The sequence below is a fragment of the Hevea brasiliensis genome, chromosome 10, assembly GCF_030052815.1.
Source record: "Hevea brasiliensis isolate MT/VB/25A 57/8 chromosome 10, ASM3005281v1, whole genome shotgun sequence".
NCBI lineage: Eukaryota > Viridiplantae > Streptophyta > Magnoliopsida > Malpighiales > Euphorbiaceae > Hevea > Hevea brasiliensis.
In genome coordinates, this window is record NC_079502.1 from 97,710,418 (window position 1) to 97,763,874 (window position 53,457).

At 34.0% G+C, this 53,457-nt stretch overlaps 4 protein-coding genes across 5 annotated transcripts; 1 reads left to right on the top strand and 3 right to left on the bottom strand.

The window, feature by feature from the left end:
* The first annotated feature begins 2,798 nt into the window (after nt 1-2,798).
* LOC110632614 (homeobox-DDT domain protein RLT2) lies at nt 2,799-18,727 on the top strand. 2 transcript variants are annotated; one of them, XM_021780891.2, is made up of 18 exons: nt 2,799-3,500; nt 3,739-4,215; nt 5,813-5,892; nt 6,024-6,443; nt 6,517-6,606; nt 6,696-6,860; nt 6,997-7,219; nt 8,234-8,334; nt 9,714-9,800; nt 9,911-10,063; nt 10,163-10,318; nt 11,141-11,350; nt 12,015-12,701; nt 12,783-13,343; nt 13,723-14,349; nt 14,465-14,569; nt 16,607-16,870; nt 17,757-18,727. In XM_021780891.2, exons 1-18 carry the CDS (start codon nt 3,347-3,349, stop codon nt 18,537-18,539), a joined length of 5,343 nt encoding a protein of 1,780 aa, XP_021636583.2. In that variant the 5' UTR covers nt 2,799-3,346; the 3' UTR covers nt 18,540-18,727. The 2 variants fall into 2 exon arrangements, with proteins under 2 accessions (XP_021636583.2, XP_021636582.2); XM_021780890.2 differs by having other exon boundaries at nt 2,800-3,500; nt 17,754-18,727.
* Nucleotides 18,728-19,217: 490 nt separating this feature from the next.
* Nucleotides 19,218-22,480, bottom strand: LOC110632615 (uncharacterized). Its single transcript, XM_021780892.2, has 3 exons — nt 22,096-22,480; nt 20,856-21,277; nt 19,218-19,923 (listed from the first exon to the last, which is right to left on the bottom strand). Exons 1-3 carry the CDS (start codon nt 22,258-22,260, stop codon nt 19,485-19,487), a joined length of 1,026 nt encoding a protein of 341 aa, XP_021636584.2. The 5' UTR covers nt 22,261-22,480; the 3' UTR covers nt 19,218-19,484.
* A 3,089-nt stretch (nt 22,481-25,569) lies between these two features.
* LOC131169434 (uncharacterized) lies at nt 25,570-27,216 on the bottom strand. The gene has a single exon (XM_058128663.1). The coding sequence runs from the start codon at nt 27,214-27,216 to the stop codon at nt 25,570-25,572; it is 1,647 nt and encodes a 548-aa protein (XP_057984646.1).
* A 7,731-nt stretch (nt 27,217-34,947) lies between these two features.
* LOC131169559 (signaling peptide TAXIMIN 2-like) lies at nt 34,948-35,705 on the bottom strand. Its single transcript, XM_058128746.1, has 2 exons — nt 35,491-35,705; nt 34,948-35,318 (listed from the first exon to the last, which is right to left on the bottom strand). The coding sequence occupies exons 1-2, from the start codon at nt 35,586-35,588 to the stop codon at nt 35,195-35,197; spliced, it is 222 nt and encodes a 73-aa protein (XP_057984729.1). The 5' UTR covers nt 35,589-35,705; the 3' UTR covers nt 34,948-35,194.
* Between the last annotated feature and the right edge of the window lie 17,752 nt (nt 35,706-53,457).

Genomic DNA, 53,457 nt, shown 5'->3' on the forward strand with positions numbered 1-53,457 from the left:
CTCATATTTGAGAACTTTGTTAGAGATGAAAAAAAATAAATAAGAAAAAATAAAAAATAAATAAAAAAAATGTAAAAGTTATTTTGTTTTCTTTGTTTAAGTATTAGGGAGAAAAATAAGAAAGAAAAATAGCTTTGAAAAAAGTAAAATATCTATTTTGTTATTTTTATTTAAAATTAAAATATATAAGAGATAAAAAAATAATTATATTTATTTTTAATAAACTTTTTCTCTAAAATTGAGAGAAAATGAATAATGATATTCATTTGTTATTTTTCATCATTATTTTCCATCTTTCTATCCTTCTCAACTTTCCCTCGTTCTCAAATAAGAGAAGAGAAAAAATATTTTTATTTTCTTATTTATTTTTCTCTGATCTAAACATAGTCTAAATGTTTTATATTTGGTCAAATAATATTAGTATCTCTCGCGTTGCAACTACGAATTGAAATGACTCTTGATTTACACTTTCATGTCTAAATATGAAAATAGTAAGTTTAGACTCGAGTCTTCAAAGTTCAACATCTATACAGTTATTATTGAATTATATCTGTCAGCTTTGTGAATGTTATTTTCATTCATTTGAAAATGAAAAATGGGTAAAGTGAAATAAAAATAGCAAATAAAATATAAAAGTCTAGAGTGGAATGCAAGGCAAAGAAGATTGTAAACTAAACAAGAGATTTTTCATGGATCTTAGAGAGAGACAAATACAATCTCAATGGACCAAATAACATTTAAGATCTTCAATTAATCATCTTAAAGATGTAGGCAAAAGAGTGGACCACTTAAGCTTGCATTAACCCATTAAACAACCTCAATTGGTTAGTAGGTCTTGCACTAAAAAGTTGACCTAGAAAAATCTATGAAAATTTTGAAGAAATTAGTAAGATTTAAGCATGTCAAGTTTGAAAATTACATGTGACTTTGTTGAGAAGGACTTGCTAATTCATCTCCACAGGAATCAAAATTAATCCAAACCCAGCTCAGGATTAGAGATTAACGGATTGATTCGATCTGATTTTAGTTTGAACTTATTAGTTTCAATCATTAAAATTAAAGGTATGAGATTAAATAGTAGATTTCACTCGATTTTAGTCAATTTAATTTTAATTAGATTAGATTCAAGTTAATTTAACCGTTGATTTTTAATTTTTTTTCTTCTAGAAACAAATGGCCAGTTAAAACTGACTAGATCGATCTAATTTCAGTTGATTAAAAAAAAGTCTGGTTTTAATATTAAATTAAACCAGTTCAATTGTCAATTCAAATCAAACCGTGATCTGGCGTGTGTAGGATTTGCCTTTGCCCAACCAAAATCAATATTAATCATCATAATTAAGAAAATAAAATAAAGGCATTGTGTGCTATTTCCACGTGTCCTTGGGGCGCGTTGTATACAATCCCTCAAAGCTCAGAGGAAGAGAAGAAGATGGCGACAAAGCTTGTGGAATTACATGGTTGAATTGAGACCATCTCTATGATGTAAATTTTGAGAAATTGTTGTGTGATATTATAGCATATGTTTTTTTTTGTATAAAATTATGAGTTTTGCTCTTTATTAATATAAAAAATGTAAAATTTTATATTTAAAAGGTATTAAAATTTTTAATACTCTCATTATATTATATAATTAACGATAAATTTTTATTTTAAAAAAATTAATAATTGAATATATCATTAATCTTGTAACGAGATTATAGTATATATATATATTATATATATATATATATATATATATATATATATATATATATATATATATAATGCCTATTAAAAGAGATGATTAATAAAATTTAAACTCTCACGATGTAATGAAAATATTTATTGAATTTTACCCACTAAATTAATCTTGAATAAATTTTACCCACTAAAAATTAATAAATGATTTTAATATTATCAAATTAAAATTTATTATTTTTAAAATTTATTTTTTATTTACTATTTCTTTACATATGCATATGCATGGTATGTATTATAATCTAAAATATAATTTAGCAATTAAATTATTAAAAATTATTTTTTATTAAATTAAAATATAATTGATATTTTAGATTTTGTTAGAATTGTAAATCTTTTTAATCAATTTATGCATCCACAGAAATTGCACTCATTATCTAGATGAATTTAAAAGTAAAATAAGTATTTTCCAATAGAAAAAGATAATTATTTATACATTAATGTGTTATACTATAATTGATATTAGCTCTCGAATTTAACAAATAAACCATCGTCTGAAATAGAAAAAAATTAATAATTAAATTTTTGTATTTTAAAAAATAAATAAAAATGTCAATAAATTTTAATTCTATCTTAAACTTTTTTCTTTTTATTTATTTATTTTTTAATTTAATTTTTAGTTAAAATATTATTAAAAGGTAGTTAATGAGAAATTAAATTATTAATAATGAGAAAAATATAAGAATGAGATAATGCATAATAATAAAAATTAAATATTAATTGCAATATAATATAAAAATAAATAATTAAAAAAAAAATCCATGCGGAGAGAGAGTGAAAGCACGCTCTCGAAACATTAGGTTGAAGTTCTGAAGAAAACACAAGGAGAAGACAAGTCGATGCGAAAAGAGCAGACACCGAAAAGAAAGAGACGGTTCGATTTGTAAGAAGTTACGAAATCGAAAATCAACCCTCTCTCTTCCTCTCATCTCCTTTCCTCTCCATACAAACATCCAAACAGTCCCTTAATAAAAAAAAAAAAAAAAGAAAGAACCAATTCGCAAATGAATCAAATGTCTTCGCTCTCTTGATTTCCCAAAAGCATCATCTGACAAAATACCTCACCAAACTCTCTCTCTCTCTCTATATCTTTCTTTCTTTCTTTTCTCTATTGAAAAAAAAATTCAAATTTTATTTCAAAATAAATTAAAAAAACAAAGAAAGAAAAACAAAAATAATGGGAACCATTGTTGATCGTAGAAGACGTTTATCTTTAAATCAAAAATCAAATAATTATTTATATTTTTTATTATCATTTTCAAGAAGAAGAGGAAGAATTTCTATTAGTATATTTATTACTGAGATGATATTTATGCATATATACATATTCCCAAATCTCACCACCGCACATCTCAATCATACGCACCAATTGCTCGCACAAACACACCATCATCATCATCATCTCATCTTTGATTTTCTTTTTTTCTCAAAGCTTGCAGGGACCCAAAGAGACTGTGTGAATCCATCAATCTTGATGTTCCCTCTATTTTCCTCAACTGAGCTTCATCGCTGCTTCGATTTCGATTCCGATTTCGATCTCCTTCTTTTTTCCTATGTCTGATTGTTAATTTCAATCTGGTAGCTTCGGCTTCTAGGGGTTTCATCAATGGATGGAAGTGGAAGTGGTAGTGCTGCTGCTGCTGCTGCTGTTACTGGCTCTGTGGAGGGAGAGAAGAAGAAGCCTCCTGAAGGAGAAGTTAAGTCTAAGCGGAAAATGAAGACTGCTTCTCAGCTGGAGATTCTCGAGAAAACTTATGCTGGTTTGTTTACTTGCTACCTTTTGAAATGCAGCTCACTACTTAATTCACTTGAGCTTGAGAGACCATATATGTGTTATTATTATTATTTTTAGAATTTTTGTTTTGCTTCTGGTTGGAAATTTGGGTTTCGTATAGCTGAATGCTTGCTCTTTAGTTTTCAACTCTTTTATTTTCTCTCCTTGTGGCGTTTTGTCAAATTTTTAGCTTATTTTTTGCCGGGAATTTGTGTTTTGCTCAGTGGAGACGTACCCATCAGAGTCGTTGCGGGCTGAGCTTTCAGCTCAATTAGGGCTCTCTGATCGCCAGTTGCAGATGTGGTTCTGTCACCGGCGTTTGAAGGACAGGAAGGCGCCGCCGGTGAAGCGCCAACACAGGGATTCACTAGCGCCTTCTACAACACCAGCTGGTGAGGAAATAGGGGCAATGACTGAGGTTGGAAATGAACTTGTGTCAGTATCTGCTTCAGGGTCGAGTCCATTTGGTCATGGGATGGATCCACGGCGGCTGGTTGCCAGGACCCCTGGAGTGGCTGTTCCGAGGATTGGTGGTGACATGTCAGCAATGAAGAGGTACTATGAACCGCAGCAGTCCGTAGCTGAGCTTAGAGCCATAGCATTTGTGGAAGCTCAGTTGGGGGAGCCACTGAGAGAGGATGGACCAATTCTTGGAATGGAGTTTGATCCCCTGCCGCCAGATGCATTTGGCGCGCCTATAGGTTAGATGCGATTCTTAGATGCCATCATTTGGTCCTTTCCCTTTTCATGATCATGCATAGAAATGTAAATCTTTTTATAAGCTTGAAACTTGCTTCAATTGAGAGTACTTAGTAGTTCTAGTTAGGACGATAATAGCAATTGGTATTATTTATGATAGTTGGCCAGGGAACATTGTTTCATGTAATCGTTAGTCATTAGATAGTTGTTCTTTGTCAATGAGATGGAGTGGATGAACCTATTGAATTTTTTTTCTTGCAAGAAGTGTCAACTAGAGATGACATTGGTGCTTTTTTATTTGGCTTAAAAATATAATGTTAACAGAGATGAGATATTTGCTGCAGTAGCTTACCAATTCCTTGCTTTTTTAGTTTAACAAATAAAGAAAGCATGAACATGAAGATTTTTTTTTCCTGTATATGGAATACTATTGCCAGTGCACTATGAAGTAGGCAGTGATATGTGTTATAGCCACATTCATGGGTGATGACTTTGTTTGGGCTACCTTTGGAAGCAGTTTTATAACAAGATTTTCAAATTATTATGAAATGATGAAGTCAACAAATACTCTAAAAAAGCTGCAATTTTTTTTATACATTGGCTGATGTGTTTTAGCCACTGGTCTTAGAGGTGTTGTGAAGCTGGGTTGCCTAGTTCACTTCAAACAACTATTCCAAAAATTTCAAAGTTCTATAATAAGTTTGAATACTTTAGAATAAACATAAAGAGAGAGAGAGGGGGGAGAGAGAGAGAGAGGGGGAGAGAGAGAGAGTGAGAGAGAGAGTCCTCTCTCAATAAGATTTTCTTTGTTTCTTTTCTGATTTAAAGAGGTTGAACATGAGAAAAAAGGAAAAGAGAATGCATATTTGGTTGCTCTAAATTTGAGGTGGATAGATTTTAAAGAATATCTTGACTGTTTAAAGTTCACTTGTTCCTTGACAGCCTTCTGTTATTTGCTCCTAATCCTATATTAGTTTTCAAGAGAGTGATGGCGGGAATATTTAGTGAGTAGGTGTTCGGTGATCCTGATGGCATGTTTTAGGGTTTTTAGTAAGATTTGTTTCCTTGAAATTGAGGGGAGACTTTTTTGGATAGTGATATTACAGCTGTGCTTAATGGCGTAGAGTGTTACTTGTTAATGAATGTCGTGTAGTTGTGTATGTTGTATGAGAATGCTAAGGTAGATGGCTCAATGTCCTAAAGTATTGGGGTTGAACTTGAGAGGCGGCATGTTAACGGAATTTAGTGGGCAACCATGGAAAGAACGCCCATCAGTGAAGTGAGAAATGCATTTGTATAGCAACATTGTGCATGAAGAGAGGTGGGGTAATCAAGGTTTTTAAAACCGTGGTGACAAGTCCTTTTAACATAGGGTTTCGGTTTTTGCTCACATGCATATTACATGCATCCCTTTTGTTCATCCAATTTAAAAATTTCTTCCTTTTTCTTTCACTGGAACATTGATCATGCTGCCTTTTAACTTGCCTATTCACTGTTGCCTTTTCACTTACTTTAGTTAGTGCTGCATCTGAGTGCCAGCATTTGATAGAATGTTGTAATTGAATTCTGATAGTTTTTCTTATATGATACTGAGAACAGCTACAGTGGGGCAGCAGAAGCAGCCTGGCCGGCCTTTTGAGACCACTGTGTATGAGCGACCTGAATTGAAACCCGTCAAGGTTAGGCTGTATTCTTTTATTTATGGCATTGCTAGATATAATGACAACAATGGAATTGATATTGCTATTTCTCTCTTTCCATTTTTACTGTCCACCCATCTCCAATATAAATTCCATGTCCACATACTCAGGGTGCTACAAGACCTCTGCATGAATACCAGTTCCTTCCACAGCAACCAACTGTCAGAGGAGAAAGAGTTGCCTCATCCTACCAGTATGGTACGCCACCTGACAGTCATAATGCCAAGACTGCAGCATCATCAACAGCGCACCAATTCATGCATGCAAATGAGCAAGTGTCCCCTGGTTATGGTTTTCCAAGTCAGTTGCCCAGTCTAAATCTAATGCCCCAAGAAGGCAGGCAAAACCACTTGTTGCCATCTGCTACAGCAGAATATGATACTGTAATGCGAAAAAGCTCCTTCACCAATGTTGGTGTGGATGCGCAATTTGGTGCTCACCCAATTACTGCATTGGACAATCCATTTATGCCACCTGATAGGAGGGTTACCCATGATGAGGATGTTTTGCGCATTGAGAGGAAGCGGAAGGTGGATTTACTGCATTCTGTCATATTTCATACTGTGGACTGGTAACAATGTATACTTATTTAATTTCTTGCAGAGTGAGGAGGCAAGGATAGCACGTGAAGTTGAAGCTCATGAGAAGAGGATCCGAAAAGAGCTTGAAAAGCAAGATATCTTGAGACGAAAGGTCCATTCTAACTATTCATATATCATATCTTCTATAACCTGTAAGTTCTATTCTGATGGTGTTGCATTACTCGTGTGCAATATATTCAGAGAGAGGAGCAAATAAGGAAAGAAATGGAAAGGCAAGACCGTGAAAGGCGGAAGGAAGAAGAAAGAATTTTGCGTGAAAAACAGCGAGAAGAGGAGAGGTACCAGAGGGAGCAAAGGCGTGAACTGGAGCGAAGGGAGAGATTCTTGCAGAAGGAGTCCATCAGAGTAAGTTTGGAACCTTTCCATACTATCTTTTTATAACCTTGCGTGTGAGGATGATGCTGTGCGGTCCATGTATAGATCTACATGTCAGAATAAATTAGTTTTTCTCCCCTCCATTTTGGTTAATCTTTGTACTTAGGCTGAGAAAATGCGACAAAAAGAAGAACTACGCAGAGAAAAGGAGGCAGCAAGACAAAAAGCTGCTATTGAGAGAGCCATTGCACGCAGAATTGCTAAAGAGTCAATGGAGCTAGTTGAGGATGAACGCTTAGAACTCATGGAATTAGCTGCTTCAAGCAAGGGATTGCCTTCAATACTTTCTCTTAACTTTGAAACTCTGCAGAATCTTGATTTGTTTAGAGGTTGGTTATATCTGACCTCATTATCAGTTTACGGATTTCTGTTTACTTTTAAGAAAGTTGTCCGTAGGGCTATGTTTGCACTTCTATTATTGTCATTGATCTTCTCAATGGTTGAATTTTGTCCCATTTGCATTGAAGTGGTAGTTTAATTTTGTTTAGCAATTGTGTTCTGAAATTTAAAGTAGATGTCTAAGGGATTGATGTTCTTTTGAAGACTGCTGTCCGATTCTTATATACTCCTGAATTTTGTTTCTTTATGTTAATGCCTTAAGTTTTTCTAATGTGCTCATCCCATGTTCATTCATTAGTCATTTTGGAAGTGGATCAAGCACTCATATAATCTTGCATTTTATCTGGCTAAATAAAAGAATATAGAAAAAGCATTTTAAGGGCAAGACATGAGTGGATATTCTCATGCACCATAAGTTATGTATGCTATTAATTCTAAATTTAAAACATAAATTTTATCTTTTATATCTTCTAATGCTGTCTGAAAACATGCAAGTAGCGGACAAAACGAGAGGATGTGATGCTACTTTTCAATGTTAATATAAAATAGGACTATTGCTATAGAGCACGTGTCATTTGAAATTCAGCTTTATCTGTTACAATATTAATATTGTTTCTTCATGCAGATTCATAGCGAATTATTGAGAAATAGTCAAAACACAAACTTTAGGCCTTTTGTGGTTATTTAGAATGAATGTCCATCAATGGGGATGTGCTTTTATTGATTTATTCCCATTTTTGAGGTGTTTTGTAACTTGGAATGAAGAGAATGGAAATGCTTTTGCTATCTGAGTTTCATACCCACATTGGGCTGGGCATTAAAAGCCAGGATTTGGTTTTCCTGTTCTTGGTAATCAAATGGGGCCATAAGTCAGAACCTTGAATGATTACATTTGTTATGAAATACTTGGATATGTTCCAAGAAGCTTATAGGTTGAATTGCGGGTGAATGTTGATTTCGGTATGACTGTATGAGCTTATATTTTCATATTTTGTTCTTCGTAGATAAGCTGGTTAGGTTCCCTCCCAAATCTGTGCTATTAAAGAGGCCTTTTGCATTTCAACCTTGGAGTGATTCTGAGGAGAATGTAGGGAATCTTCTAATGGTGAGTTTCAGTGGTCTGAATCTTTATTTGCTTTGCTTTCCCTGATTAGGAGCTGATACTAATTTGATGGGCACACTAAAGGAAGATTGTTTTATTAGTATACCATTGGTTTTCTTTGTAACTTTTTTTGAAGCAGTGAGCCAGTAACACTAAACTTGTGTTTGCCATCATATTATGGACCAAAGTAACTGCTCTAGAGAAAGATCTTAAATGGATAACCACATCTTTTGTTTTAGAGTATTTAGCAATGCCTCATCATACTTTGTTTGGGTGTTATTATTGATCATTTACCTTATGCAAGGGAATCTTTCCCTTTCAAGTCACCCTCTGTACATTCATAAGTGTGCCATTTGCATTCTAATTATGGTAATGAAAGATGTCTATAATGTGGGTAAATGTCTCCTATTCCATAGCTGTAAGTCATTTATGATCATTTGTGTTTTTGTACAAAGATGAGTGATGAGTGGCAACAAATATTTTGAAAAAAGGCTATTAAAAGTATTAATATCTCAACTAAAAAAAATATTATGAGGGCAGATGTAGGCAACTGAATAGTGAACACAACAAAGTGGTTATGGCATTATATGCTAAGCTGTATTAGCTAGTCAATAGTACTCAGTTTTGGTTCATCTCTTTTACAATAGAGCCTATCGTGTCAACCCTAACCCTTTGTTTGGGAGAAAAGTAGGGTAGGGAGAGAATTTCAAAGGAGAGAAGTTGAGGGAGGTGATTTGACTGATTTCATATTTTGCTTTCATGTTTGGAACTGGTCTGGTAGAAATGTGGGGGAAAGAAAGTGAGGAGAGAGAAGATGAAAAATGAATTTCAAAGTTTAATTATGATTTTATCCTATTGAATTTTTAAAGTAAAACATTTTTAAGGGAAAATGTGTAATTATTGCTTCATAAAACCTTCTTTCACCCAGCTTTCTCCCAATTTAGGGTGCCTCGATGTGTGGGCCCAGGTGAAAATTTTACCCAATCTGCCATCCCTGCCCTCACCCTGCATCTTCCAAACTGGAGAAAAGTATCGTTTTCCTCAACTTTCCCTCCCCACCTTTCTCCTTCTCCACTTTCCCCTGCTCCCAAACGCAGGGTAAGTTTCTCCTTCCCTGTAATTGATTTTGTTGATTCTTGTTGGTGTTAGTGGTAAGTTGCATTAAATTATGAATATTGGGTGCTTTTCCTTCCGGTTCTTTCTTTTCTGATGTGGGCATACTACGCTGTTGGAGAGGTTTACTGGGGTTGTTTGCTGGGGTTGGAAATCCAACATTTTGAAGGAATTTGAACACCAATGCCTTATTTTTTTAGTTTTAAAAAATTTCTCCTATTTTCTTTTTGCTCTGAATAAGGCCCTTGACGTACATTGTAAATGTACAGGTTTGGAGGTTCTTAATTACTTTTGCAGATGTTCTTGGGATATGGCCATTCACTCTGGATGAGTTTGTCCAAGCATTTCATGATTATGTGAGGTTTTTTTTTTTTTTTTTATTTTGTTCCTTTTATTGAAATTTATTTGAAGCTTGGCTGTCTTATTTTAGTGGGATTTATGTGCATTTCCTGCTCTGTTCTTTCAGGATCCAAGGCTACTAGGTGAGATACATTTTGCACTTTTGAGAACCATAATTAAAGATATTGAAGATGTTGCAAGGACACCTGCCACTGGGTTGGGTGCAAATCAGAACAGTGCTGCTAATCCTGGAGGTGGACATCCACAGATTGTGGAAGGGGTAGGTCTTCCCTTGTTTTTTGGTTACTGTGGAAATTTAATATTTTCAGCTGATTCTTTGTTTTTCATCTTAAATTAATTTTATCTTTTTTTGTGTCAGGCGTATGCATGGGGTTTTGATATACGCAGCTGGCAACGTCACTTAAATCCGTTAACATGGCCTGAAATATTGCGACAGTTTGCCCTTTCTGCAGGATTTGGGCCACAGCTGAAGAAAAGAAATGTAGAGCCGGCATACCTTCGTGATGATAATGAGGTGCTTACTTTTCTCATTCAGTGTTTCTTGTTCAGCATAGATGTGTCTTGCAAATGCTGCAATTGATTTCTCAGAATTATTGAATAATTGATTCTCGTGTTATTCTGACAATAAGCATTTTATTGATATGGTGTCGGTTGTCATGCCATCCTGAAGAAGAATTGAAAAATGAAGCCATTAAACAATTTGATTCATTATTAATGTTTGTTTTGATATCCTGCTCTTTGTTTGCTAACTTCAAGCCAATTCATTAGGTTGTTTTTCACTTTTGTTCATTGTTGATAAACTGCAATTAATTGATACTTATATTTGTTTCTAGCATAGACATGATGGCGCCTCCCTTGGATGGGGTTTGGCTGAAAGTTTAGTAACTGGGTTGGTTATAAATTTAAACTGCCTGATCAACCAAACTAAAAATGGCAAGTTAGTTCAGTTGGTTCTTAAGGTGATCCAAGTTATGCTAGTGCCTTAAGCATCGCATTGTCTGTGCAGTGTAAGTAGCTACAAAGGATTTCTGGAAGGAACTGAATCCTGTGGTAGTTAAGATTAAAGGTTTTGTTAAGGAAAAACAAATTATCATATCTAGATGATTTTGTTGTCCTGTGCAGAAAATTTAATCCATAAGTTGATTTCTCTGATGGTTGCTGTATTTGGCATCCAGTTATTACTATCAGAGATAATTTGACATATTGGTAGTTCTAGTGCAACTAATATTCTGATTGCATCTAATATGTTTGTTTTCATTTTCAATTCTAAGTGTATTTTTTTTTGTGTTTGATTTCAATCAGTTATTGTTTTTACTCTTTTTGGTGTTAAATTTAGGTTAATGATGGTGAAGATGTAATTACTAACTTACGTAGCGGAGCAGCAGTTGAAAATGCTGTTGCCATAATGCAAGAAAGGGGATTTTCTAATCAACGCAGATCTAGGCATCGCTTGACACCTGGTACTGTCAAATTTGCTGCGTTTCATGTTCTTTCTCTTGAAGGAAGCAAGGGTCTGACAATATTAGAAGTTGCAGAAAAGATACAGGTAATTTAAATTACCAAGGGCTTGTTTACCTGTGGAAAACAATTTTATGTTTTCCATTTTCTAAGAAAACTTCAAGTTTCATTTTCCATGGAAAATAAGGGAAAAAATGAAAAACGTGTTCACTTGTCAATAATAGAAAACAATTTTTTAATTAAAAAAAAAATCGTATCTTTCATAATTAAAAAATATATTATTATAAAATATATTTAAATTTTATTTTCTTATAAAATTTTTTAATGTGTTATTCATATATTTTACAATAATATGATTAATTTTTATTATTGTAAATAAATATTTTTCTAATTTATCAAAAAAAAAATATTTTTCTAAATAATTTTTCAATTTCAGTTATGAAAAAGTTATAATATAATTTTGGTTATAGAAAAGTCTTTGTTTTCCATTTGGAAGACAACTTTTGTTATAAATGAAAACAAGGGAAAACAGCTAAGTTGTTTTTCGAATCTTAGTTAAATTTTAGAAAATTGAAAAACTAGTTTTCCAAATGGAAAACTGGCACATATAAATATGAAACTTTGTATTTTAGTTTTCTTAGAAAACTTATCAAGAAAACTACCCTAGTTTTCCACCAGTGAACAGACCCTAAATGTTCATTTTTTATTTTGCTTTGTATATCCTAATTCTCTTACACATCTTTTTATCAAAGAAATCTGGACTAAGAGATCTCACAACGAGCAAGACACCAGAAGCTTCAATTGCTGCTGCTTTGTCAAGGGATTCAAAACTTTTTGAGAGAACAGCTCCTTCAACGTATTGTGTGCGTCCTGCCTATAGGAAGGATCCAGCGGATGCCGAGCCAATACTTTCTGCAGCCAGAGAAAGGATCCGGATATTTAAAAGTGGTTTTGTAGATGGAGAAGATGCTGATGAAGCAGAAAGAGATGAAGATTCTGAAAGTGATGTTGCAGATGATCCTGAGGTTGATGATTTTGGTACTGACTTGAACCCTAGTAAAGAGGCTTGCAATTCTCCTGAAGCAAATAAATTTAATTCAAAAACTCTGTTTGAAAATGGAAAGGAGGATAGTAATGTCATCAGGACTCCACAAGTTGGCCTTCAGAATGTTGGTGAGGGTTTTTCTTCAATGCATTCTGAAGGCACTGATGAAGTAAACGATGTTGGTGCTTCCATTGATCAATCTGGAGACTTTTCTGGTATATCCACTAATATTGAACAAGATGCAGATATTGACGAAAGCAACCTTGGTGACCCATGGGTTCAGGGACTGATGGAGGGGGAGTACTCTGATCTGAGTGTTGAGGAGCGCCTTAATGCACTTGTTTCATTGATTGGTGTGGCAATTGAAGGAAACTCAATCCGGCTTGTTCTCGAGGTATAAACACTTATTCCTACTGGTCAAAATTTTAAAATCATGTAATATGCTTGTATATTGTCTTAAATGAGGGAATTTCAGGAACGGTTAGAAGCAGCGAATGCTTTGAAGAAGCAAATGTGGGCGGAGGCGCAACTTGATAAACGCCGTATGAAAGAAGAATATGTGATGAAGATGCATTATCCATCATTTACAGGAAGTAAGGTGGAACCTAGCCTTACAACATCTACAGCAGAGGTTCGGCAAAGCCCATTAGTTACTGTTGATGAAAAAATGAATGAGATGTCTATGGATGCTGCCGCCCAGCAAGAACAATCAACTGATCCACAAAATGACATGAATTATCCGAATAATGTGCCTTCTGAAGGGAACATACAAATGCAAGATCTCTCTGTTGGTCCTGATAGTCTTCCGTGTCAGCAACCTGGACTTGCTGCAGACAAGTCAAGATCACAGTTAAAATCCTTCATTGGTCACAAGGCTGAAGAGATGTATGTATACAGATCATTGCCTCTTGGTCAAGATCGCCGACGTAATCGATACTGGCAGTTTATAACATCTGCTTCTTGCAATGATCCTGGATGTGGCAGGATCTTTGTTGAGTTACATGATGGTCGTTGGAGGCTTATTGATACTGAACAGGTAGCAGTTTTTTCCCCGTTCACTTATTTTTTTTACAGATATATATATGAGCAATACTATGCTGAATGTGTGTATTGTGTGTGCATTTGTGCATGGTGTTGTATCTGCAATATCCTGGCTGTGGCACACATTTCTACTTTCATATTGTGCTAGAATTTTTGATGGAAGCAAAAGCAAGAGATGTCTGCCACATGCAATATCTATCTTTTGCAGAGCTTGTATGATTTACTAATCTTAACCCTGCAACAATGACTGGTGCACCTTCTTCTGTCTTATTTACCTTTTCCGCTTCCCCTTCATCTTCCTTTCTTTTGGAACTACCCACATAACACATGCTTTTCTGTGCATTCTTATTGTCATTTCTAAAATTTGCATGCAGGGTTTAGATTCTCTGTTGGCATCTTTGGATGTACGAGGGGTTAGGGAATCCTACTTGCACATGATGTTACAAAAGGTTGAGATGTGCTTTAAGGAGGCTGTCAGGAGGAACATGCTACGTGCTGATATGGAGAGACAAAGTGGGGGAAGTGTTAAAGCAGAAGCAGTTGAAATGGTTACAGGCCATAACTGTGGCTCCGGTATTGATAGCCCAAACAGTTCTGTATGTGTTGTAGATTCTGATATGTCTGAGACCACATCTTTTTCTGTTGAGCTTGGAAGGAATGAAACTGAGAGGAATCATGCCTTGAGGAGATATCAAGATTTTGAGAATTGGATATGGAAAGAATGCTTTAATTCTGCGACATTATGTGCCATGAAGTATGGGAAGAAAAGGTGTAGACAATTGCTTGCTTTATGTGATTACTGCCATGATATTTATTTCTCTGAAGATAACTATTGTCGTTCTTGCAATAAGACATATGAGCACTCTGGGAGTGACGTGAATTTTTTCAAACATGTGACTCATTGTGAAGAGAGACTGAAGATTGGGCTGGACTACAATTTGCATGGTTCATCTTCTCCACTGAGGATAAGGCTGCTTAAATTGCAATTAGCTTTGGTTGAGGTAACTGCCTTCCTTTTATTTTATTTATTATTATTATTATTATTATTATTATTATTATTTGTGAATGAAAATTTGGCAATTAGAATGTGGCTTATAGAATCGTGGGTTTTTAAAGGTCTCTATACTGCCAGAAGCTCTTCAACCTGTTTGGACTAATAGTTATCGAAAATCATGGGGAGCAAAGCTGCAGTCCTCATCATCAGCTGAAGACTTACTCGAGGTCTATACTTGGCCCCTTTTTTACTTTATTATTTCTGATACAATTTAAATACTTATTTCCCTTTCCCATTTTCTTTTTTACTAGTTTTTCTAACGCATGCAATACACTTGGACTCATAATTTTTTTTAAAATTATGTATAAATAAATATTAAATAATAATAATAATAATAAATGAATATTGAATAATAATTATAAATATAAAATAACCACATGATGATGTATTTAATTATATTATACATTTATTCATATAAATGTAGCAAGATTTAATTTTAGAATATAATTATTCTTTAAAAAATTATCTATAAAGTATAAAAAAAAATTATATACATATAAAATAAATTTTATATCAAAATAATTTGACATAAAATTGTATAAATACAATATAAACAATTTTTAATCATTTTTTTTAAATTAGTCTATTTTTTACTGTTCAATATATTTTTTTAGTAAAACTAATTATTGACTATATTTTAAAATGACACTATTGTAAATGAAAATGTATATATGATTGATAATAGATTTATAAATTAATTAATGTACATTGGAATATGTTGACATTTTTTTTATTATTGTAAATTTAATATAATGTGATAATTTGGTAATGAATTAGATCCTTAATGTGATATTACTGTTGGTCCAGTCCAGTTTGAACTGGAAAAAAAAATCAAAGCTGAAAAATTAAAAGAAATTTGATATATAAGATAAAATTTTTATTAATCATAACTTGCAATATAATTACAGCAATTTAACCAATTTATTTAAGAAAATTGTTTTTGATTAATTATAGTTAAAATATAATTAAGGAAATTCGACAAAAAAATTAAGGAAAAATTTTAAATTACTTGTAATTATTAAGGAAATAATTTTTTAAATTATAATATAAAATAATTAGAAAGAGGACATCAATAGTCAATACTACAATTTACATAAATATAGAAAATTAACGTAATTGAGAAAAGGAAATATATAATTAATAAAATTAGATGAAACTAAAAAAATTAGAACATACAATTAAATATTAAAAAGGTAATTTTACCAGATTAATTTTCAAATAAAATATTTCAAAAAAGGCAAAAACAGAATTTTAATTGAATCAAACCTGAATTGGGCTGGGCTAGACTTGGAACCAGACCAAAATTGGATTGAATTGAAATTGGAATGGTTTGGTCTCAGTTCCATCAGATCTCTGACCCAATTTTAATTCCAAGTCTTTTGAAGTTATAGGAAGATGCTATGGGAGGTTTTTTTTCTTATGAAACACTTCTTTTTTTTTTTCTTTTTTTTAAATTTTAAATGAGTGTTGGGCACTGAAGGAGTCGTAAGCGTCTAAGATAAGAGTTGCGGAGATGAGAATGTTAAGGTAGATGAGTAGCCATATTAGACTCGATAAAGTCCGTAATGAGAGTATTAGAGAAAAGGTAGGAGTGGTGCCAATTAAGGATAAGTTTAGAGAAGGGAGATTAAGGTGGTTTGGTCATGTGAAGCGTAAATATACGGAGGCTCCAGTTAGACAAGTAGAGCACATTAGGTTAGAGGATAGAAAGAAAAAAATGGGTAGACCTAAATTGACTTGGAGGAGACTAGTACAACATGACCTAGAAGCATTACACATTTCTGAAGATTTAACCTAAAATCGTTTAGAGTGGAGAAAGCGAATCCATATAGTCGACCCCAAATTTTTGGGATAAAGGCTTAGTTGAGTTGAGTTAAGTTTAAATTTTAAATGAGAGAAGCTGTTAGTTTATGGATTTCTGTTATCTTGCATTTCCAGATATACACAGAACTATTGAGCTATTAATCCAAAATTTTTTTTCTCGTATTTTTAATTTAAATTATTTTTATATATTTTAAAGAATTTACATCGGACATTCAAATAATGAAACATGTGTTGAATTAAAAATAAAAAAATTGTAACTCAAATCGAAACATCATAATTATATTCTAATTCTAATTCAATTCAAATTTCAGTTTAATGATCTAAGTTTTTCAATGGTTTGGTTTTCGCCCTTATTAATACTTTCATATATTTTTCCTCAGGTTCTAACGTTGTTGGAGGGCTGCATTAAGAGAGATTATTTGTCCTCAAACTTTGAAACAACCAGTGAACTTTTAGGGTCAGACAAGCGGTCTGGATTTGCTGCAAATGATTATTTCAGAATGGAAAAAGTTACTGTTCTTCCATGGTTACCACGAACCACAGCAGCTGTCGCTCTAAGGGTCATGGAGTTTGACTCGTCCATTTCATACACGCTGCATCAAAAAGTGGAGTCTCAGAAGGACAGAGGCAATGGAGACTTCATTGTAAGTAATCCTTGTAAAGTGCATGACTTTAGTCCTGAATGATATGGAATATACTCTCTCTCTCACTCTCTCTCTCTCTCTCTCTCTCTCTCACTTACATTTCTCTCTGTATAAAGATGATGTGCTTTTTTAACTAGAGAGCTGCTGTTATGAAGTGAAGTGATTCTTCCCATCAGTCGTCTTCTTGCTATTCATTTTGCATCTTAGTAAAAGTTGCAACTAGACGATGACTAATACTTCAATCCTGCACCACTTGTAAAGAAATTGACTATTTCATGAATGGATTGGCTGCTTCTACTCTAAAAGCACACTTTACATTTAAATTTCATGTGTGTCGCTGCACATGCAAAAGAGATAGGTGGTAGTTGTAGTTCGATAGGGATGTTTAAGCCTACATTATCAAATATACATTTCCTGCAACCATTTGATCCTAAGCATGAGTCTGGATTTGCATGGTGCATTGGTTTCATGGGTTGGCTCGTGTGCCTATAGTTTTCCGGGCCCAAACAAGGAGGGTTGTGGGTTCCTTGTTTCACGTATGAAACTGGGGGTTCAGGGGTGCTTTGAGGGGTTAAGTTAAGAAGCTAGTAGCCAGTTAGTACCCTAGCAGTGAATCTATGCCTACTCACATGAGAATACCTCAAGAATAGCTTTTCGGAAAGCTAATGGGCCTTGTGTTCTGTGAACCACATTGATATATCATAGTTGTCAGAGGTTCAGAGTGCTAATTATGTCTTCACATCTATGTGGGATCTTCTTCCTGGATTTTTAACACAATGTTTTACCCTTTTGTTTTTCAATTTAATTTTATTTAAAATAAATTTATGTTTGGAATGGTTTGCAGTTTGTTCAGTTTCTGACAATTTTCATCCCTATTCCTTAGAAGCTCCCTTCCAAGTTTGCCATTGTGAAAAACACCCAAGATAATGAAGCCGCTGAAACTCGTCATCAAGCTGGATTATTGCAAGAAGAGAGTTGGGTTGATGTAGCTGGATTGAGTCGACGGGGGAGTCGAGGCCGAGGTCGTGGTCGTACCCGTGGGGGGAGATCTCAGAGAAGGGTTACTGGTTCAAGATCAGAATCTGGCAAGAGAAGTGTGGCCACGAACAACGACAGATTAGGGCAGGTGCTCTCATGGAAAACACAATCACGTGGTCGAGGAGGGCGTAAGCGGGGCCGTCGCAGCATTAGAAGTAGGCAGAAACCTGTGAAGAGACCAGTTGAGACACAAATCCCCAAAGAAACAATCCATGAGAAAGCACCAAGAAGGTTGGAAAGGGATGACTGGAATGGTGATGAAGCAAGATTCCAAGTAGACAATGCTGAAAATCTCAGCAGCTCAGAAAGATCTGAGTATGATGATGACAATGGTCAAGCTACAGGAGATGAATATGATGATCTTGCAGTGGATGACTATGCTGGTGGTTTTAATGGCAAGTCCGATGACTTGCTGGAGGGAAGTGATTATAATATAGATGTCAATGAAGACGATGACGATGACGATGACGATGAAGTAGATGAAGATGAAGATGATGAACAAGGGGATATGGAAGTGGCAGGATATATAAATGGGGACTCGGATGAGGATGAAATGAGAGATGGAGAAGGAGAACAGAATGGGGACCCAGATGAAGGCATTGGATCTACATCTTCAGATTTCAGTGACTAGAGAAGTAAGCAAGCATAAAAAAATGTTAAATGCACAAGAAAAGTTATTTCTAATTTGTATTCTTTAGTGTTCTGCAGCGCTAACTGAACTTGATGATGTATTTATAGAAGAAAACAGTAATTGTGCATAGCTAATAGCACCTCCACCGTACTTGAAATTAAATATCAATCAATAGTCGTTTCTTCCAAGTTCCCGACCAGCTTGTTATCTCCTCCATTCTGCTGTTGAATTTTTATTTTTGTAGTTTGTTTTTGTCAAATTGGGCACGGAGATTGCAACTTAGGACTTGCTCTTTAGAGTAAAGAGATGTGGCTGCGAAATTACTCAATTACAACCATTGATATGAAAATGAAGAAACGATGAGAGCCTGCTTGGGATTTGAGAAAGAAAATATATTTTTTGCAGCTCTAATAGCAATATCAAATAAAACTTTAAATGTTAAAAGAGAGGCTACTTGCATTAAATGGATATAATTATCTCAATCGTTGATCCTATGTGATCAATGCGAAATTGAATATTGCATCATAATGCCAAATCCAAGTTCTAATTTGTAATCATTGTTGAGTGGCTGAGTTCAATATCTTCAACATTTTCTTCATTTCATAAGATATTGAATAATCAAAGTCGCCGTTAATCCTTCACATTGTTCTGTATTGAAAATGGGCAAAAGAACAGCAATTAAACATGCTTTTATCAACATTCAACAGGGGGATAAAAGATCTTATATTGAAAATTATGACTCGATATTGAGTATACTACGTTTACATTTGGAACAAACTATGATCCAACGACAAACACATACTTAACTGCAGAAAATATCAAAATCTAAATTGCAGCAAATTGTATCAAGAAAAAACATTCCATAATACCTCATTCTATTTTGATGGTCGTAGTTCCTACATATTGTATTCACAAAACATGCTCTCTTTTCTTTGAAAGTTGATCTCAGGAACCCAGAAGTTTTTTGATTCCTGCTTTCTGCTCTGATGTTAGCCTTGTTGGGAACTTAATGTTGAACTTGATTCTCAGATTTCCTCTCTTTGCCGGGTCTTTTTGGATTGGCATTCCTTCCCTTGGGATGACTTCCTCATAATTTGGATGAATCACACTGTTGATTGGAATGGACAAATTCCTTCCATCTAAGGTGGTGAGATGGACAGTATAACCTGTCAGCGCTTCAGCTAAAGAGATTTTTTGTGTGACTATTAAGTCATTTCCATCACGAGTGAACACGGGGTGGGGCTTCTCATCGACTATGAAGACAAGATCAGCAGGTATGACATTTAGCTGTTCATTCCCTTTCTCTGGAAAGGTGATCTTTGTACCTTTCTTCCAGCCAGGCTTTATGTCAATTGCTAGGATTTCCTCCACCTGCATGGTCTTGCTACACCCAAAAGAAAACGAGGGCATTAAGCTGAGATCCAAAACCAACATCCAAGAACAGCTTTAATTCAAGTTGGCTTATAAAATTATACCAAATCAAGTCAGCATAACAAACTTGTAGCCAAGCACACTCAAAAGTTTTGAAGACTTTCAGATTAGAAACCATAACTAACGACAAACAAGTAAGCATTGTACTTTCCCTATCACTCAAAAACAGGCTGCCATTATTGTAGTATCAATAGCTTTTAATTCTTTTACTGGACTGAAACAACCTAGAATAATGTTGAAAACATGTCTAATTGAAGCATAGCCTGAAAGGGAAAAACTTGTGACAAAAAATATTGAACCAGAGTTGTAACATCTAGCTTGGTCATTAACAATTTATAACCTACTCTTTATTGTAGTTTATTCAGAAACAAACCATTCTGATAGCCCTGAAGACAGCGTGTGACTGCAGCATTTAGAAGACGCAAGAAACAATAATTGGAAACTTCTTGATCCCTAAACTAGATCATAAACGATATATTGCATCCTAAGAGATGTAGAGTAACCAGTAACCACATTCATTTCTTTTCTTTAGATACTTTAATGCAAATTTCTATACTAAGAATCCCAATTTCTCAATAAAAACATCACAACATTCAATATGGATTAATAATGAGACTATTTTCCATGAATACAGACAAGAGATCATATTTAGCTACCATTACCATTTACATATTTTCTTTTTGAAAAATGATTCCAACAATCCCTTGTAACAGAAAAGGCAAATTCTTTAGCTAGCTACATATTAAGTTAAATCCTAGAAACTAATGGACATTATTTCTCCTGATCAAGCAATAACTAAGACCGCATATCTAAAGCTAAAAGATACTCAATTTCATCAAACAGGAGACAGAAAATCAACACAAAAAGGAACTATGTAGCCCTTACCCACTCATGTCAACAATCTCTCGAGAAATTTTCATTTTTTTGGTAGTCCCCTTGTAGAGTTCCTCGAGACTACAAGGCAACCTATTCTCAATTGCAGAAGCTTTTCTAGGAACATTTTGATGCATTGACCCCCCTCCTCCATCACCATAAGACCCAAAGATATCATCACCAAATATTCCACTCGAGAACCTTGTTCCTCTCATGCCTCCACCACCAACTCCCATGCCACCAAATGGTCTTGAAAACCCGAAGAACTCAGCAAAAATATCATCAGCACTCCGAGGATTGAATTGGAATGATGTAGGAATATCTCCAGTGGAGAAGTAGGAAGTTCCACCAGCATCAGGGGGTGGTACTGAGCCTTTTACACCCTCTTCACCATATTGGTCATACACTGCTCTTTTCTGGGGATCACTAAGAACCTACAAGAAAAACATTGAATTTTGTTAGAAATCCAAGTCCAAATAGAATTAGGATTTGAACTTTAAATCTAATTAGGAAAAAGAAAAAAAAAATTATTATAGTTAAATTCGGTAACACCGAATTAGTGGAGGAGTAGACAAACATTGGACTTGTTTATCGTGCCTAGATTGAGCCAATAAAAGGAGAATTATTCTCTTAATTCAGGTAGGTGTCTTGGCCTATAAAAGGAAGCCGTGATGGCCTATATATATTTGTGGGCAGTGGCCAATAAGTCGAAAGAAGAGAGGTGCGCCATAGTTGAAGGCCACCAAATTGTGAGAGTTGAGTGTGTGCAGTTAAATCAAATTATGGCCTATATATTATTTTTCCACAAATTTCAATTAAAAAAGATTAATCAAATTATGAAGTTTTGCCATGTATTTTGCTAATGGGTAATCTACAACTGATACTTGCATATATTACAAGCTACAGTGAGAATGTGTTCAAAGAAATTTTACAAAAACCATCATATCAAACGGAGAAACCAGAAACAAGGCAATTAGATACAGACTGTAATGAGGTTCAATACAGGAGAAAGCAATTCCAGAAACTCAACAATAATCATCCCAAAAAATAAGAAGGGAAAAAAATCTTTTTTCCCCATTTTCATATTAACAGAACAGTCAAAACCCAGAAATTGAAAGTCTATGAGGCAATTCAAAAAGATAACAAGATCACAGGATGTAACTTTGAAGGTTGATGCTATGGAAATACGTGTGAAAGAGAAAAAGATTGAGAAATATGTTGAAGAACATTAATTAAATCAAAAGCACAATACCTCATAGGCCTCAGAGATTTGTTTAAACTTAGCTTCAGCCTCTCTCTTATTATTGGGATTCTTATCAGGATGCCATTTCATGGCAAGCTTCCTATAAGCCTTCTTCAAGTCATCATCTTTTGCATTCCTATCTACTTGTAAGATCTTGTAGTAATCCACCCCCATCCTCCACTTTCCTTTCCCTTCCCTTCCCTTCAAACAAACAAAAGCTTCGGTTCTCCGGCAGGCAAGGGTGGGTTTCAAAAGTTCTGCTCTTGATTACGATGGTGGTGGTGTAATATAATGGCGTTTGTCTGGTTTTCCCCTTTTGAGGATTTGAGAATCCTGTGAAAATTTCTAGAAATAGCCGCAATGTTTATTTCTGTGCCCGCCAAGTTACAAGGGGTCTTACACAATATGTGTCACTGCCCTTACCATGATTGCTTACTAGGATCCGCAAAGTTAATCCAATGGCTTTCGTTGGCTGTGGCCGTTCGCAGTACATCTCATCATCGACCGATTTAAATAAAAATAATGAATCTACCCACCAGATTCTCTCTGAAGTCTGAACAGTGCCCTGCCTGTAGGTTGTTCAGTATTATTATTTAAATTATTATTAAAAAAATTATTATTTTAAATATATTAATTAAAAATAATAAAAAAATAATTTTAAATTAAATTTAATAAATTTTAATTATAAAATTAAGTAATAAATAATTTTTTTATATTATTTTTTTTAATAATATTTAAAATAATACTTTTATTAAAAAAATAATTTTGATCCTCTAAGCATAATACTAACAAACAATTAATTTAGTTTTTGAGTGTTGTAAAATTATAATATATTCTGTTTATCTTTAATAAGAATTAAGTTTTTAATTTTTGAGTTTTATTTCTATTAAGAGAATAGTATTTCTGTTAAAAAATTATTATTAGCCAACCATATATCAAAAGATTCAATTTAAATTTTAAAAAATTAAATTGTTATAAATATTAAATTATAAATAAAAAAATACCAAAAATTAAATTATTGCAGTTTTCAGCTCAAATAAATTTTAATAGAATAATTATTTTTTTTTTAAATAAAATAGTTATTGTCGTGATTTCTTGATTGGGACTCTAGCCATTGCTTGGGATCAATAAACAAGAGAAATGAGATCAGCGACTTAATCGTCACTCCAACGCTTAAAACAATAAATTGTCTAGTTGTAACTTCCAAGAGTGAAAATGAGTAAGAAACAGTGTTAGAGCTAAGTATTGGAAGCACTAAAAAGTTAATTTTTTTTATATAAAAATATTGTTGTCCCAAAGAAAGTGACCAAGAGGGGGTGAATTGGACACTTTAGACAATTTTTCAGTCCTTGCTCAAGACTTAATAAAAAATTGAGGCTTTGCACTTCTATGTATATGTATAACTCTGTTCCTAGGATGTAATTTAAGTAATCAATCAAGTTATGCACAAATACTAGGTCATACACAAAATAATTACTTGATATCAAGTGTATTTTCTCACATATAATTCAGAGTTTGCAATATTAGCTCAATAAAATAAATTCTCAACACATTCAATATATAATCAGAAAATCAAAGTGCTGAAAATTAAAGAGTTAAGGGAAGAAGAGAATCAAACACAATGTTTATAGTGGTTCAGCTCTCTTGGCCTACATCCACTCTTCCCAAAGTCCCACTTTGAGAGTCACTCCACTATTTGATCTTTTCAACAGGCAAGATTCAAAGCCTTTACAATATCAACAAGCTTCACAAGGTGCTTGAAAACCTCCCACAAGCTTCACAAGGTGCTTGAAAACCTTCCACAAGTGTGTTCTCACACTTACACAACCTTAAATAGGTTTTGGTGTAGAAGAAATCACTCTCAATAACTCTCAAATACAGAATTTAATGCTAGAAGATTGAGAGAGAAGATTTGCCACTCAAGCTCAAGAGTAATTGAATGAAAGCTTCAAAAATACCACAATAAATTCACTATGAATAAGAGCACTTTCATTAGTTAGAATTGTAGTAAATGATGCCTTTTATAGGTGCTTTTCATTGCCAAAAACGTCAGCTGGAGAGTGTGTCCAACGGCTCTTTAATTTTCAAAAAACTAGCCGTTATTGCTTAGAAAGTCGTGCAGCAGAGTTGAGTCAGGTCAGGTCATAAAAATAGTTAACTAAAATTTTCACCGGTTAACTAGTTTTGTAAGATAGAGAATTTTAGACATCAAAACTAGTTAACTAATTTTTGCAACGGGTTAACTAATTTCGCTACTGCCTGACTTAAAAATTGAAATTTTGAGTTTTTGAAGAAAGGTTGTAAAAATTATTTTGACCATTCAAAAACCTTAGGAATGATATAAAAACACTTTCTAAACCCTTGAATCTAAAAACAAAATTGATTTTAGGTCTCAAATGGCATAAATTCTTCAATCTTGTACAATGGACCTAAGAACTTAATTTCTATCATATTTCTTCATGGACTATGATTCGTCTTGTGTTATACAAGATGATAAACTCCTTTTATATCAGCCATGTCAATAGAATAGTCCTTCCATCAATGTCTTTGCATATCATGACCTATAAAATCACTTCAAACACTTATGCACAAAAGGTTAATGTATATTTCATTAAGTTTTGTTATCATCAAAATCAAGCTCATTTTAGCTTACAGGGCCTACAATCTCCTCCTTTTTGATGATGTCAAAACTTAATGAATCTATGAAGATCATAAAAATTCAATTGTATAACTATCTACATATGTCATGTATGCAAGAACTTGCTTTTAGACAAGCTCCCCCTATATGTATGCACATAATCATTAAGAATGTTGAGAAGCTATAAAATAGCTCCCCCTAAAGCATCTTGAAGATAATAACATATTAAGCAATTTCCAAGATTAATTCATCCAAGATCAATTCAATCATCATACATAAGATATATCAACCATAAGTCAATCATAAAGGATCATCAACATATCTTCAATAACTTTCCAAAATAAGTCCAAAATATCTACATCAGAATGTGAACCATATAACCACTGATCAAAATTAGTTAACTAAAAATGTACCCAGTTAACTAAAAACATTATGTCAGTTAAAAAATTTCCTTATCTTCTCCAGATTTCTCCCCCTTTTTGACATCAACAAAAGGATAGGCTCAAGATTTTTCTCCCTTGTTTAAAAAACAAAAAGACACAACTTTAAAAGTCAGAAAGCATATTTCAAAAAATCTCAAGATTTTTCTTTGTTGCTAAGAATTCTGCCACTTCTCCTAAGGTGAGTGGGATCAACAAGTTTGGCTTGTTTCTGCTTCTTTGGGGTTCTTTTTCAGGTATGGGTACTTGGATTTTTGGAGGAATAGGTAGAACTGATTTTCTGGCTTGTGTTTTGGTTCTTCTAGGTCCGTATTGCATGGGTAAAGAGATGGTTGATTCAAGTATTGGTTGAGAGGCAGTAGGAACAATGTTTGGGTCTTGTGACTGCTCTTCCTTCTCTTTTTCTTATCTTGAACCATTTCTGCCTTCACTTTTTCCATTGTCACTGCTGCTGTTGCTTGTAGTATGAGATGAGGAGGATTCTCCTGATGTCTCGTTGGCAGGTTCTTGTTCTGTTTCTGATGCCTCTTCTGCTGATTTTTCTTTCTCATCATTTTTCTCTATTTCTTCAACCTCAGCTAGCTTACTTTCTTCTTGTACCTTTTCAGCAGCTTCTACATGCTCCTCTTCTTCTTCTTCTACTGCAGAAATTTTTACGCCACTTGATCCAGCAGCCTTTGCATTGCTAGGACCAGCAGTGCCCTGTGGGTAGCTTCCAAAATCTCCAAACTTTCCAAAAGATTCACCAAATAGCATTTGAGCCATCTTCTTCATGAACCACTCTTGTCTATCCAATCTATTAATCAACATATCCATCTTTGCATTGTGTTCAGCCATAATTCCCTTCTGCAACTCATGAGATTTTTCTAAAATATTCAAGGTCAATCCACTCATTTCTTTTATTTCCTTCATCATGTCCAGATTTGCTTTACTGATTTTCACAAAATCTGACATTTTCAGCTTCATTTTTTCTTTCTTCTTAGAGCTTTCCCCTTCATCTATCTTAGAACTCTTTTCTTTCAACTTGCTTAGTGGGATGTCCGATTCCGTTTCAGAATTTGATTCTGATTCAGATTCAATCTCAATCTCAGTCTCTTCTTCTTGCTTTTTGTCTTCTTTCTTACTCCTTTTTCTACCATCATCAGCCTTGAATATCTCCTTAATGGGGATAGGATTACTAAACTTCTTTTCTTTGCTCAAATCAACACCCATAGCTTGAAATATGAGAGTCAAAGGCATAGCATATGGCAACCTTCTATGCTTACTAGACTTAGCAATCACTTTAAAAATAAAAAATGGCAAATTGAATCTGATTTTGTTAACCAAGTGCCACATAATGCATAAGTCAAGGCTATTTGCATATGAGTGACTACCACTCCTAGGATTGAGCAAATATCGAATGAAGGATTGTAGAATCCTAAAATTTTGAGGCACTAAACTGATATTGGTCATTTCATTTTCAGGTGTACCCTCCGGAAAAATTGATAATTGAAATGCCTTCTCATCATATCCTTCAAGCTTCCTAGAATCTTTGAAGGTTCCAATCCTATTTCCATCATTTGGTAGGTTTAAAATAGAGGCTAAGAAATCAACATCAATAATCTGACTTTTCTTCTTAACTCTCACACTAAAACTCTCTCCTTTAACAACTTCTTTCATACTTCCATAAAATTCTTGAATCAAATAAGGATAATAATATTCATTCAACTGAGAAAATTCCATCCAGCCTTGAAAAGTAAATAATTCTTCAAATTCATAAGGCAAGTCAGAAAATGAATCCCATTTAATGTACCTTGGCTCAAAAATATTTTGTTGCACAAAAGGTTTCGAAGCAGGGGCCTTTTCCATTTTCTTCTTTTTCGCAGAGGGCTCTGACCCAGCAATACCTTTTCCCTCTCTTTTTCTTGCTCGTTCTGCCACTATCTCTATTTCGTCGTTACTGTTCTCAACTTCAGTTCCTTCTTCTCTTTCTTTTTCGGAACTAGCAGCAGCTTTCATAGCATCACCCATGAATTTTCGAGGTTTGGTAGACACTTGTTTTACCCTTGCCATCGATTCTTGAAAAATTTCAGTGAGAAGTAACGGGTTGAGAAGTAACGGGTTGAGAAGGAACAGGATTTTACCATTTAGGGATTTTGAGAAGGAAAATTAGGGATTTCTGGTTTTGAGAGAAATTTGAGGTTTCTAAGAGAGTGGAGAATCAACTTGCAGCAGAGAAATGAGGGAGTTTTAGATTGATTGAAGTGATATGCAGCAGTTACAAACAAAAAAAAAATTTCAAATTTTGAAATTGTGTACAATTTTTCATGGAGAATCGGGAATCCCTTTTTGCCAAAACCCAATTTTACCCTTTGAAGACATAAAAAGAGCATAACTATGGTCAGGGGTATATTTGCCAAAATAGATTACAAAGAGAGCCCGTTAGAAATAAAGTAATTTTAAATCAGGCGCATTTTGTCACATGTACACAGAGACAAAATTAGTTAACTAATTTTGAAACCCAGTTGGCTAAATATTATACAGGTATAAAACTAGACAACTGCAGTGAGAAAGTAGTTAACTAAAAACACATGTACGCAGAATATAGTTCTAACAACATATTTAACCAATTTATGCACCAAATTCATATCAAATGCAATAAATATCATTCAATAGCTTCACTCATGCCAAGTTCTCTTCTAATCCTACAAAAGTTTTCCTCATTTAGTGGTTTTGTAAAAATATCTGCAAGTTGTTGTTCTGTAGGAACAAACTCTAACTTAATGTCACCGTTTTGAACATGATCTCTAATAAAGTGATGTCTAATTTCTATGTGCTTTGATCTAGAGTGTTGGACTGGATTTTTAGTTAGGTTGATGGCACTAGTATTATCACACCTTATAGGAACATGATCAACATTTATACCAAAATCTTCTAATTGTTGCTTCACCCATAGAATTTGAGCCACACAACTTCCTGCAGCAATATATTCTGCTTCAGCAGTAGAAAGAGCTACAGAAGTTTGTTTCTTACTATGCCAAGACACTAAGGCATGACCTAGAAATTGGCAAGTATCCGAAGTACTCTTTCTATCCAATCTACTTCCAGCAAAGTCAGAATCACTATATCCAACTAGATCAAATGTGTTGCATTTAGGATACCATAAACCAATTGAGTGTGTGCCAATAAGGTATTTGAAAATCCTTTTAACAGCAATTAAATGAGATTCCTTAGGACATGATTGAAACCGAGCACACAAACACACACTAAAATGAATGTCAGGTCTAGATGCAGTTAAATATAAAAGTGAGCCAATCATGCCTCTAAATAGCTTTTGATCAACATCTTTACCTTTTTCATCCTTTTCCAACTTGATGGTGGAGCTCATAGGAGTTCCAATAGTCTTCAAATCATCCATCTTGAATTTTTTTAGCATATCTTTGATGTACTTGGATTGATTAATGAAGATGCCACCATTGAGTTGCTTAATTTGTAGTCCAAGGAAAAAGGTAAGTTCACCCATCATGCTCATCTCAAATTCATTTTGCATCATCTTAGAGAAGCTTTTACATAGAGAAGCATTAGTAGCACCAAAAATAATGTCATCAACATAAATTTGAACGATAAGCATATCATGTTTATGTGTTTTTGTGAAGAGTGTGTTGTCTACTTTTCCTCTTTGGAAACCATTATCTAAAAGAAACTTACTAAGCCTCTCATACCAAGCTCTAGGGGCTTGCTTCAATCCATATAAAGCCTTAGTGAGTTTATAAACATGATTAGGAAATTCATAGTTTTCAAAGCCTGGTGGTTGTTCAACATAAACTTCTTCCTCAATATAACCATTTAAGAATGCACTCTTAACATCCATTTGATAGAGCATAAAATTTTTATAACATGCAAATGCACACAACATTCTAATGGCTTCAATTCTAGCAACAGGAGCAAAAGTCTCATCAAAATCAATACCTTCCTCTTGATTATATCCTTGAGCCACTAATCTAGCCTTATTTCTAATGACATGTCCTTTATCATCCATTTTGTTCCTAAAAACCCACTTGGTACCAATGATAGAATAATTTCTAGGCCTAGGAACAAGTTTCCAAACTTTATTTCTCTCAAATTGATTGAGTTCTTCTTGCATAGCAAGAATCCAACTCTCATCGCTTTGAGCTTCATTATAAGACTTTGGTTCAAGTTGAGAAACAAATGCAACGTTACCAAAGTATTTTCGAAGTTGAGCTCTTGTCATCATCTTTACTGAAGGGCTATCAATTATGTTCACCTTTGGATGATTTCTATGATATCTCCATTCTTGAGGTAGGTCATCATGATGTGGTTCATCAATTTGGAGTTCTTCAATATTGGGCAATACTTCTTGATCACCTTCTTGATCTTTCTCATTAGCATCTTTATTGTCAATATCATTCCCAAATGCACTTCGGGGCTCAATAGGTTGACTTTGTTGCTTTTGAGTCTCATCTTTTTTTCTTCCAAAAATTTCACCTAGTTCATCATCATCACAAACAATCTTTCTTTCCAAGAAGTTGTTAGTTTCATCAAATATAACATGAATGGTTTCCTCAACTAACAAAGTTCTCCTATTAAAGACTCGATAAGCTTTGCTATGCATTGAATATCCTAGAAAAATACCTTCATCTGATTTTACATCAAACTTTTTGAGATTATCTTTCTTATTGTTCAAAATATAACACTTACAACCAAATGCACGAAAGTAAGAAATGTTAGGCTTCATCCCTTTCCATAATTCATAAGAGGTTTTCTTTAAGAGTGGCCTAATTATTGCTCTATTCAAGATATAGCAAGCAGTGTTTATGGCTTCTGCCCAAAAATATTTTGGAAGACTATGTTCACTAAGCATTGTTCTTGCCATTTCTTGTAAAGTTCTATTTTTCCTCTCTACAACTCCATTTTGTTGTGGGGTTCTAGGAGCTGAAAAGTTATGAAAAATGCCATTGTTTGAACAAAATTCATCAAAAGATTAGTTTTCAAACTCTCTCCCATGATCATTTCTAATGGAGGAAATGGCTAAGCCTTTTTCACTTTGTACTTTCTTACAAAAAGATATAAATATACTAAAAGTTTCATCCTTATGTGCAAGAAAATATGTCCATGTATACCTAGTGTAATCATCTACTATGACCAAGGTATACGCTTTACCACCAAGACTAATAGGTGTAATAGGACCAAACAAATAAAGATGTAACAACTCAAGAGGTCTAGATGTTGAAATAACATTCTTTGATTTGAAAGAAACTTTGGTTTGTTTCCCAAGAGAACAAGGCTTGCAAACATGGTCTTTTTAAAAGTTAATTTTTGGCAAACCTTTAATAAGGTCATATCTTAAAAGTTTTGAAATCATATGCATACTAGCATGACCAAGTCTTCTATGCCACAACCAACTATCTTCTTCAAGAGATACAAGGCATCTTTCATTTCCATTTTCAATAATATTCAAATCAAGCAAATATATATTTTCACTTCTAGGTGCAATGAATAATGTATGATCATTATGCAAACTTCTAATCTCACAATGTGTAGAATTAAAAGTAACTTTGTAACCTTTATCACATAATTGACTTACACTAAGGAGATTGAATTTCAAACCTTCAACTAATGCGACATCCTTTATGCTTGGATTTTTCCCAATAGAGCCACTTCCAATGATGTAAGCTTTGCCTTTGTCCCCAAATCTCACATGTCCACCACTTTTCAAGGTGAGGTTTGAAAATTTTTCTTTGTCTCCAGTCATGTGTCTTGAACAAGCACTATCAACATACCATTTTTCACACTCTTGCTTGCTTCTAAGACATACTTGAAATTTATTAACTATTTCTTAGGTACCCAAGCAAGTTTGGGTCCTTGAGGGTTAGAGACATTAGGAATTGTTCCTTTAGGCACCCATATCCTTTTTACTTTTGAGGAACCTTTCCTTATGGGACAATGACTAACCATATGACCATTTTGGTTACAGTAAAAGCAAATGACATTTGATAATGAATGAGATGAAGCTTTTATAAAGAAATTTTTGTATTTTCCATAGTGCATGAATCCATCATAACCAAGACCAGATTTTTGATTTGATAATCTTTGAGAACCAAGTAACGTATCAAGAATTTGTGTGCCATTTGTGAATTTAGCTAAATCATTGGTCAAAGATTCCACCTTAGTTTCTAAAATCCTGTTTTTCTCAATGAGTTTTTCACAAGCAATTTTTGAATCTTCTAACTCCTTATTCAGCTCATCAAACAAGAGCATTTGATTTTTATAAAATTTATTTTCTTGTACAACAATGCTCATAGAATCATTTTCAGCTCTTAAGGAAGCAATTTCTTTATTTAAAGCAGAACATTTTTTCTTATAAACTTTGTATTCTTCATATAATTTGGCAAATGCTTCTTCATAATCCTCAATACTAAGAGAGTCAGAATTATTTACCTCAGTGTTGATTTCTCTTTGTTGGGAACTTTCTGGTTTATCCTCTTCTAGAGCCATGAGACAAATGTGTGCAACCTCCTTGTCACTAGAGTTATCACTTGAGGAATCATCACTATCCATCCAGCCAGCAACTAAGGCTTTCTTGCTCTTGTCCTTTGAATTCTTCCTTTTCAGTTTAGGACAATTTGGCTTGATGTGACCAGGTTTGTTGCATTCAAAGCATTTAATCTCACTTTGATCTTTGCTTGTTTCACCTTTGGGAGAATATTTCTTCAGGAATTTCTTATATTTTGAACCTCCCTTTTTGAATGCTTTCTTGAATCTTCTTGTAATCATGGCAAGATCATCTTCATCACTTGAACAATTGGAGCTGTCACTTGAGGCAGCCTTAAAAGCTATAGTTTTCCTTAATTCATCCTCTTGGCTTGACTTTAAGGCAATTCCTCTCTTTTTCTTTTCATCATCTACATTGCTCTTGCTCTTGTCATAAAGCATTTCATGAGCAATAAGAGAACCAATCAGCTCATCATAAGTGAATTTGGAGAAATCTTTGGTGTCAAAGATCACCGTAACTTTTGTTTCCCATGATTTAGGTAGTGACCTCAAGACTTTCTTGACTAACTCTTCTTCAGTGAATTCTTTTTCAAGAGCTTTGAGAACATTCACCGGATCGAGAAATCTTGTGCTCATTTCTGAATTGGTTTCTCCAGGTTTCATCTCAAATAGTTCATATTCCCGAACAAGCCTATTTGCTTTTGATTCCTTCACTTGATTAGTCCCTTCATATGTGACTTCAAGTTTATCCCACACTTCTTTTGCAGATGCACAACCTGAAATACGATTATACTCAGTTGCATCAAGTGCACAATGAAGAATGTTTAAAGCTTTAGCATTTGAAGAAACTTTCTTCCAATCAAGTTCATTATATTCATCTTCTAGTTTTTCTCTATAACCATCAGCATGCAATTCTAATGGAATTTCAGGACCTTTAACAATTCTTTGCCATGCTTCAATATCAACAGATTGAATAAAATTTCTCATCCTCACTTTCCAAAAAGAATAATTAGAACCATTAAACAAAGGTGGTCTAGTGATAGAGTGTCCTTCAGCTAAAGGTGCAGGGATACCAGCTGTGTTAGATGTGCCAGCCATTATAGGATCTCTCCAAGGTGTTTAAACCTCAAGCAAGAGAGACAAGCTCTGATACCAATTTGTTGTCCCAAAGAAAGTCACCAAGAGGGGGGTGAATTGGACACTTTAGACAATTTTTCAGTCCTTGTTCAAGACTTAATGAAAAATTGAGGCTTTGCACTTCTATGTATATGTATAACTCTGTTCCTAGGATGTAATTTAAGTAATCAATCAAGTTATGCACAAATACTAGCTCATACACAAAATAATTACTTGATATCAAGTGTATTTTCTCACATATAATTCAGAGTTTGCAATATTAGCTTAATAAAACAATTCTCAACACATTCAATATATAATCAGAAAATCAAAGTGCTGAAAATTAAAGAGTTAAGGGAAGAAGAGAATCAAACACAATGTTTATAGTGGTTCAGCTCTCTTGGCCTACATCCACTCTTCCCAAAGTCCCACTTTGAGAGTCACTCCACTATTTGATCTTTTCAACAGGCAAGATTCAAAGCCTTTACAATATCAACAAGCTTCCCAGGTGCTTGAGGACCTTTACAATGTCTTTGCTTCCCACAAAAGACCACAAGCTTCACAAGGTGCTTGAAAACCTTCCACAAGTGTATCCTCACACTTACACAACCTTAAATAGGTTTTGGTGTAGAAGAAATCACTCTCAATAACTCTCAAATACAGAATTTAATGCTAGAAGATTGAGAGAGAAGAGTTGCCACTCAAGCTCAAGAGTAATTGAATGAAAGCTTCAAAAATACCACAATAAATTTACTATGAATAAGAGCACTTTCATTAGTTAGAATTGTAGTAAATGATGCCTTTTATAGGTGTTTTTCATTGCCAAAAACGTCAGCTGGAGAGTGTGTCCAACGGCTCTTTAATTTTCAAAAAACTAGCCGTTATTGCTTAGAAAGTCGTGCAGCAGAGTTGAGTCAGGTCAGGTCATAAAAATAGTTAACTAAAATTTTCACCGGTTAACTAGTTTTGTAAGATAGAGAATTTTAGATATCAAAACTAGTTAACTAATTTTTGCAACGGGTTAACTAATTTCGCTACTGCCTGACTTAAAAATTGAAATTTTGAGTTTTTGAAGAAAGGTTGTAAAAATTATTTTGACCATTCAAAAACCTTAGGAATGATATAAAAACACTTTCTAAACCCCTTGAATCTAAAAACAAAATTGATTTTAGGTCTCAAATGGCATAAATTCTCCAATCTTGTACAATGGACCTAAGAACTTAATTTCTATCATATTTCTTCATAGACTTTGATTCGTCTTGTGTTATACAAGATGATAAACTCCTTTTATATCAGCCATGTCAATAGAATAGTCCTTCCATCAATGTCTTTGCATATCATGACCTATAAAATCACTTCAAACACTTATGCATAAAAGGTTAATGTATATTTCATTAAGTTTTGTTATCATCAAAATCAAGCTCATTTTAACTTACAGGGCCTACAAATATAATTTTTTTTATAATATAAAAAATAAATCTCAGTTAATTATGAGTGTATCGAGTGCATGTAATAATTTTTCTAGTAAGCATAAGCTTTAATCTTGCATTGCAAAACAAAAAAATTGTGGCCAATCTTTTTTCCATTATAGAAAATATTTATAAGAAAATAATTTAATTAAATTTTGATATAATCATATTTCTTTATGTTTTATTAAAATTAAAAAAAATTAAATTCTTTAAATTTAAATATAAAAATTAATTAAATTCAATTCTAATAAAATTCTGATTTTATTAATATATAAAGTTTTAATAGATGCCAGAATATTTTATAGTACCAAATACTTTTCAAGAGGGTTGAAAATGGTTAGATCAAAATGTTGATGCATACATGCTACTTAAAAAAAAAAAAAAAACAAATCCTAACGCTCATTCCAATTAAGATGAGTACACATTGTAGATTTATAAAAACTAAGAATTAATTGATTTATATGAAAATTTAATATATTATATATGTGATGAGATTCATATAAATATATTTATTCTTGAATTTATGATGGATTCCTTTCATTATTGGACTTCCCATCTAGTGGACCATTACCACATAAGATATTCATTGTCAAATCAAATATGCTTCCAAAGATAAAGTTCATTCTCAATTATGTGCATATTTTTTTTATTTAATTTGAGGATTAGATTCAAAATTATAAATTGTTATGAATTAAGAAATTTCAAATTGAGACAATAAAAAAATAATTTTATGGATAAAGCAAATTCTTCAATAACAAACAAATCCAATACAAATAAGAGTCAAAATCCAACACCCCACAATCCTAAAAAGTAATATAATCAATAAGAAAAACTAATGCACTGAGAATAATAATAAAAAAAAATTACAGAGTTGATAAATTCATAAACCCAGAAAAAAAAAAAAAAAAAGAAAGAAAAGAAGCAAATGAGTATTATCATGAATTTCTTGGATATCAACAAGGGATATGATCAGTGAACCATTTAAGTATTTTGAAAGGCAGCTTTATGAGTTCCAGTGCAAAATTCACCAGACCAGCACAACATACACAACATGGGCACAAGCAACTGAATATAGTCCTGCCATTGGAGAAGAAAAGAACAGAGATCAGTCACCCAATCAAGCTATTTTAACACAAATTTATGAAAATATGTAAAATTATGATATGGGTTTTTTCTTCTAAAGGATCAAAATTAGTAGTGAAAAGGGAAAAGGTGAAAGAAAAAATTTCAGATTTGGAAGAGAACACACCCAATGATCCAGAGAACAGCACCAACAAGAGACAAAAGCAGAGCAACCAAAGCAAATGGCAGGCCCAGCAAGAACCCCAATGGTCTGCAATCTCCCATTTCTTGCAAGCTAACTCTTTCTTCTTCGTCTCTGTTTCGAAGACTCGATTCTTGGAAGAAGAGGAAAGAAAGAAAGAAATTTATATAGAGCGGGCAAGCTACGCTGTGCTGAAATTTATTCAAAAAAGTAATTTTAAATCTCTAAATACAATATTAAGTAAACACTTAATTTAGTTTTTGAGTGTCGTAAAATTTTAATATATTCTATTTATCTTTAATAAGAATTAAGTTTTTAATTTTTGAGTTTTATTTCTATTAAGAGAATAGTTTTTCTATTAAAAATTTATTATTAGCCAAACATATATCAAAATGATTCAATTTAAATTAAAAAAAAAAATAAATTATTATAAATATTAAAATTATAAAAAATACTAAATTTTAATAGAATAATTATTTATTTTTTAAAAAAATAAAATAGTTATTGTCGTGATTTCTTGATTGGGACTCTAACAATTGCTTGGAATCAATAGACAAGAGAAATGAGATCAGCGACTTAATCGTCCCTCCAACGCTTAAAACAGTAAATTGTAACTTTCAAGAGTGAGAAACTGATTTTTTTTTTTCTTTCTTTAGAATTGATCCCTTTTGCACATTTTAGCATTGCTCTTTGCTTCCAAAAAAAGTATTTTTATGGAATTATTTATTCACTTCTGCATAAATGAAAGACACATACTTAAAATTAACCCACTTTTAACATAATAACGCTGAAAGAGATTTATAAAATTATCAAATTTAAATTCTAGTTGAAACTAAGTAAATAAAAAAGGACAATATAATATATGCTTACATGAAAGAGAAATATTTAGGCTTTGTTTTAAATAAAATATTTATAAGAAAATAATTTAATTGAATTTTTACATAATCTTTATATTTTTTAAATGAATTTTTTTAAATTAAAAAAAATTAAATTCTTTAAATTTAAATATAAAAATCAATTAAATTAAATGTAACACTCCTAATTTTCAAATTTACTATTTTGTAGGTAAATATTAATATTTTATTTTATTTAAATTTTAGAAAATTATTTGAAATTTTTCGGATTTTATAAATCGGGTTCGATTTTTCGAAAATATAAAACTTTGATGATTTTTAAAAATTAATTTAAAGACCACGTGGCAAAACTAAAAATATATTTGAACTCTAAGAATTTTTCTGAGTTTTTTAAAATTTTTTCGAAATTTTTAGCCTCGTTTTCGGTCCCAAGACAGAGTAAAAAATTTAAAATTTTGTATCTTGAATTGGACCGGTTGAATCGAACCAGACCTTATCGGATCTGTCGAATCGGACCGGCCTTTTCTTTTCTTCTTCCTTTCTTCCTCGGGCGTTCCCGTCCCTCTTCCTCTCTCTCCCATTTTCTCTCTCCTCCCTCATCTCCACGCCGCGCCGCCGCCACCCCAGCCTACCCACCTCGCCGGCGCGCCACCCTAATGCTTCCCCACGATCGGCCGACGCTCCAGGCGGCAGAAAAATGCGGGCGAAGACCCACATGTGCGCGTGCGCCATTTCAGCTTCCCGCCCAAAATCCGGTCGATCCGGCCACTGTTTAGGCCGGGTCTTATGTCTAAACTCATCTACACTTCGAGAGTTTTCCATAGACACCAAGAACACCAAAATCCATTGAGCGGTTTGCCCAATTTTTGTCCGGGAAGTTTTAGCCCATTTTGATTTTTGGGCTGGATTTCTCACAAACCGTGAACCCCACGAGAAAACCGAGAGTACCAGAGCGCTCCACTCGTCTAGTGCTTCGTGATAATATAAATTTCGAAATTTTTCGACACCGTTTTTTAGTGGGTCCCACGAAACTTCGTAGTATTTTTTCGAGCACTAAATGAGCTTAAAAAATTTTGTAAAAATTTTGTATTAACCGCCGTGTTGTGTGCTTCGTGTAGGTACCTTCGATTAGCGGAAATTCAACGGTTGCTCAGGTTTGCAAATTTCCAACCAGACAGACAGACTACCGAAAAAGTCTTGGAATTGGGTCAAGATTTTAGCAACCCCACCGTTGTCAGACGTCCCGAGCGCGTCCCTGAGGTCGGAATCGGCATAGGTAAACCTGAACCTTACTTTTCTTAATTATCTAGTGCTTGAATGTGATTAAAAATCCATAAAATATTTGTGGTAGCTTAGAAAATTATAATTACTTTTGCATTAGTTTAGTAATATTACTAAGGACTGCGGGGCAAAGTTTTAGAATTTTTAGAGCTTATTTGGGTAGTTTTTGCAAAAGGGTAAATTATAAGGACTAAACTTTAATTTTATATATTGTGATTGATGACTATTTGGATGGGCCCAGGAGGGGCTGTGTGATGTAATTGAGTTGTGAGTGTATGATTTGTGGATACAGAAGTGCGTTTTGAACCCTTTTGCAGGTTGAGTAGGTCCTAGATATAGGGGAGACTCTGCCAGATTTTCGGCACGACTTAGGACATCTTTGATATTTTCTTAGCTTGTATTGAGTCAAATGTACTAAATAATTATAATAAAATTGTCAAATGAGTTGGGACAACCTTCCTCCTCCACCTAGTCGCCACAGTGACTGCAGTTAAGTTTGTGAGTAAAATTTTAATTTTAATTGTAATTTCGATATTATTATATGTTCAAGCATGCCCATACATCACTTATATGTATATATCTATGTAGTTAAACTCTAGGCACGTTTTATGTTGCATTCACAACTGTTAAAGTGTCATGGATGTTGTTTGTGGTAATTTGGAGCATTGTGCGTGCGTTGGCGTGCGTGTGGTATAGTGTTGAATATGGATAGGACGGGTAGACACGGCTTGAGATCTTCTCTAGGACCCGGTCCTTCGGGGTAGACACAGCTTGAGTTCTTCGCTGGGACCCCGTATTTGGTTTATTAAGTGAAAGTCCGGCTTGAGATCTTCGCTGGCAGAGGTTGGATTAAGAGGGCTGTATAGGGGATCAGCTCCCATATATGTATTGTTTGACACTCTCAGGTGTGTGAGTGCTCCAAATTGTCTTTTTGATGTGATTTGTATGAAATTTATGATGATGTTGCATTTCACTCTACATGGTGCATTAGCTTTAGATAGCTATAGAGATTATAGTTAAAATTGATATTTTACTCTCTGAGTCGAACGCTCACTCCTTTTCATCTATTTTTTTCAGGCTACAGGAGGATTTTTGTTGTGCCTAACCTACTCTTCTTCTTCGCAGGTCTATTGATAGTTTTTAATGTGTTTTGTTCTATTGGGTTAAAATTCTTAGACTCTGCATGTGTTAGAAACACTTATTTTATTTTGAGTCTGTAATATATTGGCCATGTTGGACCTGTAAACTTATTAAATTCATGTATGTTGGACTGGATGAGGGAGCTGAGCTCCCATTTATTTTTATGGCATCAGGATTATATGGAGGGTGAGCTGAGCTCCCCAGATGATTATATATATTGTGTTTATAGGTCGGGTGAGTCAAAACTCCTCGTTAAATGGTCCATTTTATAGCCAGACTCTGTCCTGTTGAATTCTTGAAATTGGGCCCAAATGGGCCTTAGAGTTGGGTTGAGGAATAGTTAGGCTTACTATGGGCCTCGGGGGCTTTAGACTGGCCCATAGGTTGGGTCGTGACAAATATGGTATCAGAGCTTAGGCTCCAGATTCATAGGGAAAAATTGTCTAAAGTATTGGGAAGAGTCTAATAGGAGTCACATGCGGAGAAGAGGGTCCATATTCGTCTTGCATTGTCATCTTTACTTCTAGTTTTTGCTTTATATAATTGTGTGTAAATATGAGTCTATAGAGCTGTGTAACATGCAGTTTTGAATTTTGTGGACTAATGCTACTGAATTTCAGGAAGATGCGTAGAAGCAGAAGAACTGCCACTATACTAGAACTAGATGTGCCTGACTAGGTGTCGGCACAGGATGAGGCGGCTGCCCCGAGGAGGCAGGGTAGGAGGCCTAGAGTTGCTCAAGTAGAGGAGCAGCCACTACCAGTTCAGGATCAGTCTTTTATAGCTCAGGGTCCTATGGATCCAATGGCAGCTACTCTAGCTGGTTTGCAGAAAACCATCGATATGATGGCACAGTATATGGTCTACCCTCCCCAACAGCAGCAGTCCACTGCACTAAGAGGGGAACCTTACAAACAAATAATTAATTTCAAGAAGTTGGTGTCGGGTACTTATGATGTGTCAGACGATGCCTATCGGTTTTTGGATTCCTACAAACAGATAGGGATGGAGTTGCAGTTGACTAATAGGAGACTTATAAAGTATGTGCAGCATGTCATGGGGCTTATGCCTAGACAATGGATGAATGACTACGTATTACCTAGGATGGAAGGTTTGTCATGGATCCAGTTTGTGAAACTGTTTATCAACAGATTTGTACCAAAAAGTTTCAGAGATCAAAAGCAGTGGGCCTTTTAGGCCTTAAAGCAGAATGGCAGGTCTGTAGATGAATATGCTATAGAATTTTTGGAACTGAGCAAATATGCCCCTACAGCAGTGGCTACAGAAAGTATGAAGGTAAAAAGGTTTCTAAAGGGACTGGACAGGAGGTATGCAAACCTGGCCATGATGTCGGATCAGTCTTTTGATATGGTAGTTGATTGAGCCCGACAGATTGAGATTAGCTATACTAGAAATGACAGTGGAAGGGCAAAGAAAAATAGAGCAGAGGGTACTTCAGGTGTTCCCCACATGGGTACTATGGATAGCGGAGGCCAAAGTAATTACAGAGGAATAAGTAGGAATAAGAAGAGTGGTTTTAGACACAAATCTTGAGGATTCATACCGAGTGCGGATCCGGCAATGAATTCTGATTCGGGATCTGACGATTAGGTCAGTTCAGATCCTCCTTGGCACCTTGCGCACAGTGTGGAAGAGGACATTCAGGACCTTGTATGATGGGTTCAAGAGTATGTTTCAGGTGTGGCCGGCCGCGCCACTTTTGCTAGGGAATGCCCCGTGTTCAGCGAGCCACAGATGGGGTCACAGGGTTCTGTTACAAATGTTCCTTGTCAGTTTTATCCTGATGCTTCCAGCATGGTAGGCAGCTAGTTCAGTGGCCAACAGGGCTGAGGACAAGGAGGACGTGGATTTAGAGGAAGATTAGGAGGTAGAAGTCAGTATCAGGGTTCTACAACATAGGGTAGGGTCAAGCTTGGGTTTTGACCCTGACCCACCAGGATGGTCAGGCTTCCAATGCAGTTATGGCAGGTATTCTTCTAGTCTGTTCCTATGAGGCTCGTGTTTTGATAGATCTGGGTGCTATGCACTCCTTTGTCTCCCCAGTTTTTGCCATGAGATTGGGTAGGAACCCTACAACTTTAGAATGCCCTTTGTCTGTAGCTACCCCGCTTAGTGACAACATAGATGTAGATATGGTTTTTCCGGATAGTCCAGTAGTAGTGGATGGAAGAATCCTCCCAGCAGACTTGGTTCCTCTACCAGTAATGGATTTTGATGTAATTTTGGGAATGGATTGGTTGGCAACTCATTATGCCACTTTAGACTGCAGAAACAAAAAGGTGTATTTCCACATACCTGGTGTGGAAGAGTTTAGCTTTGATGGTGACAGGAGCGTAGCTCCATATAATTTGGTGTCAGCAATTAGTGCTAGAAAAATGTTGAGGCGTGGATGTCAAGTGTCACACCTTACCCCTCTTTAAGGCGTAACATGATCCCGTAGTATACCTAATGAATTACCAACTTCACCTACTGATAACCCATTAAATACACTATAAGGGATTTTAAATCTTTTCTTACTTCTTTTTACAGTGGTGAGCACTATTTGCAGGTGTTAAAAAAAAATTTTTTTAACTAAAGTGAAACCAGATAACACATTTGAAGAATTAATAATTTCTGTAAAAATTTTGATAGAGTGCCATCTGCATTTTGAATAAAACAGTTCTTCAAAAACCTGTAAAAGCACTTTCAATATTTTGTTCAATCCCCAAACTCCAATATCCAATCAACACAACAAGTTTCTCAACATTTGTCAACTCAAATCCACAATAATTTTTTAGTGTTTTCAAAAACTGAGATAAAAGAAATATATCACAATATTTACAAGCCAAAATAATTTATAAATTTAGTTTACAACTTTAATGTACAATTTTAATGTATAATTTTAATTTATAATTTTAATTTACAACTGCTCAAAACCAAGAACAATATATACATACAGTAAACATACATTACAATACAAAATGCAAAATATGGTATACTCAATATACTCGATGAACTCTCAATGAAGTACTAGTAGCCTAGTCTGCTGCCCTGTTAGTCTGTCTACCTGCGACAGTAATGAAAAGCGATCGCTGAGTAAAATTTAGTCAATGGTGCACAATAACAATTTAAAATGGGGTACGTAAAACTTTTATTGATAATTTACAATTCACAATTTTTCAAAGCTTATATAACACAAATTTGATCAAACAATTGAATAACACAGTGTTGCCAATTAATAACACAATTTGATCAAATAACTGAATAACACAGTTTTGCCAATCAATAATACAATTTGATCAAATAACTAAATAACACAGTTTTGCCAATCAATAACACAATTTGATCAAATAACTGAATAACACAGTGTTGCCAATCGATAATACAATTTAGGTCATGACACAAATTTTTCCGAACATGCCGTGTGTACATCACGATAAGGCACACTCACCCCACTAATCGAAATCAATGAGAGAGGAAGCTAGCTAGATAATGAGAACTCATCTACACTCACCTCAGACTGGCAAGTCAAAGAGGGAGGAATATAATCACATTCACCCCATAAATGGAGGAGGAACATAGTAACATTGTCATGCCAAGTGTGAATCAAAACAATTCCAAATCACTAGGCTGAGCATTCGGTTCGAACCGAACCGAACTGAACTAAAAAAACCGAATAAATCAAATTACATAATATTATGAACCGAATCAAACCGAAATATATAATAAATCGAATCGAACCGAACCAAAAAATTTCGGTTCCGTTCGGTTCGGTTCAATCGGTTTGGGCTCTAAATGGGCTTATATTTTGGACCCGATTTCACCTTACTTGAACCTGATTTTTGCTTTTTTGATTTGATTTTTACCCCTTACTTGAACTTTATTTTTGCTTTTTTGATTTGATTTTTACCCTACTTGGACCTAATTTCACATTAATCAATAAAATTAAACATATAGTACTCAAAATCTCTATAAAAATAAAATAATTAAAAAAAAATCATCATAAAGCAAATGGATAAGTCCTTGACAATATAAATACATAAAATGAAAGCCATCCAAACAAATAAAATAAAAGTTCTTATACAGTCCACATTAAACAAACTCCATAAAATACATCAAACATAAAAGCAAATAAGCAAGTGTCCAACATACAAAATCATACAATTACAAATTAAAATATTACAATAGTTCCATCACTTTGTCTCCAACTAGCAAGCCTGAATGCTTCAAATACCAATTAATGGATATGCAAACATGAAAAGGATTAGAATTGGTAAAAAAAAAATTTAAAAAATAAACAAAATAAACAATTATAGCCATATTTACCTGTAATATCAACTATCCAAGTTCACAGTGTTATCATTGATGTTACTTATCTCACAAAGTGAAAATGCTGAAAAATAAATAAAAAATAATTTAGCAAATAAATTAGAAACAAATAAAAGCAAATTAATCGAAACACATACCCTCTTCAAGCCTTTCAAGGTCAACAATTTGCTCTTCAACGGATTTGCAGCAATGGGACTTCCGCAACCAATCTTGTGCACATATTAATGCTTCAACAATTTTAGGAGTTAAAGAACTTCTAAAAGGATTAAGTACTCTACCTCCAGTATTAAAGGCTGATTCCGAAGCAACTGTAGATATAGGCATTGCCAATTTATCTCTTACCATGATTGAAAGGATGGGAAACCTACCAGAATTAAGTTGCCACCACTTTAATATATCAAATTCTTCTTTTTCATCAACCACTTTAATGCCCTCATTCAAATAGCAATCTAAGTCAGACTTGCTATTAGCTTCTCCAGTCTCTATTTTATGTTTCAAGAATTGATCCCCCAAATTCAATCGTGATTTCTTTTTTGCTCCTTCACTTTTATTGTTTTCACCTGTATTCCCAGCTACATTGCTACCACGTTCATGTTCAGCTTGATATGTTTTCTTGTAATCATCAAACAACTCATATATAGTCAATTTAATTTTCTTTGCCAATTCCATACCCTTTTCTTTCCCATACACAGTTGAAAGAGCAAATTCCATAAATTCCAACTTATATCGAGGATCAACCACCACTGCAATATAAACTATTTTATTCATCTTATCAGGATCCCCCCAATATTTATCAAATTTTACCTTCATCCTATCACCCATACTTGCCAATTCTATGTCATTACTCCCTTGCCACTCTTGCAATAAACAATCAACTGAACTGATCTCATTAAAAAAATATATTATAAGTGACATATCGAGATCCTGATATTCTCAATGTAAGATCATAAAAGTGGCCCAAAAAATCTACAAGTCTCCTAACATTTTCCCAATCCAAACTATCTGGCAAACCATCACTTGACTGAAGATCAAATTTAAAGCATGGATCTATAGTAGCATATCTATCAAATGCATTTTCAAACTTTTGTGCAACATTTAACATCAAATAAGTAGAATTCCACCTAGTGCACACGTCTAAGCATAAAGAATTTTTACTTTCAATCCCCTCCATCTCACAACATGATTTAAACTTTTGCAACCTAGCAGGAGATTGCCTAATATATCTCACTGCTTCCCTAACCCTTTTTACTGAAACATTAGTTTCCTTTAATCCATCAACAACAACCAAGTTAATTATGTGTGCAATGCATCTCATGTGAAGGTACTTGCAATTTAAAATGCTAAACCCCCAACCAACTATTTTCTTTTTCAAATAGGCAATAGCAACATCATTTGAACTTGCATTATCAACAGTTACTGTAAACACTCTCTTAATTCCCCAATTTAGCAAACAACTCTCAACTGCCATGCCAATATCATCACCCTTGTGACTAGTAATTGGACAAAAATTAAGAATTTTTTTATGCAATATCCAATTATCATCAACATAATGTACAGTGATACACATATAATTGATTCTTTGCAATGAAGTCCATGTATCTGTGGTAATGCAAACCCTTTGATTAGAATTTTGAAAGTAATTCTTCAATTTTTTTCTCTCTTCCATGTACAAGTCATAACAATCCCTTGAAACTGTCCAACGGGATGGAATTCGAAACCTAGGTTGTGTAACTTCCATAAATTCCTTAAACCCTTCCCCTTCCACAAACATAAATGGGAGCTCATCAACAATTATCATTTTAGCTAGGTTCCGACTTGACCTCTCTTGATTAAAATTCCAAGTATTTAGTGTACCACAATGACTTCCCCCTCCCTCTTGTATACTAGAAGATGGTTGTAAATACAATTGTGATTGCCTAGTAGTCATACCATGTGGGTTCTTTATGCATGCAAACATGTGATTTCTAAGTGCAGTAGTTCCATTTTTTTTTTGGGTCACAGAAAAATTCTTTATAGCAGTAATTGCACTTGCCTTTTTGTATGCCACTACCATCAACAAACTTTGAAAAGTGATCCCAAACAGCTGATCTTGGCTTCATGCCCTTCCTCTTCATTTTAGAAGTTGCTTCGTCGACTTCGGTTTGACTTGAAGCAACTGGAGGTGGATGAGAAGGTTCCACAAGAAGATCATTTGTTGTTTCTTGTTGTGCCATCTTTGAAATTTAAAAATTAACCTGCATATGAAATCAAAATATATAATTACATATAATATACAATTACATATCATTTAATATGTTTTATGAAGGAATGAAACTTAAACATAATACATCTACTTGTGTATATATATATATATATATATATATCAGCTCATTAATCTAATCAAAGACAAATAATTAATTGAATTTCAGCATTCCTACTCCTTAGATTAAACATAGAAGTGGCATGAGTTTTGGCTTCTATGCATTCTTTACTTGCCTGTGGAGTTATTTCATTTCTTCATATTGTTCTTTTTGGAAGATTGTAATATGGTTCATCAAAAATAGCACGATAAATGAATTACAAACTATGAATGGATTGTGAAAAATAAGTGGGGGAAAAAGATTATTTAAACGGATACCATTAACAAGAAATTATACAAGCATGTATTACAATAAATGAGAAATGGGATCTCACTTATGATGGAAGTATGGAACATGATTTATAAAGTAAAAAACAAAAGCAACCTTCTCTATATCAATCTTCAAAATAGCAGAAACTATAATAAAGATCATGTATTTGAAAATAATAATAATAATTAAGATCATGTACAAATTCACTTTTTGCCTCCATATTTTGTCCAAATGCATAACTTCCAATGATTCTAAATCCATTTCAAGATCATTATCTTGCATAAGGACTACAATAAGACCTATAGCCTCAGCACTACTAATTGACCAAAAAAAAAATCCACAAAAATACTTGTGTATCAACAAGTACTCATCATCTGGCTCATCTTGCATGCCAATATATCACATACCATAGAAAATAGTAGGAAAAACAATGGCATTTATCATCCCATTTTCTGCACTATATTAATGCAATTATATGATTTGTTGCTACAATGCAAATGAAACTGTATCATCCTACCACTTACAGCAGGCAAGAATGAAATGACTTTCCCTGCCAAGACCACCTTTTAATAAGAAACCTATAAACATAAGATTGTTCAATGCAAATAAAAAGGCAAGCACCAATAGTACCTAAACTGAATTCTACCTGAGACACAAATTTTATTTTACTATGTATCATTTTAATTTTATTTTTTTATTATATTTGGTAACAATAATACACAATAGCGTTTTCCTTCTTTTTAAGTCTCGATGAAATTGAGTACAATGTAAAAAAAAAAAATCAAATATCAAAATTTTAAAAAATAAATAAATTTGAAAAAACAAATCTCTATTTTAAAAGCTGGATAACCTTGAATAATGATGAAATTCCATCTTTTGACCAGCACATGAGAATATAATAATGAGTATATCATTGAAACTGATTGCTATATATATATATATATATATATATATATATATATATATATATATATATTGCTCAACAAATAATTGACGTAAAAAGCCAGGTTAGAGTTGCAAGTCTCTACAAGCTGCCGAACCATTAATAGGTTGTTCTGCCAACTTTGCTCCTCTGTTTCTTTGGCTAAAAGTGATGATGTCAATCTGTCATTAATTACCACTCTATTAAGTATCAATTTAATACCATTAGTTGTCATAAATTAGCACAGATCTATTGCTATCACTCGTCATTTTTCTTATTTTAAATATTTATCTCATAATATACTTCATATGTAATTGTACTAGATATTGTCGAGGAGAATGAATTTGGTGTAACCTTCTGCAAAGAGACTGAATTTGGTCATGATTTTCAATGGGTTTAAAGCAATCGAATATTATATCAACTAGTTTCAATGATACTGAATATATATAAGGGAATAATTTATTTGAATTATTTAAAAAAAATTATATATAGCTGTATATATATTAAACCTTAAACGATAATTTCCAGCAAAAAAAGATCCACAAAAGCAACAAATCAGCTCAAATTATCAATTTGAAGTTCATTAAGATAATGAAAACGACCAATTAAATCAATTCAACAAAACCCTAACTGATGGATGGACAGAGATCTTTAGTTACCCGACAATAGATGAACTGTTTGGATTTTGCAAAGACCAATTGAAGCCGGTAGCAGGATTTTGCAAAGACCAATTGGACAGCTAGCTTTATACCTCTCTCCCTCGCTGCTCGACGACTACGAGATGGAAGAACTTGACTGGCTATGGAAAATCAAGAATCGGGCGGCGAGCGAAGGGACTGAAACTGAAGAAGTTAACAAGAGATATTTACTTAACCCTAAATCTCAAGGCCAAAACGATGTGTTTTAATAAATTTTGGTTCGGTTCGATTCGGTTCGGTTCGGTTCAACCGAACTTTTTGGTCAGTAAAACTGAACCGAACGGAAATAACCAAAATTTTTTAAAAAATAAAACCGAACCGAATTGAACCACTCCTAAAACCGAATCGAAATACCGAAATAGGACGATTTGGTTCGATTAATTCGGTTTGAGCCGAATAGTGCTCAGCCCTACAAATCACAATATTTCATACAAACCACAAATCATATTTTATCTCAAAATTTTAATTTGCAAAATAGGCAACACAATAATTTCCAAATAATATTCCCAAAGCCAAAACAATAAAAAATTATTCATAACTCATTTCTCCAAATAAATTTTATGGTAAAAACAGTGAATATAAAAAGTATTGTACACAGACCTTTGATATATGCCTCTTGGCCCTGACTCAGTGTTCCTTACGCTTCTCAATATCCTTTTCAACTGAAACACACAATTTAAAGTGTTTTCAGTACTCAATGAATTTGTTTCTAACAATAAAATCTAATATTTAAATTTTCTTGGTACTATTCCGTTCAATTCATTTCATTAGTCAACCTATAATGTTGACCCTTGATGCACCCTAAGTGAATCAATTCTAATGTTACTAATATGTCACATTTTATAGCCCTTTAGTGTTGATATATGTTACCAATTTCATTTCCAAGTGTATTGCATTTTATTGCAATTTACCGGATTTCGATGTACTATTTTGACCTAGCCGGACGACCTAGTTCCCTTAGTTTTCAAGTTCTGGTCTAAACTACAAACTTGTAGGTCTATATCTTATTGCACGCGGGGCAAAATTTCAGGTCATTCTGAGTTATGTAGACCAAGATATGATCAATTTACTAATGCTGGACAGAATGCACTAAAATGGTAGGCTTAGGTCATTTTTAGGTCATTTTCACTTCGGCCAGTTTTGGCACCTGAACTTGTGTAAGCTATTTGGTTTGGTTCTGGCCATTTCTGGGCTTTGGTGTCTTCATAAGAATTGTAGATCTATGTCTAAACTATTCATGGTAAAAATTTCATGTCAATTAGACATGTTTTGAGTAAGTTACGGTCAAAACACTAACTACTACCCAAATGGTCAATTTTCAGGCTTTCAAGTCACTAATCCGGATTTGGTTATTTTTCAAGTTACCTTCTAGGCAGAATTTAGGTAAGCTTCCTTACCGAAAGTTGGCACATTTTGTGCTTAGTTTCACCTCCAATTGGTCTCATAACAATTGGAGTCACACCCTTAAGGTTCTAAGCTAAAACACACACTGCTCTGCTACACATTCTTCAACACTTACCAATTACACATTCAATACTTACCAATTACACATTCAATACTTACCAAGTTTACCTTTCATGCCAATTCTGATTTGGTACCATAACATTAATACACTTTACATCACATTTTGGTTATTTTGGGCAGCTTGTAACCACTCTCAACATACACATTATAACTCAGAATTTTCAAAGTCCAATTATAATAATTTAATCACATGAACATACCTCATTCACATGTCTAAATCCAAACAATTATTCACATTCACATGCTGCCACTATAAGCAACATAATTCAATAATATTTCATGAACTTAAACACTTCAATCTTCTTCATGAGGCTGCCACAAGTTTATACATATCCATCAACTTCCATTTTCACTTTTCAAGCTTACAAATCAAACCGTACACATGGAATTCAACTTCAATACAATTAAATATTTAAATCATCATCCAAACAACCATTTACATGCAAGGACAAGCTGTTCATGGTGAGGTTTCATGGTTGCCTAAATGGCTCAACTCAAATAATTCATCAACAATAAAAATCCTTCCATAAATCAACTACCCACAACATCCTTTCAAAGTTTAAGGAAGCAAGAATGGAAAATACACACTTAACACCTTTGAAGCTTGACCAAATCTTAACCAAAACCTTTCTTTCTTGCTTTCTACATGCTTCCCATGGTGTGGAGAATAACTTTAGTGAAGGGAGTATTGAAGGATCATGGCTTGATCACGGGAAATGGAAGCTCAAATGTGGGACGACAATGGAGTTTGGGAGAGAATTTGGAATTCGGCAATGAAGGATGAAGGAGATGAAGGTGATGAATGGCTGTCCACATTTGTCCACATATGCTTATATGGTCTCACTTAGTGTCCCACTAACTTATATTAAGTATTTAATATTCCAAAGTTTTCATAATTCAAATTACTCCCCCACATTTTTCCTAAATTTCATTACATATTTAATTTCCTTTTTCATGGGGTTCCCAAAATTTAATACTACTTATTTTTCATAGACATTTAGGTCATAATTCAACTCTAGGTGTCAAATGACCACAATGCCGCTATTCGGGTTGTATTCCCGATTTTTCGGTAACACCGAGTTTTGTCGTTTTCTCGATTTCTCGTTTCTCTTTGTACTAATTAATTAATTTTTTTTTGATATTTCTAATGACATTTATACTTCAATAGATGTTTATTTAAGTCTGAAAAATGTTTTCCAAGGTTCCCCACGGTCCAAGGCTAGTCAACGGTCTACGCCGCAACTTCCCGGTGCGGTCACCCATCGTTAAGGTTCTCGACTCGTTTAACTTGGTTACATTTCATTGCTATTATTTTTCCTTTGTTTTTCTTGTATTTTCTTTTCTTGTATTTCATTACCTTATCTCTCCACACTAATATTTAAATATAATTCCAAGCATCATAGCTGTCCGGACAGACACTGTCACCGGAACAGTAGAACGCACTACCAAACATAGGAGTGTTACAATTCTCCCCGTCTTAAAATAAATTTCGTCCGCAAAATTTTACCCAATAGTCGTCTTACAATATTCACACGTTTATTTTCTCCTTTCTATATGATCGTATAATCTTCTTTCCTCTGAATTTGTGTAAGACTTTAACAATCTAATACAATATTTAATTTGATTGTACAACACCAATCTTCTCTTACTATTATTCTGTCTAATATTTCGGTTCATGTTTTCTTATTAAATGACCCTTGAGGTCATGTTGGAATTATTTATCTAGTCATTAGTCCCTTGACCATTCTAGTCAATAATCTTACTCACATTCGTAATATTTTTTTGTTATATCTGAACCAACTGTTCAAATTTTTACTTTCACAATCTCTTTTTATCTATTAATATTCTATAACTTACTTTCTTTTGTATTAAACTATAACCTTTCGATATTCTAACTTTTGAGTTTTAAATCCCTAAGTAGGATTTCCAAACTCATTTCCAACAATAAAATTTGTTCTGGCATAACTATACCAAAATAGATGTAATTGGCAACTATTCTCATCTTGGTGTACTATCGAGTAGTATGTAGCTTTACACAATAATCTCAAGTCAGTACTGTAATCTGCAGCTTACAGTATAAACATCAAGAATATTGCATAGTTACTACGATACATTCTAATAGATCAAACTTTCCTATATTTTATCCTTCTCGAATTCACTAATATCCGAAACTTATTCTGATTATAATATACATTGACAATTACTAACTATAACATCTTTGCCTTCATTTAGAGCAATTTCATTACTGTAACTTACTTTTACGTAACTGAAATTTTTTATTTTTTTTTATATACGAGGGACAGCAGGAAGGCACACAATATTGGCACTAACATAAAAGTTTGCAGACCCCAGGTCAAACAATACATATATATATTAGTTACTAATTTAGAGAGTACCAGCAACGATGTCAAAAGTCTCAGCCTCTTCCCTTTATTGTATAGTGTATACTCTAGCTGAAGCATCATCCTGTTCTGGCTGATTCACAGTACTCTGACTTCTAGGTGTACTACCCCTACCTCTACCTCTGCCTCTACTAACTGGTGGTGAACTCTTTGGGGTAGAAACTTGGGTTGATCCCTCTGGAATAGTAAATGATCCAGAACGGCGTGAATTTATACAGTCCCTAGCAAAATGAACAGTCTGTTCATAATTAGAACATGCTCTTATGGCTCTATAACATACCCCACTATATGGTTTACCACAAGTTTCACAAAGTCGATCCGACAGCACATTTCTAGGTCTTTGCTGAGTTTGCTGATCCGATCGAGGTGGTTTCTGTCCAGAAGATCTATCTCTACCCGATTCGCGTGAGCTAGATCCTCCAAAGTGCTTCCTCTTTCCTGACCCACTATCAGGAACTTGATCAATAGTCTTTCTAATTTTCTCTTTTTCTTCTGTACCCTTTTTAACTGTTTCTTCATTCTCAATTCTTTCCAGTTCCAAGCCTTACGATATTAGCTCCGAGAAATTTTGGTGTCGGAACCCCACAACTTGCATTCTTAGACTAGGCCTTCACCCAGTCTCAAAACGTTTACATTTGTCTCTAGGAGTGGTAAGCCGGCTTCCTGCATAATGACTCAATCGAGAGAAGTTTCTCTCATATTCTGCCACTGTTCTGTTCCTTCGCTTTAGGCTTAAGAACTCCTATAGCATCTGGTCCACATAGGCATTTAGGACATATTTTTGTCTGAACTCTCTGAGAAAGTCGTCCCATGTCAGCACTGGGGGTTCCACCAAACTATAGGGAATGGTTTTCCACCAGTTATATGCATCTCCCTGTAGAAGTGAGACTGAGTATTCAAACTTCAGTTCATAGGTGCAGTTCAGTTTCTTGAACACCCTATCCATTCTTTCTAACCATTGTTCTACCTCTAGAGGATCTACTGTCCCCTTGAACTCAGTAGCCCCATATTTAATCAGCTTGTCATACTGCCTAGCTGAAGATTGTGATTGTACCATTGTTGTCTATAGTGAGACTTGAGTAGGCATGTTACCAGCCATTTGTTGGAACATCGTACCCATTTGCTGAGCAAATTGAGCAGGAAACTGTGGTATTGAGGGGATTGGTGTAGCTGATCCACTCATATTTTGAAGGGCTGGGGCATCCCCTTGTACCTCAACCTCTATTGATTGATCGACTGAACAGTCCCCTTCTTCCATAGTCAATTAGAGGATATTACACGTCCTAAATAAATAACACAAGGAGATTTCCTCCTGTTAGTGCATATTTATAATGTAATGTACTGTATGTATCAAACAACGACATTGAGCAGTTGTACTATGAAGGAAAAATATTCAAATTACAAGTCAAAACAGAATTTAAAAACTTGCTCTGATACCACAAAAACATGTTACACCCTACCCCTCTGTAAGGCGTAACATGATTTCGTAGTATACTTAATGAATTACCAACTTCACTTACTGATAACCCATTAAATACACTACAAGGGATTTTAAATCTTTTCTTACTTCTTTTTATAGTGGTGAGCACTATTTACAGGTGTTAAAATTTTTTTTTTAACTGAAGTGAAACCAGATAACACATTTTAAGAATTAATAATTTCTGTAAAAATTTTGACAGAGTGCCATATGCATTTTGGAATAAAACTGATCTTCAAAAACCTGTAAAAAGCACTTCCAATATTTTGTTCAATCCCCAAACTCCAATATCCAATCAATACAACAAGTTTCTCAACATTTGTCAACTCAAATCTACATTAATTTTTCAGTGTTTTCAAAAGCTGAGATAAAAGAAATATATCACAATATTTACAAGCCAAAATAATTTACAAATTTAGTTTACAACTTTAATGTATAATTTTAATGTAGAATTTTAATTTACAATTTTAATTTACAACTGCTCAAAATTAAGAACAATATATATATACAGTGAACATACATTACAATATAAAATGCAAAATATGGTATACTCAATATACTCGATGAACTCTCAATGTAGCACTAGCAGCCTAGTCTGCTGCCCTGTCAGTCTGTCTACCTGCGACAGCAATGAAAAGCTATCGCTGAGTAAAATTTACTCAGTGGTGCACAATAACAATTTAAAATGCAGTATGTAAAACTTTTATTGATAATTC

Bases quoted from the DNA above. Each gene is read 5' to 3' on its own strand.
- LOC110632614 (XM_021780890.2), top strand. From the start codon at position 3,347: ATGGATGGAAGTGGAAGTGGTAGTGCTGCTGCTGCTGCTGCTGTTACT. The intron at 10,319-11,140 runs GTGCTTACTTTT...TGTTAAATTTAG, and splicing joins ACCTTCGTGATGATAATGAG to GTTAATGATGGTGAAGATGT. The intron at 11,351-12,014 runs GTAATTTAAATT...TTTTTATCAAAG, and splicing joins AAGTTGCAGAAAAGATACAG to AAATCTGGACTAAGAGATCT.
- LOC110632615 (XM_021780892.2), bottom strand. From the start codon at position 22,260: ATGGGGGTGGATTACTACAAGATCTTACAAGTAGATAGGAATGCAAAA. The intron at 21,278-22,095 runs GTATTGTGCTTT...TTTTTCTTGTAG, and splicing joins AAATCTCTGAGGCCTATGAG to GTTCTTAGTGATCCCCAGAA. The intron at 19,924-20,855 runs GTAAGGGCTACA...TTTTGGGTGTAG, and splicing joins GAGATTGTTGACATGAGTGG to CAAGACCATGCAGGTGGAGG.
- LOC131169434 (XM_058128663.1), bottom strand. From the start codon at position 27,216: ATGGCAAGGGTAAAACAAGTGTCTACCAAACCTCGAAAATTCATGGGT.
- LOC131169559 (XM_058128746.1), bottom strand. From the start codon at position 35,588: ATGGGAGATTGCAGACCATTGGGGTTCTTGCTGGGCCTGCCATTTGCT. The intron at 35,319-35,490 runs GTGTGTTCTCTT...CTCCAATGGCAG, and splicing joins GCTGTTCTCTGGATCATTGG to GACTATATTCAGTTGCTTGT.